Raw genomic sequence first — 72089 nt, 5'->3', positions numbered from 1 at the left:
TAAAACATCTGTGCCCATCTTTCTCTATTTTATGTGGGACACCTGCCACAGCATGGCTCAATGAGCGGTGCACAGGTCCGCACCCAGGATCCTATCCCATGAACCCCTGGCCACCAAAGTGGGGTGCGTGAACCCAGCCACTATGCCACCGGGCTGGCACTGGAAATATTTCTCTTAAAAATCACAAACTGCCTCCCTGTTCAATTTCAGCCTCCATGTCCCTATATGCTTAAAAGTGTTGGTTCTAGGAATACTTCCCATAAAACTTCCTGCATATACGTTTCTGCCTCAGAACCTCTTTCCCAGGAAACTGACCAAAAAAAAACCTGTAGCAATGGCTAATGAAACACAATAACACTTTGGGCAAAAATTGGGCTGCCAACAAGAGTATTACTTAATATAAACACTCAAAAGAAATCAAGGAAGGATAATCAACAATTTGAGGGTAGCAGCCCCAGTAAAAAATCCTGATCCTTTACCTAATTTCCACACCAGAGCTAATTCTCAGAACCCAAAACCACTAACTGGGGGAGAAGCCTTATCCCCAGAAGGAAGAACTCTGAAATACTGCAGTAATTGAACACATGAATGATTCTTCCAGTCCTTCTCAGAGAGATCTAACACCATTTACTTGGGTGAACATGCATTGGAAACATTTTGAGGACTGCTGGACACAGAGTTTATGGTGTCACTAATACTGAAGGACTCAACAAGTCATCCTGTTGCCCCTCTTAAAGCAAGAGTTGGGGAGTCAGATAATAGAGTGTCCTGATTACATCCTGACTCGGAGTCCACATTCTTATCCACAGGGGCCATATTCTCAAAACGATTGTGTCCCCTCTCGCTGTGTGTACATGGGACTGAGTATACTCAGAGGTTTACAGAAACCTCACATTAGTTCCTTGGCCTGTGGCGTACAAGCTATCCTAGTGGAAAGAAACAAGTGGAAACTGGAAAACTACTGTTTACCTCCCACCTAAGAGAGTAGATCAGAAACAATAGTGTATTCCCAGTAAATAGCAGAAGTTATTCCACTTTTAGAGGCCTATAGCACACAGGTGTAGTTGCTTCCAACATGTCTCCATTTAATTATTTGTAGGGTCAGAGTTAAGTCTGGCCCTGCAAATAATTGATTGATCTTAGAGGATAACAGGGGACTACCAGAAATAGAACCAACCATTAGACCCAATTAGAGCTTCTAGCCACAAGTGGTGACTTTTTTAGAGCAAATTTACACAGATTCATTTCATGGCACATGGGTACTAATCTATAGAATGTGTTGTTTCCATCCCATTAAGTAAGAAGACTAAAAGTAGTTCATATTCACCTGAGATGTGCAACAATATACATTTTTCCTTTTGTCCCGAGACTCTGTTTAACTCTCTGCCCTATCTTTATAATGTAATCCAAAAGACGTGGACTGTGTGCACATTTTATGGAATAGCACTTGATCCTTTATATCAATGACATGATATTCATCAGAGTAGGTGATCAAGAAATGGCAATACATTGGAGGCTTTGGCAATTCATATCTGATACTAAGTGGGGGAAATAAACTGCAAATATTCAGAAGCCCACAACATCAGGGATAATTTAGCATTCCAGATGGCTGAGGCATGCCATGACATACCCTTAAAAATACAAGACAAATTTTTGTATTTTACCTCTACCACCGCTATGAAGGAAACAGTGCCTAGAAGGCCTCATCACTGCTATTGGTAGTGTTTTCCACACTTGGAGTTCTTTTCAATCTATTTACCGAGTAACATGGAAGACTACCAGCTCTGAGGGGGGCTCAGCATATGAAAGGGCTCTGGAGAAGGTGGGAGCAGACTCACTGCATATGGGTCATATTACATGAAAATACTTCCTACAGTAAAAGAATCATCTGGAATGGAAAAAGATGTTGTCTAAAGTTTATGGCAACTCTCAAAGGAAAATCACATCATAGGCCCTAAGGTATGAAGCAAATTCATGCCACCTGAAGCATGACTAAGGACACTAAATTGCCATGTGACCAGAGCACATGATCATTAATTAGGTTGTTTTAAAGCCACCAAGTCATATTGTCAGGAGGGCCAGCAGCAATCCATCCCGAAATGGAAGTGGTTCTTCTGGGACAAGCACAGGTAGGGACAGAGGATAGAAATAAGCTGCATAAGAAGGTGCTTCAGAGCCCCTCTCATCTACTAATGTTACACCTCATTTCAGTTCACACCAAGCCCCCCAGGGTGTCTGTTATGACCAGATGACAGAAGACGAAAATAATTGAGCTAGGTTCACATGTGGAATGACTCAGTATATGGATATGAGACACAAAGGGACTGCTCCTGAACTACTGGCCCACTCTGGTTGACTTTGACAGTCAGTATTGGCAGAAAATTCTCTAAATAGGCCCAGATTCAGGCATTACACCTGATCATCCACTTTGTGTAGAAAGAAAATAGCCTTCCATAAGATATATATAGATGAAAAATGTTTTCAAACAGCTTAGCTTGCTGGTCTGGACATGAAAACAGAAAGATTGGATGATTGGGGGATAGGAGGCCTGGACAAGAGACATGTGGAGGCACTTCTGGGAGTGCATGAGGTTTATAGAGCTTTGTATCATTTATCTACCACTAGACACCACAGACCATAGAAGAGGCATTAAACAATCAAGTAACCAAAATGACTTAGAATTGATATCCACCATCTTTTCTCATCAGCCTCTCCAGTGCAGGCAAAATTGGCTTCTGATTGGAGGCCAGGATTGAGGCTATGCACAGGTCCAACAGCATGGGATCCCACTCACCACCTCTATAGTATCTGCTGTTGCTGCTAAACGTCTAAACTGCAAGCAACAGAGACAAATGCTGTGTCATCAATATGGCACCATTCCTCAAACAGACCAACCAACACCTTGATGACAAATAGTGTTGGACCCATCTCCAAAGGGGCAGGGGTTCATATTGAGTAGAATCAACGTATATTCTGGGGAGGATTTCTCTTTCTTGCCTTCATGGCCTCAAACTAGCACAAATATCCAAAGAAATTGAGAGTGTATGATCAACCAACACAGGATCCTTCATAATATTTCTTTGAACCAAGGGACACACATGGAAGGAAAAGAGGCATGAGAGTGGACTCATGAGCATGGGATCTCCTGGTTCTATCGCACGCTCTACCACCCAGAAGCTGCCAGCCCTAAGAGTGAAGGGGCAGCTTTGCTCTAAGTCTAAGGCACACTATATAGTGCTTTTTTCCTCCATAGGTAGAATAAATGGCCTGGGAACAAAATGGTGGGAGTTGAAATAGCTCCATTTATGAAACTCTCAGGGCCCCACTTGAGGACTTGTTGTTTCTGTCCTTGCAAGTCAAGGCTCTATGATTAGAGAGATCTTGGTATGCAGAGTGGAAACATTTTAACCAGAAGAAACAAGGAGGGCCTCCATCATTAAGCTATGCCTACTCCTTATTCACATCAGATTTCTGGACTAAGTGGCAAGCAGGCAAGGGAAAGAGTCACTAATTTGACTGGATTAATAGACTCTGATCATCAGTAAGAGGTAGGGATGATCTTTTCAGTGTGCCTACATAATTTTCTATGCCATTGGTAGTCCAATCTGCCATCTATTAGAACTACCCTGCCTGATTTTGTTTGTAAAGGGACGTGAGAATTTGCCAGCACACGAAAAGGTCATGGTGTGTAGTGGCTCTGATACCTCAGCAATTGGATCTGTGTCACTCATCCTGGTATGCCACCTAGTCCAGGAGATTGACAGATGCCTAGAATGGATTGTGGAGGAGACAGATGATGAGTAATATTTGCAGCCCTGAGATCAGCTGTAACGGTGGGATGTGTGTGTAGAACATCACTCTGACTCCCTCTTGTAAGTGTTCCCTGATGAAGCTCTTCCCCAATGAGATGAACTTATACAAATAAAGTGGATCTGTGTAGCACAAATAGTGGACTGTAATAGAAGCTATAATAGCTGTGATGCAGCATCTAGACTTCCCTTTCAGGATCAAAAAATACTAATTCCCGGTCCAGCCCGGTGGCATACTGATTAAGTTCACGTGCTCTGCTTCAGTGGCCAGGGATTCACAAGTTCGAATGCCGGTTGCAGACAAATGTACCACTCATCAAGCCATGCTGTGGCGGAGTCCCACATACAAAATGGAGGAAGATGGGCACAGATGTTATCTCAGAGCTGGTCTTCCTCAGCAAAAAAAAAAAAAAAAAAAAAAAGGAAGAGGATTGACAACAGATGTTAGCTAAGGGCGAATCTTCCTCACTAAAAATAATAATAATAATAATAATTCCCCAATCCTGTGTTTTGACAAGTGATGGCTCATATCTTCCATTGGATTTCTCTTGGCCAAAAGAAACTACATCCCCAAAGGTTATGCTCCTCTACTGAGGGGCAGCCTGTATCCATTGAATAGCCATAGTGGTGTTATAACAGTACACACTGTGGATTAATTCCAGACATTTCTGAAGGGCCATTCCATCACATCTGCCCATGGACTGTCTTAAGAGCTATCTATCATGGTTCAACATGTACCTCTCAATAATCATGCTTCCCTCACACACTAAAGATTGTAGTTCTAAGAGTATGCTCTACTAAACCTCCTATGTGTAAATTTGTGCCTTAGAGTCTCTTTCCAAGGAAACCAACCCAAGACAAATTCTAAAGTGTTTGTGGGCCTGCAGTCAAGCAGCACAAGATAGCATGAATATTGTTGCTTCATTTTTAACTGGAACCACACTGAGTTCCCTACAATTGAGCACCCTACAATTTTCTCTCTGATCTTATTGTGATGAGAGAAAGTTATTTAGTAGGTAGAATTGACTGGATTTGGAACTGACTGAGCTATGAGTGAGTATAAAGGGAGAGTCAAAGTGTATTGTAAAAGCTTTTGACATGGGTAACTGGTGGATGGGAGTACCATTTACAGAGATAGATATGAGAAGCAAGTAATAGCAAGAGAAGGAGACTCTGAAGGAGACAGTAGAAATGATACATTTCTGTTTCTCTTGTGGTTTTTCTAGCCATTCTTAATATCTGCTCTGCTGGCTCCATCTTCTTAACATTCTATTTAAAATCAGAGTCCCAAGAGCTCATCCTTAGCCCTCTTTTCTTCTCCTTTGACGTAACCTTCTCTGGTGCAACTGACACTAATAGGGACTTAACTTGCATCTAAATCTGCGACGTTTCCAGCCCAGAGCCTCTATTTTGTCCAGACATATATTTCAAATATCAACCAGAAAACTCCACATAGACATCCCCAAGCAAATAATGGAAGGAAAGCATATATCTGCTTCTCTCATATTTTGAATTTAGAGAATATAATTCAGATGCACAAGAAAGAAATCTAGGATTCAACTTAATTTCTTCCCTCTCTCTATTCCTAAATTTAATATTTAATGATTCGCAAAATTCTGGTGATGAAAATATATAACCACATAAGATCTCCATAAAGTATCTCTCAAAATCATATCATGTCCATCTCCACTGCAACATTGTTAATTAATGCCTTCTTGATATCTCCCGCAGACTATTGCAATATCCTTCCAACTAGGTCTCTTTGACTCCTGTCATATTCTGCTTCCTCTTTCCTTTTCCACTTTTCTGCCAGTGATTTTTTTTATAAAACACATCGGAATATTGCATTTGTATTTAAAAATCCTTTGGTGGGTCCTTAGTGTCTGTGGCAAAGTCAACTTATCCATTAAGCACAGTAGGCACAGTGCTGGAGGCATATAATACTTTTAAACACATTTTTATTTTAAAATGTTTTTACTTTCTTCTAAATTCAAGAGAAAAGGCAATATAATAACCATAATAATGATAATGATAATGAATATTTAAAGATGAATATAATCTGAAAAATTATTCATCTTTATACCAAAGCAGTCATAAAACATAAGTTTTGGAGGAAGCTCCACACGAAGGCAAAGTTTTTAAGGCCCACAAAAATCATAATTTGGCAATTAAGAAGAAAGGAATTAGAATGACCCCAAACAACAAATGTCCTCTACACTTGTGATAGAATTAGTTGCCTTAAGCTTAAGCTGGGGTACTCACACAAGCTGGTCTCTTCTTTCCAGCTCACGCCAGAATCAGAATCTTCTTTCCTGATGTTCCTCCTTATTGTAATCCATGTTGTTACATGTAGTAATGTGTTAATTAAAAGAATCCAGACATAAAAGACTGCATACTGTATCATTCTATTTCTATGAGAATCTAAAAAAGCCAAAATTATTGTGATGAAAGGCAGATTAGCAGCTTCCAGGAATGTGATAGGGAGAGAGTGGGGAGGAAAGGAGGGGATAAGGTGATAGGGAAGGGAACTGGTTGCAAAGGGGCTCGAGGGAATATTTTGGGGTGCTGGAAATATTCTCTATCTTGATTGTGGTTGTGGTTACATGAGAGAATACATTTGTGAAAACTCATCAAATGATACATTTGAAATTGCTAAATTGTATTTATGTAAATTATGACACAATAGAGCTGACCAAATAAAGGAGGTATGTTTGCCCCACATTTCCAATGTCTCTTCCACATTTCAAGTGCTGTTAGACCAGCAATGACAACCAATAGGAGGGCCAGCAATGGACAAAGACAGGGTTCCCTGGCTGGGCAACAGTGACTTCCCTGCCACATCTCCCTGAGCCTTGGGTGCCTTTGGAGCCCCTGAAGATTAGGGGGGAAGCTTGTGGTAATTAAAAACCCTGGCTCATAAGAAGTGAGAGGAGAATCCTGAAGCATAACACCAAGATCTCATCCCTTCAATTATCTCATGGAAGTTAAGAGATGGTTCAATGGGATCACATAATGGCCCTGAGTTTTATGTTGTCCCATGGACTGATCACGTCAAGGTTTGACTCTGTTGATCTCTCATTATTAGGAACATGGAGCAGCTAGAATGCACTACCCCAACCCAGAGTCTCCCACTCCTCATCCTGTTTACATTGAGTCTTCTAGGCTTCAAATTAGCACATCTTGGTTACTTATCACTTAATAAAGATTCTATCCTACCTGGACATTGATTTGCCAAACTCCCTGTTATACAATTAGTCCCAATCATCTGTGGACCCAGCTATACACATTCTTTACAAGAATAAGTTCATGGGGGTGATGTCAGCATCATGGTGGAGTGAGTTGTTCCTTTTGTCTCTCCTGTCTAAGTTACAACTGGTAGGACGTCTATTGACCAGAAAAGGACCCTCTGCAAAGCACACCAGAATGCCTCAGAGATCCATACATCTATACAAATGAAAGAGGATTGACTGTACTGGGAGGCAGAGAAACTAGGGTATCAGCCCCTTCTCATCCCCTGGTTGCAGCATTCCAAATGGAGATACCCCTGGCAATGGTGGTGACACCCTGACCAGAGGTTTCAAAAAGCACACTGGAACACGTTGCTAACTAGGAGCTACAGGAGCAACAACAGCATTTCTGGCTCAGATCCTACCCCCCTAGCAGTGGTGGGTGGTGCTCATGACTGAGGCTTTGGGAACCACTGTGATGCCAGAGACGCAACCCTCACCCCTTACCCCAGTAGTGGCACCTTGTCTCTCCAGCAGCATGGACAGCATCCAAAGCATGGATAACCCAGCAAGAGCAGTGGTGCCCTGGCTTGAATTTTCAAAAAGTACACCAAAGCCAGAGGCTGCAGGAGCAGCATCAGCATTCAGGGGTCAGCCAATCCTTCCCCAGGCTGTGGCAGGTGACATCTGTGACCTGAGGCTTCAGGAACCACGGGAGAGCCCGTTACCCACTCCCAAGTGGTGGCAACACCAATTCCTATTATACCAGCAGGGCGGCTTCATATGAGACCCTGGGCCCTTGGCAGTGGCTGCAGAACCCATGAACTTAGCCTCCTGGCAGCGGTACAGCAAGCACCCCCAGATATCCCAAAGCAGCAGTGAATGTGGTGCATGAGCAGCATAACCCAAACCTGCAGAGTGCCCGTGGAGAGTTAATGGTGGAAAACAAGACAAGGTGACTCTAGAGCAGCAGAGGTGCTCACAACCTGGTGACTGCATTGGTGACACATGCAATTGTAACAATGCCATAAGTAGCAAGGTACTAGCAAACTCAGAGGCCCAAATGGCAAAAGGAGGACACTGATGATGCCTCTGGCAGAGGCAATGGAGGGTGAAAAGTGCAGGCTCACAAATACAACAAGAAGCAGCTCAGAATCAAAGTAATCAATGCCTTACCCAAATAAGAAAGGTGCTTACTCCCACATATGCACTGGCAGAGGATCAACTCATCAAACACCATGAAGAACTACAGTAACATGGTAGAACAGAAAGAAAATAACAACTCTCCAGAAACCGAACTTAAAGTTACAGAAGATTGCAATCTAACTGAAAGAGAACTCAAAGTCGCTGTCATGAGGAAACTCAACAAGTACAAGAAAACTCAGAAAGACAGTTCAGTAAGCTCAGGAAAAAAACTAATGAACAAAAAGAGTATTTCGCCAAAGAGATTGAAAGTCTAACAAAAAACAAACAGAAATTCTGGAGATGAAGAACGAACGAATTCTATGACAAATATCCAACCCAGTTAAGAAAAGTTACCTAAGAATAATGAGTATCCCAGAAAAAGAAAGAGAGAGAGAAGAGCAGAAAGCTTATTCAAGTAAATAACAGCTGAGTACTCTGCAAAACTGGGGAATGAACTGAATAAATAGTATATGAAGTGCACAGAACTCTTAATTATCAGAATGCAAAAAGACCTTCTCTAAGGCATGTTTTTTACAGCTGTCAAAAGTCAATGACAAAGAAAGAATAGCAAAAGTTGCCAGAGAGAAGAAACTAACTTACAAAGGAACCTCCATCAAGCTATCCCTGGATTTCTCAGCCAAAACTCTACAGGTTAGGAGAGAGTGGAATGACATATTCAAAATACTGAAAGACAAAAACTATCAGCCAACATTATTCTATCCAGCAAAGTTATCCTTCAAATATGAAGGAGAAATGAAGATTTTTCTAGACAAACAAAACCTGAGGGTTTGCCACTAGACCTACCTCACAGGAAATTTTGAAAGGAACCTTCTCACTTATAACAAAAAGGCAAAGATTTACAAAGCTTTGAGCAAGGTGATAAATAGACAGACAGACTCAGAAAATTGCAACTCTGTATCAGAATAAGTTAGTGAATAATTAATTATAACATAAAAGCTAAAGGGAAATGAATCATCAAAAATACTATAATGACTTCACTTTAGTAACAAACCCACTACACAAAAAAGGATAACTTGTGACAACAAAAACACAGAAGAGGAAAAGGAAAATGATGAAAGCTGAATAGGATAATGGAAGTAAGAGCTTATCAGCAGAAAAAGTATAGCTCACCTATGAGGTCTTTTATACCAACCTTATGGTAACCACAAAACAAAAAATCAAAGCAGAGACAGAAAACATAGAAAAAGAGGCAACTAAAAAAAATCTCATGGATAACTACTAAACTGAAATGGCAGACAGAAATATAAGGAAAAAGAAACAGTGGAAATATAAAACAACCAGAAAACAAAAGGTAAAATGGGGTATTAAGGCCTCATCTATCAATAATCACTGTAAATGTACATAGATTGAACTCACCAACCAAAGACACAGAGTGGCTGGATGGATTAAAAAACAAGACCCCACACTATGCTGCCTCCAGGACACCAATCTCAGCTCTAAAGACAAACACGGTGTCAGAGTGAAGGTATGGAAGATGATACTTCAAGCAAATGGCAACCAAAAGGAAGTGGGTGTAGTCATAATTATATCAGACAAAATGGACTTCAAGCAAAAAAGATGGCAAGGAGAAACATGGAGATTCTATCAGGATAAAAGGGACATTCCATGAAGGAGACATAACACTTATTAATGTATACACACCTAACAGAAGAGCACCAAAGTATATAAAGCAACTCTTAATAAACCTAAAGCAAGAAATTCATAACAACACAATACTAATAGGGAACTTTAGCACTCAACTTATCTCAATGGAAAGATTATCCAGACATAAAGCCAACAAGAAAAACATTGGCTGGAAATGAAACATTAGACCATATTGACTTAATAGATAGAGTATGTAGAACATTCCATCCAAAAGCACTGGAATACACATTCCTCTCAAAGGTACATGGGACGTTTTCAAAGATAGACCTTATCTTGAGAAACAAAACATGCCTCAATAAATTTAAGTTGAAATAATATCAAGCATCTTCTCCAACTCCAATGGTATGAAAATAAGACCAGCTACAAGAGAAAAGCTAGAAAAGTCTCAAACATGTGGAGACTAAGCAACATGCTACTGAACAACTGTTGGATTAATGAAGAAATCAAAGGAGAAATGAAAACTAGTTGAAGGAAAATGAAAATGAAAACACAACTTACCAAAACTTATGGGATGCAGCAAAAGTGGTACTAAGAGGAAAGTATATAAAGGCTTACCTCAAGAACCAAGAAAATTCTCAAGTAAACAATCTTACACTATGCCTATAATAACTAGAAAAAGACGAACAAATGAAGCCCAAAGTCAGTAGAAAAAGGAAATAACAAAAATCAGCTAAGAAATAAATGAGATACTGAAAAACAATAGAAAAGATCAATGAAACTAAGAGCTGGTTCATTGAAAAGATAAACAAAACTGATAAACTCTTAGCTAGACACACTAATAAAAAAGAGAGAAGGCTCAAACAAATAAAAGAGGAGAAATTATGAAGGACACCACAAAAATATAAAATATTATAAAAGAATACTATGAAAAAGTATGTGTCAATAAATTGGGTAAACTAGAAGAAATGGATCAATTCTTAGACATACAACCACCCAGAACTAAATCAAGAAGTAGAGAATCTGAATAGACCAATGACAAGCAAAGAGATTGAACCAGTAATCAAAAATATCCCAAAAAACAAAAGTCCAGGACCAGATATCTTCTCTGGTGAATTTTACTAAACATTAAAGGCAGGTTAACTCCTATCTTTCTCAAAATATTCTGAAAAATCCTTACCCTGAAACCCAATCAAGACAGAAATAACACAGAAAGGAAAATTATAGGTTGATGTAGCTGATGACCAAGGATGCAAAAATCTACAACAAAATAAAGGCAAATGGAATATAACCATATATTAAAAGGATCACACACAACGATCAAGTCGAATTTATTACAGGGATGCAGGGATGGTTCAACATCTGAAAATCAATTAACGTGATACAACACATTAACAAAACAAAGAATAAACATCACCTGATCATCTCAATAGACACAGAGAAAGCTTCTGAGAAGATCAAATATCTATTTATGTAAAAACTCTCAAGAAAATGGGTATAGAAGGAAAGTACCTTAACATAATAAAGGCTATATATAATAAACCCACATTCAACATGATCTCAATGGTGAAAACTTGCAAAAACTGAAAACTATTCCTCTGAGAACAGGAACAAGATGAGGCTGCCACTCTCGCCACTCTTATTCGACATAGTGCTGGAAGTTTTAGCCAGAGCAATTAGGCAAGAAAGAGAAATAAAATGAATCCAAACTGGAAAGGAAGAAGTGAAACTGTCACTATTTGTGGATGACATGATTCTATACAAAGAAAACAATGGAACAGAATCAAGAGCCCAGAAATAAACCCATATATAGCTGGACAGCTAATTTTCAACAAAGGATCCACAAACATACAATGAAGAAAGGAAAGTATTCTTCAGTAAATGGTGTTGGGAAAACTGGACAGCCACATGCAATAGAATGCAAGTAGACAATTATCTTACACCATACAGAAAGATTAACTCAAAATGGATTAAAGACTTGGATGTAAGACCTGAAACCTTAAAACACTTAGAAGAAAACATAGGCAGTATGCTTTTTGATATCAGTGTTAGCAGTATCTTTTTGAATATCATAGCTCCTCAGGCAAGAGGAAAAAAATAAACAAACGAGACTATATCAAATTAAAAATCTTCTGCACGGCAAAGGATTCATCAAAAAAATGAAACGACAAGCCAACAACTAGGAGTAAATATTTGTAAATCACATATGCAATAAGGTGTTAATATTCAAAATATATAAAGAATTCGTATAACTTAACAACAAAAAAATGAACAACCAGATCAAAAAATGTGCAGAGGATATAAACAGACATTTTTCCAAGGAAAAAATACACCGAAGACCACAAAACACATGAAAAGACGTTCAATATCTCTAAATTTTAGGGAAATGCAAATAAAAAGTACAATGAGATGTCACCACATAGCCATCAGAATAGCTACTGTTAAAAAGATGAGGAATACCAAGTGTTGGAGAGGATGTGAGGAAATAGAACCTCTCCTACACTGCTAGTGGGAATGTAAAGTGTTGCAGCCACTATGGAAATTAGTATAGAGATTTCTCAAAAAATTAAAAATTAAAATGCCATATTATCCAGCTATTTTGCTTCTGAGTATTTATCCAAAGAACATGAAAACACTAATTTGAAAAGATATATGCACCCCTTGGTTCCCTACAGCATTATTCACAATAGCCAAGTCTGGGAAGGAAACTAAATGCCAATCAATGGATGAATGGATAAAGAATATGTGGTGGTATATATATATATATACACACACACTTATATTGGTATATACGTATATAGGTATACACACACAATTTTATGCTACACAGCCAAAAAAAAGATAAGTTCGTACCATTTGTGACAACATGGATAGGCCTTGAGTGTATTGTGCTAAGTGAAATAATTTGGATGGAGAAAGACAATTACCATATGACTTCACTTATATGTGGAAGATAGACAAACACATAGATACAGAGAACAGATTAGTGGTTAACAGAGGGGAAGGGGGTAGAGGGAAGGTGAAAGGTGTAAAGGGGCACACATGTATGTTGATGGATGAAAACTAGGCTTTTGGTGGTGAACACAACACAGTCTATGCAGAAGTCAAAATATAATGAAGTGTGTCTGAAATTTACATAATATTAAAAACCAATGGGACAATAAAATTAAATTTTAAAAAAGAATAGAAATCTGTAGGCCCTGATGTGCATAGATGCAAAAACTCCTGCAATATACTGGCACACTGAATTCAACAGCACATTAAATGGATCATTCACCATGATCAAGTAGGATTTATCCCTGGGAAACAAGGATAGTTCAACATACACAAATCAATAAATGTGATATATCACATTAAAGGAACAAAGGGAAAAAATAAGATGATCATTTCAACAGATGCAGAAAAAGCATTTGATAAAAATCAAAATCTGCTTATATTAAAACTCTGAAGAAATTAGGTATAAAAAGACTGTAAATCTTGGAGCCAGCCCAGTGCCACAGTGGTTGAGTTTGTGTGCTCCGCTTTGACATCCTGGGGTTCACAGGTTCAGATCCCAGGCATGGACTTCTGCACCACTTATCAAGCCATGCTGTGGCAGGCGTCCCACATATAAAGTAGAGGAAGATGGGCATGGATGTCATCCTAGGGCCAATCTTCCTCAGCAAACAGATAGAGATTGGAAACAGATTTTAGTTCAGGGCTAAACTTCTTCTCACACACAAAAAAGAGTAACTCAACGTAACAAAGGCCATATGTGACAAGCCTACAGCTAACGTCATACTCAATGGTGAAAGGTTGAAAGCTTTTACCCTAAGACTGGGAACAAGACAAGGGTACTCACTCTCACCCTCCTATTCAACATACTACTGGAAGTCCTAGCCATAGCAATTAGGCAAGAAAAATAAATAAAAGGCATCAGAATTGGAACGGAAGAAGTAAAATTGTCTTCTTTTGCAGATGACATGATTTTATACATAGAAAATCCTAAATACTAAACCCCAAAACTCTAGATCTAATCAACAAATTCAGCAAAGTGTGGGACACAAAATGAACATACAAAAAGTCCGTACTGTTTCTATGCACTAACACCAAATTATCTGAAGAAGAAATAATGAAAACGATCCCATTTACAATAGCATAAAACCAATAAAATACTTAGAAATAAATTTAACCAAGAAGTGAAAAATCTCCACACTGAAAATTTCAAAACTTTGATGAAAGAAATCAAAGAAGTCACTCAAAAAAATAGGAAAGTATCCCATGTTCATGGATTGGAAAAATTAATATTGTGAAAATGTCCGCATCACCCAAACCCATATGTAGTTTCAATACAATCTCCATCAAGATTCCAATGGCATTTTTTAAGAAATGGAGAAAAAAATCCTAAAATTTATATGTAACCACAAAAAACCTGGAATAGCTTAAGCAATCTTGAAGAAGAATCAAGAGTCCAGAAATGAACCAATGCATATATAGTCAACTAATATTTGACATAGGAGCCAAGAATGCTCAGTGGAGAAAAGACAGTCTCTTCAAAAAACGGTGCATGGAAAATTGGATATTCACATGTAAAAGAATGAAACTAGACCCATATCACACACCACTTAATTTAATTCACACAAATGAGTCAAAATAGATTAAAGACACAAACACAAAATTTAACTTGAAATGGATTAATGACTCAAATGTAAAATCTGAAACTGTAAAACTCCTAGAAGAAAACAGGAAAAAAACTGTTGGCCATGGATCTTAAGCATGATTTTTTGGATATGACACCTTAAAGCACAAGCAACAAAAGCAAAAATAAACAGGTGGGACTACCTCAGACTAAAAGGCTTCTGCACAGCAAAAAATTTGATCATGAAAATGAAAAGGACAACCTACAGAATTGGAAAAAAATATTTACAATTCATATATTCATAAGGGATAATATCCCAACTCTATAAAGAACTCATAGAATTCAAAAGCAAAAAAACAAATCATCCAATTACAAATGGGCAAAGAACTTGAATAGACATTTTTCCAAAGATGGCCAACAAGTCCAACAAAAGGTGCTTAGCATCACTGATCATTAGGAGAATGCAGATCGAAACAACAATGAGATATCACCTCACATCTGGTAGAATGGCTATCACCAAAAAGACAAGAGATAACAAATTCTGGTGAAGATGTGGAGAAAAGGGATCACTTATGCACTGTTGATAGTGTTGTAAATTGATACAGACACTATGGAAAACAGTATGGAGGTTCCTCAAGAAGTTAAAAATAGAATTAACATATGATCCAGCAATTCTGCTTCTGGGTATACATCCAAAGGAAACAAAAACACTGTCACAGAGATATCTGCACTCCCAGCTTCACTGAACCATTTTTTACAATAGCCAAGACATGGAAACAACCTAAGTGTTGATCAATGAATGAATGGATAAAGAAGTTGATTATATGTATAATTTAACCATAAAAAAGTGGAAATTTACCATTTGTAGCAACATAAATGGACCGTGAGACCACTATGCTAAGTGAGATAAGTCAGACAGAGAAGGACAAATACTGCATGATCTCACTTAATGTGCAATCTAAAAATAAAAAACAAAATGAAACACAAACCCATAGAAGAAGAGATCAGATTTGTGGTGACCAGAGATGGGGGGATTAGATAAGTGGTCAAAAGGTACAAAATTCCAGATATAAGACAAGTACAACATGATGACTATAGTTAACATTGATGTATGATATATTTGGAAGTTGCTTGTAGATGAGATCCTAAAAGTTTTCATCACAAGGAAAAAATTATATTTTATTTTTATTTTTGTATCTATATGAGATGGATGTTAACAAAATTTACTATGATAGTCATTTCACATTATAGGTAAGTCAAGTCTTTATGCTGTACACCTTAAACCTATACAGTGCTGTATGTCAATTATATCTCAATAAAACTGGAAAAAAATATATGCACCAAACATAAGAATACTTAAATATGTTAAGCACTTACTAACAGATATGAAGGGAGAAATAGATAACAATGCAATAATAGTAGGGAACAGATATATACGGAAGATTGCATCAAACAGCAGCAGAATGCATATTCTTCCTAAGTGCAGGTGGAATATCCTCCAGCATAGATCATATGTTAGGTCACAAAAAACTCTTAGAAAATATAAGAGGATTGAAATCGTGTCAAGTATGTGTTCTGACCACAATGGTATGAAACTAGAAATCAACAACAAAAGGAAACTTTTCACATCACTTTAGCCTTAGCCTGCAGAGCCCTGGAGTACCAAAACAGACAACATCTACTGTGTCCTAGACAATATGCAGACTTATTACTATGACAAATGCATCTGTTTCTACAAGGGATACTTATGATGTGTTCAAATTTCTAATATTGAAACCTGTCTCATTTTGTTTCAAATGGTGTCAAAGATCTACTGGTAACAGATTAGAGAAGAAGCTTTCTTACACTCAGTATCTATTTACAAACAGGGAGGGTCGTTTCTGAGATGATCTGTTGTTGATTATCTGTTGATTCTGTAAGGTTTTAAGTGCAAAGTTTTGTTTGCTAAAACATTCCCTAAATTTCAGTCTGCACTCTTTCTCACACTTATTTTTACAATAGGTTGTTATTGTTCCCTAGTCTAACATGCACCTGTTTCTCAGGTGTTGGAGGAGGTTAATACTCAGATGCTGTTTGCTCCAGTGACACCTGTGCAGCCTTTGCTCTCACCTTCCTCATTTACTGCTCACTATGCTTCTTGGCTGGGCTATCATGACCAGCATGGTAAGTAGTGTTAGGCTCAGTAAGTCAACACTTTTGATCTTGTACATTTTCCAAGCCTTGACTTTGATGCTGACATTCCACCTTTGTTTAAAGTCAAAATCCTATTTGTATTTTCTTTCAGTTGTAGAATGGACAGTGCCCCAATTCCAAGCCATGAGAATGATACTGAAAAACTGAGTCAATAGTTTAGGGCAGGTAATAATAGGAGGTCTGGCTTTTGCCATTCGAGTATGGCACACCCTCCAGGCGGTGGATTCTGTGCAATTATTTGTCATCTTTCTGTCTTCAAGGTACAGGCTCTCAGTCTTAGAGGATCCTAGAATGAAAGATATATGGAATAAGGACACATGAATTCTATTTGGTCCTTGGTCAACAATTGAGCATGTGCTCTACTAATCTGTGCAATTCCAGAGGCTGAACAGACAGGATTGACAGATAACATCATGGACACAATTAAATATGAATTTCGGATAAACAACTATTTTGTATGCTAATATACCAAATGTTATAGGGCACATAAATATACTGAAAATTATTCACTGTGACAAGAGATTTTCACATATTGAGGTATATGGGGTAAATATTTGGGTTCAACACTGACTTGGCGTGAACTAAGGAAGCCTGATTTATGGCCTATCAAAAATACATCATACATCTGCTTCAATCATTAAAGTAAAGAATGCACTCTCCTAAGATAAGAATGCCTACTTCCCCTCCTATGCCCTATTGGGAGTGCCCATATCAGTCCCATTCCAGATGTGAGTGTCATGTTGACCTGCTACTTTGCAACTAAATACCTCTTTGAAACTTTGATGAAAATGTACCCTGGTTGTGTTAAATGTATGTTCTTTGTTCTAAAAAGGCATAAGACTTTACTGGAAACCATGCTTGTCTGGAACACTTTCTTCCTTTCTGGAACAGGCCTTATCAGGTTATAATAATCACTCTGGCTCAAGTAAAACTCACCATATTTCTCTTATCTATAGAATGGTTATTTGCATTGACAGTTATTGGCATAGTGTGGCAGGATTTCAGAGAAACACACTGCAGACACCTGGAGTCTACTCTGAACCAGCACTTGATACCATTTGGCCCATTGAGCCCCTCTGGCTTCATGGCACTCTTCAGGTGCTCCCCATGAGTTTCTCCTGAAACCTGGACCTCCTTATTTAAGTTGTATTTCTTGACTTTTACCTGAGCTGTTTCAAGTCTTAAGACTAGGTGTCTTAAGTGGGTACTGGTACATTTCCTAGGTAAGAGAAACCCAAGGGGAATTTTCTAGGCCAGGGGAGCTTAGGGAAAACTTTGGAGTGAATGGAGCAGGCTGACTCTTTAAATTTGCCTTTCAATTAGAAAGAATTGTGTCTATAAAGTCTGAACAAGCTGTTTAATAGCAAAATGAGAGACTGAAAACTCACTCAGCTCTGAAGAGAAGGGACACCAGCTCCTCCTTGCTGAAAGGCATTCTCAGGCAACTGAGAACCTAGAGGAAGGGTCTGAGGTGGAGCCTCAAGACTTGCAGCAGTCCCACAGGGAATTCGGTCACGACCTTTCACTTTAAGTAATTGATGGTTCATCTGGGGATGTGCATACGAGTGATGGTCATCCATGCACTTAGTGTTAGATAGTGTTAGACTGCAAGCAGGAAATACTGAGACATATAAGAGAATGTTCATGACCATTTCAGGGAGTGACATGAGCAGCACACTTCTGAACCACTACACTATCTTTAGATATTTTTCAGACTTTATAGTAAAATGAAATTAAAAGACAATGGGAAACCATACTTCTAAAAGCTGACCAGCTCCTGGATGGGCAGCCTCCTCCTGGAACCGTGGCTGGCTTCATGTATAATATGTAGGGTTGAGCAGATACTTGCAAGTGCTTAACAAAATGGGGATAACTGTAAATGGATGGATCTTTGGATCAAGATAACCCAGGATAATTAAAAAATCCAGTGGCCACTTTGGGTCTCATTTGAGCCTCCAAAACTTGCAAATTGGCTATTAAAAGGAATGTTCCAATTAGGTAATGTCATTTAAGAAGTGCACTTATTAAGTCATGGCTGTATGGACACCCCTGTAATCTACCTTTGAAGAAGGATCCAATATAAGCTCCTCCAAGGGTTAATGAAACTCTGGGAAACTACTACCCTTAAATAGTTAAGAGGAAACTAAAATTTAAAAAATTAATGGAATTGTTTAATGCTGTCAAGAATAGTCACTGTTTTTCCCAGCTGACACCTGACAAGATATTTGAAAAGATTTAGTAACTTATAATCAGAAATTCAGACAAATTGGAAGCTGATACTCGAAGCCTGATGGGAATTTTTTGTAGATCTTCTTCCCTAAATTAAGATAAAACTAAGTAACCAGAGGGAAAGGAGCAAATTAAGGAACATGTACTTGGATGGATGTGGCAGTCCTTTGATAAGTAACTAACCTTCCCTTTTTGTCCCACAAAAAACTTGTGACCTCTCTGGGAGCTATTATCTAGACCATCCCAGATTCCTAAGTCTGAAAATAAAAGTGATTGAGGGGAGAAAGAAGCTTTTGGAGATGGAGACTGCTATGAAAGCACCCTTGCCCAAGATTCTAAGGAAAAATTTTAAAACAGAGACTATACAATCTTTCTTGTATCTGTCTGTGTGTTTACGTGGGTGTCTACATATATGTTATATATGTGATATTTTTTGGCATCCAGATATTAAAATCTCTAATGGAGCTCTATTTAATTGGCTTAAAGTAAGTTATTACACAAATTACTTCTAAGTGTATTAGAAACTAACCCAAATGCCTTTAAAGTTAATGTGATAAAACATAATCTTTGGCAAATGAAAGCTTAAGTTTGTTGGTTTGATTGAAATTGGCATTTCCTATGAGTTATCAGCATTGGATATGATGCAAACATACAGCTTGGGTTAGTTAGTGAAATAAGCTCATGTATCTCTGTTACAAAATTTGTCAGCAAAATAGCTTATATTGATAGCTGATTTTGTCTAATCTCTCAGGAAGATTTGTAGGCAATATAAACATAATTATCAGAAACAATTAAACTAAATAAATGTGAAAAGATGAAAGTTTTTGGGTGAACCTTTTAACAATAATTATGTTTTATGCTATGTGTACTTAAAATAACTTGAAAATCTTTTGGTGACTTGAAACCTTAGAGTTTTGTTAAATTAAGTTAAATGATAGAAATTTATTGAGTTTCTAGGTCATTTACACATAAGATAGGATACTAGACATTAATTACTAAACATAGGTTTATATACTTTTGACATCTTATTACAGAGAAACTAAAAGAATTTGGGGTCTATTAGTAAACACGTCTTGTATTTTATTAAAAGATTGTACTATGAAGTAACATGTATCTAGAAATTATTAAAAGTTTTTAAAAATTTGCCAAGCCACAGAATGCTAATGTAAAGGACAGTTTATAATTTCTTGCTTCTTAGTTTTCACTAAAAATTAAGATCTGTAAGGGTTAAGATTTCTAATTAATATATGTGATTAAAGCTACTAAAAATTATTAAGGAAAATATCTTTGTGTTCAAGGAATGTAAGATGTATGTTTTCAGTAAAGAATGGAAATATTTTTCTTTGTTTTGTTAAGAAAGATAAATTTATCTTAAAATACTAGGGGGGAAAAAGAAGGCATGGACAAATTCTGAATGTTAAAGAAAGTCATAGAAGTTTTGTGAAAAAGGAAACTTCAGAAAAGAGTTTTATGCATGGTCTAGCTGCCTAAGATCAGAATAAACTTAATTAAGTAAATGAGTTTCAATTTCAAAAGTAAGCTGGTGTAAAATTAGAATTTGGTTTTCTCTTTCTTGGAAGGATAATTTTCCTGGACTTTTAGTCTGCTCTTGTTAATGATATTGCAAAAGGTTTTTCTTTGCTTTTGAGTAAATAAACCTAACAGACAGAAACTCTATGTATTGTCAAAATAATTTCATTTTTTTAAAAGGCTGAAATCACCCTATTTAAGGAACTAAGGATTTTTTTTAAACTATTTGCCTTTAACATCTTTTGTCACTTTGGTTAAATGGACAACTAAGTATTATTTCACAGTGACCAGTGTTTCAAAGTGATACAAGATCAGTAAACACTTGACTTTGTTTGATTAAGTGTTTTAAAACCTTTTGATATTTTTGACAAGCTTCACCAAAATTTGAATCCTAAATGAAGTCTTTCTTTTGACTTAAAAGTTTCTCTGAGAATTTTAAGAGGGCCCCAGGACTTCTCAAAGAAATTTTTCTCTCTTCCTATAAAGAGGGAGATACAAAATTAACTAGGCTTTTTTGGTATTCTAAATTGCATGGGAAACATTGTCAAGTAAGTGCTGATAAACCTTTTTGGGTTATACTGTGTAGGTAAATATTATTCACTATCTTAACCCTGCTACCTTGCTTCCAGCACTATTGGAGAAAAATGACCACAACTGCATTCTACTATCTAATTTGGTTTACAGATGGATCAAACTTAAAGGATAAGCAAGGACATCATCAAGCTGGATATGCTGTCCAGCCTTGAGAATGCCTGCTACTTTTCTATTAAATCTGCTAACCCAGTAAAAGATTTCCTTCTATAGGCTCAAGAAATCACCAGGAAAGAAGAGAAATAAAGGTGGCAACAAAAAGGAGGAATTTTTGACACCATCACGCAGATGTCAAAACATCTGATAACAAACCATGGTGCCTATTGAAACACAATTGCCACTGCTCCAGCGTATATATCAGTTAACCCATTGAGCATCTGAAAATGTGATTTTATGGGGAAAACAATACTTTTGGAAATTCTCGCACAGTGGCTCATAAAACTTATGGTCACTGTACCGTATGTCTTAAATATAAACCCAGGAAAACACTTCATGGGTCTTAAGGTCACTTTCCCCTTCCTAAGTGACCCTTTGAGGTATGGCAATTGAACTTTGTTCAAATGCCACCATCTCAAGGATATAAATATCTTAGTAATGATCTGTATGTTCTCACATTGGGTTTAGGCCTTTCCGTGCAGAAAAGTGATGGCTTTATTAGTAGGCAAATTGTTGTAAAGGATAATTCCTACCAAATTATTCAGTGACTGAGGAACTCATTCCTCCAGACAAGTAATTAACTCTATTTGTGACATTTGGACAATAATGCAACATTTTAATGAATGGTGCAATCAACTCAATTGGCAAAGCTTTTAGAAGCATTTATTCTCTCATGGCAAAAAGCTCTTCCATTAATACTTCTCAGTCTTACATCTACACATTTTAGTAAACATCAGCTGTCTCCTTTTGAATAATAACAGGACAGCCTATGCAATTAAATGAGGAGATATATGAACTAACTTTGAAAAATATATTACATTGTTGCCAGGGTCTCATTGAGGTGCTTAAAAGAAATGAAATGTTAGTAGCTGATTCCTTTCACAGAGAGCTCCCAGGAGACAAAGACCTTCAGGATCATGGACTACAACCTGGAGAGTTATTTGTTGGAAATGGAATCAAATGAAAGACTCTCTGTAGCCCCATTGGAAGGAATCATAACAGGTACTTTTAACCAATCAATGCACTGCAAAATTAAAGGACTTACACTCATGGATTCACATTTCTCATTTAGAAAATGTCTCCTCCACTTGAGTGGATTTAAACTCCTTTTTATTACACTTGACTTCCACTGACCAAGATAAATACCTCCAAACCAGGATGAGAAGAAGATGGTATCTGTTGTAGACAGCTGTCCCAAGACTTCGGGCCAGGCCTGTATTCCCAACCTTGTATCTCCTCATTTAAACTCTTATAATGCTTAGCTAATTTTGTCCATTTAACATTTCCATCATACTATCATACTTAAAGAAAGGAATTGTTTTGGAGCAGACTGGTCTTGAAGGCCAGGCATTTATTGGGTGGCTCCTAATGGAACTCACTCTTTATGTGGCACAAACCTCTGGCCTTGGCTACCACCCAGATTGTTAGGATGCTGCACTTTGGGATTCCCTTGGATGCAGGGGAGGACTCTCCCTGAACTAAAAACTGTTGCCAATCTTCCTCTCCTTAAGCACAGGTGGGATCATTCATTCTTCCACTGGTACGATCACCTAGCAGATATATTTGTTCCTTCTTTGGGGCTAGAGGATGTCACATCACATATAGAAGCCCTAATTAAATTCAATCAACAAGCCCTTAATGATAGTCAAGCACGAATAGCCCTGTTAAATATTGAAATGTCTTTAATGAGAAAGGCTTTCCCTTACAATAGAATGGCTTTAGATATTTTAACTGCATCTTAAGGTGGTAAGTGTGCAATCATTCAAACTGAATGTTGTGTTTTTATATCTGATGTATCTTCCAATGTGTCATCTCTGCTAAAGCACATGATAAAGTAGGTGATTGCCCTAAGTGACCCTACACCTAGTCTTGATTTGTTTGGTTGGCTCCCTTCTGCTATGGGCTCCCTTTTGTGATCTGGATTGCAATTCCTATTTATAAAACTCCCTGGATTTCTTGTATTAGCCATAATATTCAAAATAATTCTTGTTTTCTTTACTCAGTGTTGTATGATTGGCATGCAGGCTAGAGCAATGATTACTCAACAACTTGAGATGGTTGATGGATCTTACAAGCCTCAATGAATTTCCTTTCCTGAAGCAGACTACACCTGAGAACTCATTGTTAAACTAATTATTTCAAGTGTTGAATCATCTATTCTATGATTATTATAAACAAGTTAACTATAGGAAGTCATGTAAAGGCTCATATACAATGTTTGTGTGATAATCTAAAAATAATTGACAATTTACATAACCTATAAAATGCTTCCCCGTTAATATATACGTCTATGCTTGTCCTATCAAACATACATTGTACATCTGCTTTAACCATTAAAGTAAAGAATGTACTCTCTTAACATAAGAATGCCTACTTCCCCTTCCATGCCCTATTGGTAATGCCCATATTAATCCCTTTCCTGATGTCAGGGTCATGTTGACCTACTACTTTGCAACTAAATATCTCTTTGAAACTTTGATGAAAATGTTATAATTCTATAACCCTCATTCTGGCTCAAATAAAACTCACCTTATTTCTCTATCTATAGAATGGTTATATGTTACTTGCATCAACAACTGTTGGTGTGAAATTTCTACTTATTTGAGAGTTCTGTGTTTTTATGTACTAACTGGATAAGATACAGAATGTCCCACTAAATTCAAATTTTTTGTAAGTAACAAATAATATTTTAGTATAAATATATCCCAAATATTGCATGGAACATAGTTATACTAAAAACTTATCCACTGTTTATTTGAATACAAATTAGGTAGGCACACTGTATTTTTAGTTGATAAAATTGGCACTTCCCATGAATAAGAGAGGAGACAATATGACTCCAACTTTCTGTTCCCAGCAGAACAGAGACTTTAATTTAATTATACAGTATAATTCAATTCTGACACTATCTACCTAGAGTTAGCATCAGATCCCACAGGTTAAAGGATCAGGCCCACAAGACTACCTCTCCTTCACACCAGATGCCACTTATAAGCCCAGGTTATTACCTGTGCCTCTGACCAACTAGCTGTAGATTGAAGGTTCCAATGACCCCCTCCTTGACTTCTATTAATTTGATAGACTGGCTCACTAGATAGATAGAGAAAACTCAGGTAAACATTTACTTACACTTACTGGTTTATTAAAGGGTATGATAAAGGATACAAATGAACAGCCAGATGAAGAGATACATAGGGTGAAGTCTGGGAAGGGTTCCAAGCTCAGGAGCTTCTGTGGCTGTGGCAATGGGGTGTGTCACCCTCCTGATGAGAATTTGCTTACCAACCTGGAAGCTCTTCAAAACCAATTCTTTTGGGTTTTTGTGGAAGTTTCATTACATAGCCATGATTGATTAAATCATTAGTCACTGGCAATTGATTCAACCTCCAACCCCCCACCCCTCCCTGGATACCAAGAAGGTGTGACTGAAAGTTCCAACCCTGCAATCACATGGTTGGTTCTCCTGGCAACTAGCCCCACCCTTAGGTGCAGTCCAAAAGTCACCTCACTAACATAACAAAGGATATCTTTTTGGCTTTTATGACTTAGGACATTCCAAGGATTTTAGGAGCTCTGTGTTAGAAACAGAGATGAAGACTAAATATATATTTCTTATTATAAATTTCAATATCACAAGGAAGAAAAAGTAAGTACATTAGAGAAAATTGAAGCTCTGTCACCTGCAGCTGTTTTTTTTTTTTTTTTTTGGTGGTAATAAAGATGTTCTATAATGAGATAGTGTTGATTGTTACACAACTCTCTGGTAACTAAAACCCACTGAATTGTACACTTTAAATAGGCAAATTAGATGTACTACAGAGGAAATAATAGGCCCCAATGAGAGCAAACCAAACTTGATTACAGTTTCAGCTCCTCCCAGGAATGTCACCTTTAAACAGTCCATCTCAAATTTCCTGAATTGTACTAGTGAGACAACCTGTATGATAAAACCCATGCCAGTTCCCTTCCACCCAAAATAGAAGATGTCCAGGCCCAAAATAACCCTTTCTTTTCTTTTGTTAATGATTTCCTTACCTCACTCTCCTTCCTAACAAAACCTTCCATTTTCCCAAACTTCCAACTTCCCAACCCTGGGACTGCCCTTCTAGTTGCTAGGTGGGATGCTGCTCAATTCATGAATCACTTAATAAAACCTATTATATCCTCAAATTTATTCATTTAAATTTTGTTTTTTAACAGATTTGGTGACAGTCGTGCAACCAAAGGGAACTTCTGATGGCATTCTGGGACAACAAGAAACACAGGTATGATGACCCGTGAACCCCATTTTGAGTTCACTGTCTTCGTCACAATATCTGAGGGCCATTGGTCAGTTCCTCTCAGTTTGATCTCCTCTCTCTTTTTACATCCAAGCTCGCCATCTAACTGGTTTTCATTTACAGGGCAGGTCACCCATAGCTCATAGATGAGTCTATCTGGAGCCCATTGAGCAGGTAGAGAATTCTGTCTGGAGTCAATTGAGCTGACAGAGGATTCTGCCCAGGGCCAGTTGAGCTGTCACAGGGTTCTAGCAAGAGCCAAAGCCCTAATCTTTCAAACAACAATTCCTTGGCTGGAAAATCTGGGGATTTATCTCTGTCCCTGGATTCCAGATTGGGAACTGCTGATGGTTTAGTCTGCAATTCCCCATTTGTAAGCATTCCCCCTGGATTCTGTGCTGGGAACTGGTGGTGGCAGCTGCAGTTCTCCATTTTGTTTGGAATCGCTCTGGCGTCTCCATTCTTTGGTGTTTGCTGCTTCACTCCTTTTCTTCAGCTTAACCTTCCATGGGAATTGTTGGTGATTACCAGCTTGAGTTGGACTGGATCTGATTTAAGAACCATACTGGGTCTGGTATTGGACTGGTTCTGACTGAAGCTGGAATGAGTCCTGTGAGAGCCCTCATGTGAATATTAAATAAGACCTAATTTGTAATGGGCATCTCTGAAAAAAAGCTGCAAAATTGGTGTTAATGGGTTGAACATTTAAAGGCTGTTAAAGCACTTGCCATTTCCCCACCCTACAGCAAAATCCTCTTAAATATTAGTTTGGCTCAGAGAAACCCACAGGCTAAAAGAAATGAGATCATCAAGCTTCAAAGAATTGAGTGCACCACCTTCTCGCACAACTGTTTATTTTATACCTAAGAACTGTGGTCTCAGGGGTTGTTGAGATCTGCAAAAATGGCAAAATTTGTCTAGAGACAACCTGGAATTACAATGATCATTATGAGAAACATTCCAATTAGATAAAATCAATGCAGGATCTTAGAAAAGGTTTCAAGATTTAGCAATGAAAGATTCACTGCAAAACACCTAAAAAGTTAAAGAGATTAGAGGAACGTAAACAAAAGACAATAAGACTGATGTAACACTGACTTAACTCCTACTGCCTTTTTTATCCTCCTCTACTTCAGTACTTATCCTAATAATCTTTGGGCTGAATTGTTTTTCCACTCTGAAAAGACTACATGACCATAAAGAAAAGCTGCCCAGGTTAATGGCCTTACAGTCACGCCCACATCTACCTTTGAAAAAGAGGTCCCATAAGGGCTCCTCCCAATGTTGACAGGGATCTGAGGGATTTCTTGGTAAACTGCTTTTTATACCCTTAGACAGCCAAGGGGAAACTGAAATTACCATTAATAAATTTATCCAATACTACCAGATCTATTTACTGTTTGTTCTGCCAGAAACCTGACAAGATATTTACAAGGATTTAATAACTATATGATCAGAAATTTGGCCAAATTGAAAACTGATATTTAGCACCTGATAGGAATTTTTCTGTAGGCCTCCTCCACTAAGCTAAAATGAAACTATAACCCAGAGGGAAAGAAACATTCCAACAATAGGTGGATGGGTGTGTCAGTCTTTTTTGCCAACCCCAAAATTTTTCCTATTCATGTCAAAATAATTGTACATATTGGGATGTTAGAAACAGAATTTTTCTGCAAATATGTCCCCAAATCCCTATCTTCAAGAAAACTTGGATAGACTCTTTGTACCTTTGTGACATAGATTGTCTACCCACATCTTCTCTAGGACCTTAGAACCATTCTTTGAAATGCAATGTTTCTCATCAGAGGCAAAAAAAAAAAAATGGAGAGAGAAAGTATTTGGAAATTGGGATCATGAGAAGTCTTACAAATACTCTACACAAAAATTAATCACTATAAGTTCTCTGTGTCTATGTATTTCTGTGTCTATATATATATATATATATATATATTAGATTTGTGATAATTTCTACCTCCAGATGGTATTGTTAAAATTAATTTGTAAAAAAAACTCTTTTTAGTTGCAGTAAAGGTCAAGCACTTGTAAAGATTTGGCATTTTAAAGTTCTCAGAAATATAACACAAACTAACCCAGATTCTTTTCAAGTTCGGTGATCTAGGAAAATATTAGGTATAAGAGTGAGCTTAAGTTTGTTGGTTTCATTAAACAGACATATCTCTAAAGTTACCAAAATTGAATATAATGCAGATAAAGAACTTGTATTCTATCTAGGTTTACTAGTCAAATTTATGTTACTTCTGTTGCAAAATTTGCCGTCAAAAAAAACTTCAAATGATGGCTGATTGTGTCCAATGTCTCATGAAGTTTTTGTGTGTACTCTGTGGGGGAAGAGGGAGAATCTCCCTTTGCCCTTTCCCTTAAGGTTCTTCTGGCTGGCCAAATAATCAACAAGACAGGTTAGCAGGAGAAAATAATACCAAGTTTTATAACATGTATACATGGGAGAAACTCAGAAATGAGCAACTCGTCCCTCTGTCTAAGCTGCTTGCTTAAGTATTGCAGCTAAAGGTGAGGAACGTGTTGGGGGTGGGTAGTGGCCTGGGACTTCAGAGGGCAGGAGGACAATTCTTTTCAGGGTCATCTATAGATAATGTGGTCAAGGCGAGACAAAGTTTTTTGATAAAAGAGGCTTGGTGCCTTTCCTATTGTAACCTCTATCCTACATTATCTTTACAGCCATCATGATAGAAGATCTGTTCCAGGAAGGAGCCACCATGTCAAATTCTTTAGGCAGTTAGTGGGGGAGGTCAAATGTCCCTCAGAGGAAACAATCAAGGTAAAGAGATATATTTCAGGGTGGCCAAATCTTGATCTCCCACAACTCTAAATGTATTGTAGGGAGTAAATAACTTAGATAGATGTAATTGGGATGAGAGTTAATAAACTTTTTGGCAACATTATATTTTATGGCATGTTTACTTAAAAACAGCTTCCAAACTGGTTTTGGTAACTTGAAAATTGAGTTTTGCTAAGCCAAATTAAATGATAAGAAGTTTATTAAACATTTAGTGAGGCAGTGTAAGCAAAGTCTGAACTCACCTTCTCCCACAGACACAGCCATTTTACAACTACTCGTGGAAAAATTACCCCCGAGAGAGAACTGAAAACTGGATAAGAGGAACTCCTGCAAAAAACGACACTCCTAGTTGAGGTGGAGGAGCCAGATTCCCTTCGGCAAAGGATAAACGCCACCTCCACAAGCCGCCAGCGTAACAGCCGCCCAGGAGCAGCCCAAAGGTAGGCAGCCTCCCTGGAGGAGTGGGGCCCTGAGCTGGAGAGTGCCCCCACTGTAGGCATTTTGTGGGCCAAGCACGATGGAGATGAGTGGCATAATATCTGACTTTGCCTGCTACTAAAACCTTGGGGAGTACCCCCAGAAAAGCCAGTGCACAAAGAAATAAAAACCAGCTCTTAAAGGGCCCATGCACAAACTCACCCGTTTCAGAAAGGAACCTAAAATCACCAGAAAAAAAAGTGTACAGTGCTTTGGTGAAAAGAGACTCACCTGATAGGCCCTGAGTGCATTGCAGTGAGAGGTGAGACCTCTCCAGGGACTGGGACATTGGCGGAGGCCATTGTTGTGGCCTGATGCGGGAATGCTGATACAGACAGCATTGAAGTTCTCCCTGGGGCTTGCTAGCCCAGAGTATGCCCTGCCCACTAGAGCACTGATTTAATCCAGCTCAGCCAGGGCAGGCAGCCAACCCTAGGGACTGGTCTCACCCAACAACAAGCCCTCAGGCAACTTGTGGGCCTGCATAGATTGGTGACTAGATTCTCTGCAGCCTGGCAACTGAGCCGACTTCAGTAGGGCAGGGCGTGCACAAGGAGCGGGTGGCAAGTGGGGGGTGGCGGTGGAGTGTGTGGGGCTCCTGCCGTGGAGAGACTGGGTCTGCTTTGGGAGGTCGGGGTACGCACACAGGTCAGGACTGTGTTGACTATGTGTATGGACCTGTGGGCGGCAGGGCTTGTCAGCTGCAGAAGACTTGTGCTTCTCAAAGACCCACATAAGGGGTTTTCCCCACCTTCCAAAGCCTGAAACAAGTGGGAACTCCCATGACTGAGGTGAGCCCCCCAAAGCTGCAATCCTCAGAGAGCTGAAAAGAGACCTAAAGGCTGGAGGCTTATAGCAATTGTAAGCCCTTGAGCCTAACAACCTGCCATGCTGGAAGCCTACTCACTTAAAAGAAATACTGAAAAACAAATGTGGTATTAGAACTTGCAGCCAACTGTGCTGGTGCTCCCCACACCCGATAAAGAGACTGAAGGGCCCACAACAACTACAAGCAGCTGAGCATTACAACAGCTGGCCAGGAGCATAACTCAGCCTCCCTGGGTGCCTACAGGGAGAGAAAACACGCCACAACAGAAGGACACATGTAGACCACAGAGGGGTCACTCCTGGAACATTGAGAACTGAGGGAGGCACACTGCAGACCTCCTAAGGCATCACTTGTATAAGGTCACCTATCCAAGAGCAGGAGACACAGCTGACCTACCTAATACGTGGACAAAAGCACAGGGAAAGAGGCAAAATGAGGAGGCAAAGGAATACATTCCAAGTAAGGGAACAGGACAAAACCCCAGAAAAGGAACTAAGTGAAACAGAAATGAGCAACCTACCTGACAGAGAGTTCAAACAAAGAGTGTTAAGGATGCTCACTGATCTGGGGAGAAGAATAGATGAACTCAGTGAGAATGTCAACAAAGAAATGCAAGATAGAAAAAAGAACCAATCCGAAATGAAGAATACAATACTGGAAATGAAAAATTCACTAGAGGGACTCAAAAGCAGTGTAGAGGATACAGAAGAACAGATCTGCGAGCTGGATGAAAGACTAGAAGAAAACACCCAAGCTGAACAGGTAAAAGAAAAAAGAATTTAAAAGAGTGAGGACAGCCTAAGGGACCTCTGGGACAACATCAAGCGCACTAACATCCATGTTAAAGGTGTCCCAGAAGGAGAAGAGTGAGACAAAGGGGCAGAGAATCTATTTCAAGAAATAATGGATGAAAACTTCCCTAACCCAAGGAAAGAAACAACATCCACTTACAGGAATCACAGAGAGCCCCAAACAAGATAAACCCAAAGAGGTCCACACCAAGACACGTCATATTCAAAATGCCCAGAATTAATGATAAAGAGAGAATACTAAAAGCCGCAAGAGAAAGACAAGTTACATACAAAGGAAATCCCATAAGGCTATCAGCTGACTTCTCAGCAGAAACCTTATGGGCTAGAAAAGAGTGGCATGATATATTTAAAGTGCTAAAAGGAAAAAACTTACAGCCAAGAATACTCTACCCGGCAAGGTTATCATTCAAAATGGAAGGAGAGATCAAAAGTTTCCCAGACAAGCAAAAATTAAAGGAGTTTGTCACCAATAACCAGTGATACAAGAAATGTTAAAGGGACTGATTTAAGGGGAAAAGAGAAGACCACATGTAGGAAAAATTATCTATTTCAATGATAAGAGGGTATTGGATACAAATGCACAAAAAAGATGTTAGATATGATATCAAAAACATAAAAAGAGGGAGGAGAGGAGTTAAAGAGTAAAGCTTTCAGACAGAGGACAAACTAAAGAGACCATCAATTCTGTACAGAAGAGAAGGACTAGTAAAACAGTGAGAAAAGAAAAAGTTAAAAAATGGCAGTAAGCACATATTTATCAATAGCTACTTTAAATGTCAATGGACTAAATGCTTCAATTAAAAGGCTAAGGTGGCTGATTGGATAAAAAAACAAGACCCATATATATTCTGCATACAAGAGACACACTTCAGACATAAAGACACTTACAAACTGAAAGTGAAGGGATGGAAAAAGATACTCCATGCAAATGGCAATGAAAAGAAAGCTGGGGTAGCAATACTCATATCAGACTGAATAGACTTTAAAACAAAAACTGTAAAAAGAGACAAAGAAGAGCATTACATAATGATCAAGGGAACAATCCAGCAAGAGGTTATAACACTTGTAATTATCTAAGCGCCCAACATAGGAGCACCTAAATATATAAAGCAATTATTAACAGACATAAAAAGAGAAATAGACAGTAACACAGTAATAGTAGGGCACTTTAACACTCCATTTACACCAACAGATAGATCATCCAAACAGAAGATTGATAAGGAAACATTGGCCTTAAATGATACACTAGAACAGATGGACCTAGTAGATATATACAGAACATTCCATCCAAAAACCAAAGAACACACATTCTTTTCAAATGCACATGGAACATTCTCCAGGATCGATCACATATTAGGCCAGAAAACAAGTCTCCATAATTTAAGAAGATTGAAATAATACCAAGCATCTTTTCTGACAACAATGGTATGAAAATAGAATCAACTATAGGAAGAAAATCAGAAAAGCCACAAATACGTGGAGATTAAACAAAATGCTACTGAACAATGACTGGGTCAACGAAGAAATCAAAGGAGAAATAAAAAAATACCTGGAGACAAATGAAAATGAAAATACGACATACCAGAATTTATGGGATACAGCAAAAGCGGTTCTAAGAGGGAAGTTTATAGCAATACAGGCCTATCTGAACAAACAAGAAAAATCTCAAATAAACAATCTAACAATGCACCTAAAGGAATTGGAAAAAGAAGATCAAACAAAGCCCAAAATCAGTAGAAGAAAGGAAATAAAAACCAGAGCAGAAATAAATGAAATAGAGACTAAAAATACAATAGAAAAAATTAATAAAACCAAGAGCTGGTTCTTTGAAAAGATCAACAAAATTGACGAACCTTTAGCTAGACTCACCAAGGAAAAAAGAGAGAAGGCACAAATAAATAAAATCAGAAATGAAAGAGGAGAGGTTACAACAGACACCTCAGAAATACAAAAGATTATAAGAGAATACTATGAAAAGCTATATGCCAACCAACTCGGCAATCTGGAAGAAATGGATACATTCTTAGAATCATACAACCTTCCAAAACTGGATCAAGAAGAAGTAGAGAATTTGAATAGACCAATCACCAGTAAGGAGATCGAAACAGTAATCACAAACCTCCCCAAAAATAAAAGTCCAGGACCAGACGGCTTCCCTGGTGAATTCTACCAAACATTCAAAGAAGACTTAATACCTATCCTTCTCAAACTCTTCCAAAAATTGAGGAGGGGGGGAAGCTCCCTAACTCATTCTACGAAGCTGACATTACCCTGATACCAAAACCAGACAAGGACAACATAAAAAAAGAAAATTGCAGGCCAATATCACTGATAAACATCGATGCAAAAATCCTCAACAAAATACTAGCGAATCGCATATAATACATTAAAAATATTATACATCATGATCAAGTGGGATGTATTCCAGGTATGTGGGGATGGTTCAACATTCGCAAATCAATCAACATAATACACCACATTAATAAAATGAAGAATAAAAATCATGTGATCATCTCAATAGATGCAGAGAAAGCATTTGACAAGATACAGCATCCATTTATGATAAAAACTCTGAATAAAATGGGGATAGAAGGAAAGTACCTCAACATAATAAAGGCCATATATGACAAACCCACAGCTAATGTCATCCTCAATGGTGAGAAACTGAAAGCTATCCCTCTAAGAACAGGAACCAGACAAGGATGCCCACTCTCACCACTCCTATTTAACATAGTACTGGAAGTCCTAGCCAGAGCACTCAGGCAAGAGAAAGAAATAAAAAGGATCCAAATTGGAAAGGAAGAAGTGAAACTCTCACTATTTGCAGATGACATGATTTTATATACAGAAAACCCTAAAGAATCCACCAAAACACTTTTAGAAGTAATAAACGAATACAGTAAAGTTGCAGGATACAAAATCAACGTACAAAAATCAGTTGCATTTCTATACACTAACAACGAAGTAGCAGAAAGAGAAATTAAGAATACCATCCCATTTACAATTGCAACGAAAAGAATAAATACCTAGGAATAAACTTAACCAAAGAGGTGAAATTTCTGTAGACCGAAAACTATAAAACATTGCTGAAAGAAACTGAAGAAGACACAAAGAAATGAAAAGATATTCCATGCTCTTGGATTGGAAAAGTTAACATAGTTAAGATGTCCATACTTCCTAAAGCAATCTATAGATTCAATGCAATCCCTATCAAAGTTCCAACAACATTTTTCACAGAAATAGAACAAAGAATCCTAAAATTTATATGGAACAACAAAAGACCCCGAATAGCTAAAGGAATCCTGAGAAAAAAGAACAAAGCTGGAGGCTTTGTTCCTGATTTCCTGATTTCAAAATATACTACAAAGCTATAGTAACCAAAACAGTATGGTACTGGCAAAAAAACAGACACACAGATCAATGGAATAGAATCGAAAGCCCAGAAATAAACCCACACATCTATGGACAGCTTATCTTCAACAAAGGAGCCAAGAACATACAATGGAGAAAAGAAAGTCTCTTCAACAAATGGTGTTGGGAAAACTGGACAGCCAAATGCAGAAAAATGAAAATAGACCCTTACCTTACACCATACACAAAAATTAACTCCAAATGGATTAAAGACTTGAATGTAATACCTGAAACTATGAAACTTCTAGAAGAAAACACAGGCAGTACGCTCTTCGACATTGGTCTTAGCAACATGTTTTCAAACACCATGTCTGACCGGGCAAGAGAAACAATAGAAAAAATAAACAAATGGGACTACATCAAACTAAAAAGCTTCTGCACAGCATAAGAAACCATCAACAAATGAAAAGGCAACCTAACAATTGGGAGAAGATGTTTGCAAACCATACATCTGATAATGGGTTAATCTCCAAACTATATAAAGAACTGAAGCATCTCAACAACAAAAAACTAACAACCCAATTAAAAAATGGACAAAAGGCCTGAACAGACATTTCTCCAAAGAAGATATACAGATGGCCAACAGACACATTCAAAGATGTTCAACTATCAGGGAAATGCAAATCAAAACTACAATGAGATATCACCTCATGCCCGTCAGAACGGCTATAATTAACAAGACAAGAAACAACAAGTGTTGGAGAGGATGTGGAGCGAAGGGAACACTCATACGCTGCTGGTGGGAGTGCAAACCACTATGGAAAACAGTATGGAGATTCCTCAAAAAAATCAAGGGTAGAACTACCATATGATCCAGCTATTCCACTGCTGGGTATTTATCCAAAGAACTTGGAAACACCAACGCATAAAGATACATGCACCCCTGTGTTCATTGCAGCATTATTCACAATAGCCAAGACTTGGAAGCAACCTAAGTGCCCATCAAGGGACGAATGGGTAAAGAAGGAAATTTTTAGAAGATGAGTTAGTGCTAATCCGTAGTGCTATGACATTTTATCCCATATTTTCTTTTCAATTCTTCTCTAGCACATTGTGCATGTACCAAATAGGAATTTTATGACATGAGAGTGTGATTATTTATTTGCTTCTCCCTTACTCACTGGAGTTTAAGAGCCATAAAGACATTATCTGAAACATTGCTTTATTCATCAAACTAGCACAGGATAGGTCCTCACAAACGTTGCCTGGGTGAATCAATAAACCACTACAAATAAGCCTCTGTGTGAGCTTACCACTGGTTCACCCTTCTGCCCTTCATCACTGCCCACTCTATCCCCATTTCGAGAAACGTATTTTCAGTGTGAATTTGTGGTGTGATTGTAACTAAAGCAGAATGTCAGTTATGAAAGGGAAAGGATTGCGCCATATTTTGCTAGCTTTAATTTAACTTCGACTGTTTTCATTAAATCTTTTAGTCAAAATTCAGTACTAAACATGCAAAATGCTTTCTCTACTTTTCAAATGAAAATCAAAAGGCATTTCACTTTTGAGTCTCACCAATTAAATTTTCTGGGAAGAACTGCATACTATATAGCAGGTTTATTTTAGGTTGTTTACTAAGATTTCTGTAGATCAAAGTCCAAAGGTGACTTTGAAGCACTGATGAGGACAAGAACTTTTACAAAGTACACATTTAACAGATTTAGTTGTCAACTGCAGGAAGTACCTCAGCAAAATATTTCTCTCCGTGACTAATGAAAATAGCTACTTACGTGACCCTAACACAATTTGGAGAAACACCTCCCATGGCCCTGCTTTGGAGGTGAGACAGGGCCAATTGAGAAGAAAGTGTGGTCATGACACATTTAGTGTGACGTGTAAAAGGAAATATTTTCTCTTTGAACTTTTATAGAGACAGTCATTTTGCTTCATCTTGCGGATCACCTCTTCAGCATCCATGGGTTTTCAGGACTTCCTGGAACAAGTTGGAGGCCTGGGGAGATTCCAGATCATTCAGATGGTTTTCATTTGTATCTCCAACATCATAGTATACCCTCGTATACTATTGGAGAACTTCACTGCAGCCATCCCTGGTCACCGCTGCTGGGTCCACATACTCGACAATGGCACTGTCTCTGCTAATGCTACTGGGATCCTCAGCCAAGACACCCTCCTGAGAATCTCCATCCCACTGGATTCAAGCCTGATGCCAGAGAAGTGTCGTCGTTTCCGCCACCCCCAGTGGCAGTTCCTTCACCTGAATGAGACTTTCCCTAACATGAGTGAACCAGACACAGAGCCCTGTGTGAATGGCTGGGTGTATGACCGAAGCTCCTACTCCTCCACCACTGTGACTGAGGTAAGAGTCCCCATGGAAGTCCTGTGAGTACATGGCGTGGGTGTTTATAGGTAGAACACACAAAGAACATGCTTGAAGCCTTTAGTCACTACATAGGTGCTCATTCTTTATCTTTCAGCAAATATTAATTGCTTCTTTATTAAATGATTCACATTTAAATAAATAATGATACTAATGAATTCAAAATAGACATGAACCCTGCTATTCTAGTGCTTTTATTCTAAAGAACCCAGTTTAAGCAAGTAATTGAGGTAATGTGTTAAAAAATGTTATGCTAGGTCAGTAATGCCTACTATTTGGTTGCAAATTATAAACATTTGAGAGATTGATGAAAACATCCATGCTCAGACTATACCCCAGAACAGTTATGTAAGAAGGTCTGTGATGAAATTCAGGCATAAATAACATTTTAAAACTCGAATAATTGCACTCTATGGCCAAGAGTAAGAAACAGCATGGAATAAAACAGAGCATTAGTAAAACCTACAGTTTTAGAGGAGGCTTCCATAAAAAAGTTATCTTTAAGCTGAGATCTAAATGAGAATGTCAGGTAATGCATAATCAGAAGCTGCAAAAGAAGATAGGGATCCGATATACTAAAATTTGCAAGTAATGCTGAGGTGTTTCCAATGAAGGGTTATAAGCTGCTATGGAGCTCTCCTTTGCAATTTTCCTTCTCTTCCAGTGGGACCTGGTATGCGAATTTCAGTCACTGCTCTCAGTGTCTAAATTCTTATTCATGGCTGGAATGCTGGTGGGAGGCATCATATATGGCCATTTATCAGACAGGTGAGTGTCTTGGGATCTCAACTCTCTTTCCTGAGTATTTTCATCATTTCATGATTCATTCTTTCCTTCAAAAATAATTATTACGCTGTCCTGGAGCTCTTTGGTCTCCAGTGTTCTAGAAATATGAGTAGACAATTAATCAGTGTGGTGAGTGCTACTTTTTCAACATTGAGCTTGGTGTACAGGGCACGTAATGACATTGCCATCAAATCTGAAAACACATAAGGACAAGGTGTACAGAGGAGGTTCTATAACATGTGGTTTGGAAACATGAGAAAGTGTTACCTATGGGAATGCTGAGGAAAATGTTTCATGGATGAGATTCAGCCTGTTTGAGACACAGGTATGGAAATCTTCTGTGTCAGCCTTGACCACGTGTGCCATGTTCAGTCCTCCCTGGAGCCTGTGAGCTGAATGGTTGTGGCTTCCCAGAGAATGGTCATCATGGTCTACTTGGCCTAGTGTGATGGGTAGATTTTTCTTCACAACCTGTGGGGTATATGCAAAGTGTCCTTGGTGGTTGTTGAAAAATTATGTCAGGAATCCTACTTTTTGTGTTTGCAAAAACAGGTTTTTTAAGGTAAGTTTTGCAATCCTGTAAAGTAATTAATCGAATCACAACTTCTGTCACAGTGTGTCATGTGAGAAGTTCGGGGTACTCTGTGCCAGACAGTACCTCTTCTGAAACAGACTTATTCTGAAATCACTGTTGACACCCAACCGTGTCTCTCCTGAGAGAACTGGATATGAGGTGCCCCTTACCATTGACCAGAATATTATTAACAGTTGTCTCACCTGAGAAATGTGAACACTAAATATATCACAGTAAATGTAACATATAAATGAGTTCAGAGTCAGAGTGTTCATTTTTAGCAGTCTAGTAACCCAGCCTTCTGTGACAGTGTCATGAGAAATTATAGATATATCAATTATTATGGATCACAGAGTAGTACAGGTGTGGAATGGAAAGGGCCTAGTAGCAGATTACAGTGGAGAACTAGCTGAAATTGAGGAGCAAAGACAATGTAAGGATTTTGAATTTCATCAGAAACCTGAGAGGAATAACTGAAGGATTATGTGTAGGAGAAGGGCATGAACAAATTGATACTTTTGAAATAACACACTCAACTATTCATAATATCCAAATACCAGGAACAATCTAGAGTATGTCAATAATAGAATAAGATGCAGAATAGCCACATAATAAATTCACATACAGGAAATGGAATGAACAAACTACTTTATGCAGTAACATGAATGAATATCAAAACCATGCAGTTGACCAGAAGAAACAAAACACAAATATTTAGATACTGGACAATTACATTTGGGTAGAGTCAAAAGAAGCAAGCCATACTATGTTGTGGGAAGTCAGAAAATTGGTTTTCTTTAGAATTTTATTAAGTTTGACTTGAATCTACATATCAGTTTGAGTTAGATTGCCATTTTTAGCATGCTGAATTTTCTGATCTATTAACATTATGGAACTCTCTATTTATTTATATTTTCTTTAATTTCCTTTTTCAACAGTTATACTTTCTAGAAAAAATCATACATTTTTTCCATTAAAGTTCTTTCTTTTTTTATTTATTCATTTTTTATGCATTTTATTTTAGTTTAGTTTAGTTTTTTGTTTATTGCAGTAACATTGGTTTATAACATTGTATAAATATCAGGTGTACATCATTATACTTCTGTTTCTTCATGGATTACATCATGTTCTCATGCTCACCACCCAAATACTAATTACAAGCCATCACCACACACATGTGCCTAAATACTAAGGAACTGTTTTTCGAGGCTATGTAGTTGTTTCTTGTAAGTTTAACTTCTAATTATTCATTGCTGTTATTTAAAAATGAAATTGACTTTTATATACTGACCTTACCAACAGCCATCTTGATAAATTTGCTTTTTAGTGCTCATAGCTTTATGGTGAGTTCCTTGTAGTTTTCCACAGCACTACCTTTTCATTTGTCATTAAGGATACTTTTACTTATTATTTTCCTATCTTTTTCCTTATACTCTTTTTCTGTCCATAGCTCGAACATTCAATATCATGCTTAATGAATGTGGTGAGAGATGGTAAAATCTTTCCGTTTTTCTGACCTTAGATAGAACACATTGATCCTTTCAATCTTGAGTATAATGTGAGCTATAGGATTGTAGTAGATACCCTTAATGAGGTTTAAGAAATATTCTTCTATTTCTGGTTTTCTGAGTATTTTACTTGAAAAGATTTTGACATACAATAAGCGCTGCTGAACACATACTATAGACCATCTAAGACCTGAAAGAGAAGCTTCGTTGAGACCCTATGGGAAATCGAGACTTTAAAAAACAGCCATATATAAGGAGGAATTTAGAAAGCCATGTGCAAGGCCAGGCAAAGCACATGCTCAGCAAAGACATGAGAACAACTAAAGCTTTTACCTCAGGTTGATACCTACCCACAGTGCAAGCCTAGCTAAGTCTTTAAGGAGTGCCCAAAAACAGATGCAATCTGGAAACACTGGGAGACCCCCAGGCACTCAAGAAAATCTCAGTAAAAACTTAGCTGAACATGAGCTAATACTTTTGCAAAATATTTTGGAAATGTCTCCAAGTTAGACTACTAAACCATTCAACGTTTTAAAAAAGAATCAGCAAACCATGGGGAAGAGAGAATATCTGATTTCCAGAGTTACCACATTATAAATGTCAAATGCTCAATTTTCAACAAAAAAAAATATCAGAAGGCATGCAGGAAACAAGGAAATATGGCCCTTAAAAGGAAAAAAAAAGACCTGACAGAGACTGTTCATGAGTAAGCCCAGAAATCAGACATTCAGACAAAGGCTTTAACATAACTGTCCTAAATATATTCAAAAAACTGAAGTAAAACATGGAAAAAGAACTAAAATAACTCAGGAAAATACTACATGAATAAAAGGAAACTATCAACAAAGTGATAGAAATTATAAAAATGGAACTGAATAGAGTCTTTGGAGGTGAAAAGTATAACAAATTGAAATTTTCTCTGGAAGGCTTCAACAGCAGACTTGAGCAGGCAGAAGAAACAGTGAACATGAAGATAGTACAGTTGAAATTACTGAGTCAGATGAATAGACAGAAAAGGAAAAGTGAACATGGCCTAAAGGACTTAGGGAACACCAGCAAGCAACCAACATACTAATTACGGGAGTCTTAGAAAGAGAAGAGAGAGAAAAAGGGGCAGAGACATTATGTGAGAAATAATGCAGAGAAATTCCAAACTTTGATGAAAGATGTCAATCTACAAATCCAAGAACCTCAAGGAAATCCAAGTAGGAAAAACTTAAAGAGACCCACACTGAGACCCATTATAATCAAAACATCAAAAACCAAAGACAAAGAGAGAATCTTTTCTTTTTCTTTTTATGCTGAGTAAGATTCACCCTGAGCTAACATCTGTTGCCAATCTTCCTCTATTTTGTATGTGGGCTGCCACCACAGCATGGCCACTGACAAGTGGTGTAGGTCCATGCCCAGGAACCAAACACAGGCCTCCAATGTGGAGCACACTGAAATTACCACTAGACCACTGACACTGGCCCAAAGAGAGAATCTTGAAAGCAGCAAGAGAGAAGCAACTAATCACATACAAGGGCTCCTCAATGAGATCATTCGTTAATTTCTCCTTAGAAACTTGGGAGGCCAGAAGGCAGTGGGATGATGTTTTTAAAGTGCTGAAAGGAAAAACAGCCAAACAAGAGTTCTATATCTGGCTAAAGGATCATGTAAATATGAGTTAAAAATTAAGACACTTACCCATAAACAAAAGCTGGTGGAGTTCAGTATCACTAGACTTACCCCACAAGAAATGTTATAAAAGGGTCCTTCAGTTTGAAGTTAAAGGGCACTAGACAGCAACCCAAAGAAGAAATAGATATGAAGAAAAGAGTTCTCTGATAAAGATAAATGCATAGGCAAATATGAAACCAAGTATTATTGTAATTTTGGTGTGTAAATTAACTTTTTATTTTCCAAAGAATTTAAAACACAAATCATTAAAAATAATTTTAAATCTATATTTAAGTGTATAAAGATGTAATTCATGATATCAATATCAAAAACAGGGGGAGCATATAGCTGTGTAGATGTAGAGACTCTGATGCAATTGAAGTTAAGTTGGTATCAATTCAAACTAGATTGCTATAACTTTAGGATGTTATGTGGTAACCACAGAGAAAATATCTATAGAGTATACATAAAAGGAAATGATAAGGGAAACAAAGCATGTCACTACAGAAACATCAACTAAACAAAAAAGAAGTCAGTAGTAGAGGGAGTGAAAAACAAAAAAGCTGTAAGACATACAGAAAACAGATAGCAAAATGGCAGAATTAAGTCCTTCCTTATCAGCAATTACTTTAAATGTAAATGGATTACACTCTCCAGTCAAAAGACAAAGATTGTCAGAATGGGTTAAAAAAATAGAATTCATTGCTTGTCAGGCCATGCTGTGGTCGCATCCCACATAAAGTGGAGGAAGATCTGTATGGATGTTAGCTCAGGGCCAGTCTTCCTCAGCAAAAAGAGGAGGATTGGCAGATGTTAGCTCAAGGCTGATCTTCCTCACACAAAAAAAATAGAATTCAACTATATGCTGTCTATAACAGATACATTTTGGATCTAAAGACACAAATAACTTGAAAATGAAAGGGTAGAAAAAGATATCTCATGTAAATAGTCACCAAAAGAAAACTTGGTTGACTATTCCTAATATCAGATAAAATAGACTTTAACTCAAAAATTGTTATGAGAAAAAAAAAAGGGAATTCATATATTGATTTTAACAAAGTCAATTCAACAAGAATATATAACAATGATAAACATAGATACATGAAACAACAGAGCCCAAAACATATGAGGCAAGCAGTGGGAGAGTTGATGGGTGAAACTGACAGTTCTATAACAGTTACATAACTCAACAAACCACTTTCAACAATGCACAGAGCTACTAGACCAAAGAGCAATGAGAAAGAGAAAACTTTAGCACTATTAAACCAGTTAGACCCAACACACATATAGAGAACCCAACAACAGCAGAATACACAAAATTCTCACATGCACATGGAATATTCTCTGGGGTAAACTTTATGTAGGACACAAACGAATCTCAAGTGAAATAAGACAGGCACAAAAGGACAAATATTTTATGCTTCCACTCCCATGACTCCACAAATTAATGAAGAAAGAAAAGTAGATTAGAAGTGACCAGCAACTAGGGGGAATGGAGGAAAAGGGAGTTAATGCTTTATTGAGCACAGAATTTCTGTTGGGGTGATGAAATTGTTTTGGCAAAAGATAGTAATAATGTTTGCAGAACATTGTGAATGTAATTAATGTCTCTGGCTTATAAACTTAAACATGATTAAAATGGCAAATTTAATTTTATACATATTTAGCTGTAATATAAAGGAAACACAAATATTAATATAAAAAGACAAAACAATTATGAACTTTGATAGACATTGTATGTGGCTCAAAAAGCATAAAATAATAATTATCCGGTCTTTGCTGGAAATATTTGCTGACTCATGGAGTCAGCAATATTTGCTGACTCACAGCACACTGAGGCTCTGTGTAGATTTTTTTAAACCATTGTTTCTCTCTGTTCTTCACCTTCTATAACTTCTATTGCTCTATCTTCAAGTTCACATAGTCTCTCTCTTGTGTCCACATGGCTGTGAAGTATATACAGTGAATTTTTATATCAGAAACTATACTTTTTCAGTTCTAGCATTTCAATTATTTTGGTTTTTCTGTGTCAATTTCTCTGCTGAGAGTGCCTATTTCACAGCTGTGATTTTCATATGTTATTAAATCACATATATATATATGTAATATACATATATTTTTTTTAAAGTGAGGAATATTTGCCCTGAGCTAACATCTGCTGGCAATCTTCCTCTTTTCTTTGCTTGAGGAAGACTAGCCCTGAGCTAACATCCATGCCAATCTTCCTATACTTTGTACCTGGAGTGTCTCCATGGGATGGCTGATGAGTGGAGTATGCCCATGCCTGGTATTGGAACCCACGAACCTGGGCCACCAAAGAAGAGCATGCAGATATTTAACCACTTGGCCAAGGGGTTGGCTCTTAAATCATATTTTATTTACATCTTGGAGGATACTTCTACTACTTCTTTAAAATACTTATTAGTTAATTCAAAATTTGTCTCACCTCACGATAAGATTTGAATAATTTTAATTCTCTTGCAAATGGGTTTCATTTTCTTGGTCCTTCACATATCAGGAAATGTTGAATTCTGCCATCACTATTATAAATATTAAGTTGTAGAGATTCTGGATTCCATTATTATTCATCAGCAATACTGATTCTTTCACTTTAGTGTGTAATGTTCATGCCTGGGGTTGAACTAAAAACTGTTTCTTAGGCAATTGGCCTCAGTTCAGATCTTTGTCTTTAGCTGACCAGCTTTGAGATTATTTGGCAAGTGTATGTTTCAGGGGCCAGTCAGGGATGTGCAGTAGACATAATTTAGAGATCCCCTCTTTGCCAGTTTCCGTTGCTGGAACTCTCACTCTCTTCAGTGTTCCCAGTCTCCCATGGTCTGTCACCTTGTTCTCCAGGCCACAAGAGGGCAGGGTTTGCACATGTACCCCACTCACTGTACTTACTGTGTGGATTGCACCTTATTCCAGGTTACAGTCATGGAAACAGGATCTTCCTTACATTGTTCCCTATCTGCTCTCCTCTAAGGGGCCATACACTCCCCACCACAGACTACCTGCTGCTGTTCACTCTCAAACACACCAATACTCTCTTTGTGTAGCTGCTTTTTTGTTATGCACAGGCTCTTTGCTATTTTTAGAGAGAGTGGAGGGCAGGTTGTAGAGTTAAAGTCCTTTATTCCTGGAACCTGAAATGTACCCATCAAAGGCTTTTAAGAAAAGTATTCTGATAGAATTTTAATCCTCTTTATTAGTGCTTCATTGATAATTAATTAGGGGAGCAAAAGTGGTGGTAGGGATATTATTTAAGAGACTATCAAATAATTCTAAGGAAAAATGATGGAAATTTTAATTAGGAAGATGACCATGGAAATGGTAACAAGAAGCTGCATTGGGAAGCTATCTGTAGAAAGAAGCAATAAGATTTCCTGATGGTTTCAAATTTTTAAGAAGTCTTTGATATGGCTAATGGAAGATCAAGGATGATGTCTATATCTTTAGCCTGAGCAAATGGATGAATGCTGATACTATTAAATAAGACGAGGGAAAACAGGAAAAGGACCCCATATGTAGGAGAAAGTGAAGACTTCTGTTTTGGACATAGTAAATTCCAAGTGCCTATTAGTCATGCAGCAGGAGAGGTCAAGTAGGGGAAAGCAGTAGTAAGAATATGACCTGCTTGGAAAAAACAAACCCCAAACATAAACTTTAGCCAGACTGACATTCAGCTCACAAATATCCAAGCAACAATCTCCCCATTACTCATCCACTAAAGGGGAAATATATGGCCCAGTAGGCATCTCTATGTGAACACTTCAAGTGTTAAGGCCAATGTCCATTATTAATGGTCAGTGATTCTCATATATTGGTTGTTATACATTTATAATATCCCTTCTGCCCATTAGAACATCCCTTTCAGCCAAAATTCAAAAATATGCAGTCTCATACATTCCCTGGAGGCCTGATTCCTTTAAAATGTTGAATATCTACTGTTCAGTTTTACATAAATACACTAAAATCTTCATGGTTTGAATTTCTCAAACAAACCAGACCTCATCTTTGCTTCAATGCAGGGGAAGAGTCATGCTGGTGCCCTTGTAGAAAGACATTATAAAAACTTTCCATGAGGGTGACACAGGGTACCGACATGGACTTCTGGTACTCAGACAGCCAACTTAGTGATCATAGTCTTGTGCTGATTGAACACTAGTCTGAGCTTAGACAAGCTGACTCAGCATCAGTGTCTAGAATCCCCTTCCTTTTGCATATCTAATGCAATAGCCCAACTTTCCTTTTCCTTGGGTGACCAGTCATCCCATGTGCCCAGGCATGCTAGGTTTAATTATAAATAACATCCCTTTTTGGTCTCAAAAGTATCCCACTGAGGATAAAAATTTTATGCAGTCTACTTATTCACAATGAAAAGAAGAGAGGACTCCTGTAGTTCAGAGTTTGGAGAAAGGCAATCATTGCTAATGCATTCAAGCTTCTTGATAATGATGAAGAAGTTATTATGAACCTTGATGTAGGACACTGACTTTGAGAATATACAGAATGTCATCAGATTCTTTTCTGCCTAGCCTCTTTCAGCATCATAGAAGCATTAAATTAGGGTAAAGAGGAGGAAGTGATAAGCCATACTTTCTGTCATAGAATAGAAACTGTTTACTGGCGGCTCTTTGCATAATGTCAGTATCAAAAGCCCTTCCCTATTCCTACTGCATATTAAAAGGATTCTCAGGATGTCACTTCTTCCCAAATTGTTCTATAGTTTCAATGCAATCAAAATCAAAATCACAGAAAAGTATTTTGTGGACATCAACAACTAATTCTAAAGTTAATATGGAGAGGCAGAAGACCCAGAACTGCCAACACAATATTGAAGAGGAAGAACAAAGTTGGAGGACTGACACTACCTGACTTCAAGACTTACTGTAAACCTCCAGTAATTAAGTGTGGTATTGGTGAAAGAATAAACAAATCGATAAATGGAGCAGTATAGAATGCTCTGAAATAGACCCACGTAAATAGAGTCAATTGATCTTTGACAAAGGAGAAGAGGAAATACAATGAAGCTAAGATAGTCTCATTGACAAATGGTAGTAAAGCAACTAGACATACATATACAAAAAAGTGAATTGAGACAGAGACCTTATACCATTCACAAAACTGAGTTCAAAATGGATCACAGATGTAATGTAAAACACAACACTATAAAACTCCAGGAAGAACATAGGAGAAAATCTAGATAACCTTGGGATTAATGATGACTTCTTAGATACTACGCCAAAAGCATAATCCATGACAGAAAAAAATTATAAGCTGGACTTCTTTAAAATTGAATTTTCTGCCCTACAAAAGGCACTGTCAAGATAATGAAGAGATAAACCATAGACTGGGAGAAAATATTTGCAAAACAATATATACTAAAGAATTGTTAGGTAAAAAATATAAAGAACACTTAAAACTCAAAAACAAAAAAACTAAACAAATAAGAGACCTCACCAAAGAAGACATACAGATGGCAATGACCATATGAAAAGATACACCACATCATATGTCATGACAGAAATGCAAATTAAAACAATGAGATACCACTACATATCTATTAGAAAGGCCAAAATCCAGAACACAGACAACACCAAATGCTGGTGAGAATGTGGAGTATTAAGAACTCTCATTCATTGCTGGAGGGAGTGCAAAATGGTACAGCCACTTTAGACAGTTTGGTTACTTCTTACAATACTACACCTACTCTTACCATAAGATCTAGCAATTATGCTTCTTGGTATTTACCCAAAGGAGTTGAGAAGTTATGTCCACACAAAAACCTGCACATGGATATTTGTAACAGCTTTATTTATAATTGACGAAACTTGGAAGCAACCAAGATGTCCTTCAGTAGGTAAATGGATATGTAAGCTGTGGTACATCAGACAGTGAAATATTATTCAGCACTAAATAAAATGAGCCATCAAGCCACAAAAAGACGTGAAGGAAACTTAAATGCATGTTACTAAGTGAAAGAAGCCAATCTGAAAAGGCTGCATACTGTATGATTCCACATTCTAGGTTCCAACTATATGGCATACTAGGAAAGGCAAAGCTATGGAGACTGTAAAAAGTTCAGTGGCTGCCAGGGCTTGGGATGGAGGGCAGGAAAGATGAACAGGCTAGCACAGAGGATTTTTATGGCAGGGAAAATACTCTGTACGATGCTATAATGATGAGTACATGTCATTATACATTTCTTCAAATCCATAGAATGTACAACACTAAGAGTGAACCCTAATGTAAAATATGGACTTTGGATTATTATGACGTATCAGTGTACATTTGTCAGTTTAACAAATGGATCACTCTGGTGGGGGATATGATAATGGGAGAGGCTATGCATGTGAGTGTGGATGGGCAGGAGGTGTATGGGAAATCTCTGTATCTTCTGCTCAATTTTGCTGTGAACCTAAAACTGCTCTAAAAAATATTGTCTATTTTTAAAAAGGACTCTCAAAGCTATCAGGAGGGAAAGGCAAATATATTTTTTGATTTTTTAACCTTTTGTTATTTTCTGAACAAAATTGTGGCATGTAAAAATTAGAATATACATAAAAATTAGGAATAAATTTTAAATTGTCCTTATCTCACATTCTATAAGCAACCAACCTGGACTCTTCAAAAACATAATGTCATGCGAAAAATAAGTGATAATTCTAGATTTAAAAAGACTAACAAAACATAACAACAAAATGCAATGTGTAAACCCCAAATACATCATGGATGGACTAAAGAAAAATAACAGCTAAAAAGATATTTTGAGGACCTGGCGGCAATTTGAATATGGTCTACTACCTGATATGATGGACTTATTGTTAGCATTCTTAGGTGTGATAATGGAATTGTGATAATATTGGAAGCTATCCTTATTCTTAATACGTCATGCTTAGAACTTTAGGCGTGATGTGTCATATGATTTGTAACTGCCTTTCAAATGATTCAACAGCAATACAAAACATAAAAAGAGTATGTGTGTGTTCACATATATACAAAGAAGTAAAGCCACTGCAGTAAAATATCTAGTGGTGAATCCAGTTGAAGTTTTTACTGTGATTCACTATAGTATTCATTTAAACTGTCTTTCACGTTTGAAAATTTCCAAAATAAAGAGTGGTTGGGATAAATCCGCCTAAGTGGGAGCCAACATTAACATCATTTTGTTATATTTACATACATCACAATTACATGTTTGAAGCAAAATTGGGATATGTGTGATATGTGTATGTGTAATTACATAACCTCTTTTGACATATTTGTTTATAGATACATATCACATTTTCATTTTAAATAAAATATTTTTTTAAATAAATTTCATAACATATACAAAAATAAATACAAACAAAGCTTCTCTAGTTATCTTCTTTAAACATCATTATAATCACAGCATAATTGTATTAATCAAGGTAACTGGTTGCAGAAAAAATCAGAATCATAATGGGTTACTTCAATAAAAGAATGATTCTCACCTATGTCATAATTTGGTGTCAGTCAAGTAGCCATCTATGCCCCCATCTTCTAGGCAATGACTCAGGAAACAACTCCTTCCATTATGTGACTTTCTCATCATGTGTTTCCAGCCATGTTTTCAAATGGAATGGATAGAATCAAAATAGATCTTATATAGACTGGCCTGGAAGTGGCCTACGACACTTCTGTCCACTGTCCATGGACAACCCAAAGGTGTATGGATTCCACTTGATTATAAAACTGGGAAATATAGTCTTCCTCTATGTCCAGAATAAAAGAGGAGCAATGGAGTGCATCTAGCCAGATAATGCAATAATTAATAATGAAACAAATAGACAATCAGTAAGAAAAAGGAGAATTTTAACATCATTAAGGACCAAATGGGCCTAATAGACATATACAGAACGTTAATCCAACAACAGCAGAATACACATTTCTCTCAAGTACACGTGGAAAATTTTCTAGGATAGAACACATGTTAGGCTACAAAACAAGTCTTAGCAAATTCAGTAAGATTGAAAGCATTTTCTGTGACCAAAATCATATGAAACTAGAAATCAATAAAAGTAGAAAAACTGGAAAACTCACAAATACATGAAAATTAATCAACACTCTCCTGAATAACCAACGGATCGAGGAAGAAATTAATGGGGAAATAAAAGTATCTTGAGAGAAATGAAAATGGAAACACAACATACTAAAATTTATGAGATGCGACAAAAGCAGTTCTAAGAGGGAAGGTCACAGCACTAAATGCCTACATTAAGAAACAAGAAAGATCTCCAAAAGGAAATCTAAGTCAATGACTCAAGGAACTAGCAAAACAAAAACAAATTAAGCCCAAACTTAGCAGAAGGAAATAATAAATGAAATACACAACAAGAAAACAATAAAAAAAATAACAAAACTAAGAGTTGGTTCTTTGAAAAGATAAACAAAATTGACAAACCTTCAGTTAGAGTAACCAACAAAAAGCAGAGAGGACCCAAATCAACAAAATTTTAAATGAAAGAGGAAATATTACAACTGATGCCACAGAAATACAAGAGGCCACCATAAACAACGGTATGCCAACAAACTGGACAACCAAGACAACATGCAAAAATTCCTAGAAACAAACAACCTACCCAGACTGAATTAGGAAGAAATAGAAAATCTGAATAGACAAATTACAAGTAAGGAGATTGACTCAGTAATCATTAATCTATGAACAAAGAACAGACCAACACCAGATGGCTTCACTGGTGAATTTTACCAGACATTTAAAGAATAGTTAACACCAATCCTTTACAAACTCTTCCAAAAAATCATAGAGGAGGAAAACATTTCCAAACTCATTTTATGAGGCCAGCATTACTCTGATGCCAAAGCCAGAAAAAGAACACAAATGGAAAAGAAAACTAGAGGAGTGACATCAGCATCATGGCAGGGTGAGTTGTTCCCTTTGTCTCTCCCCTCTAAGTCGCAAGCAGTAGGACATCCATTGGCCAACAAAGGACTCTCTGCAGAGCACATCTGAATGTCTGAGAGATCTGTGCATCTATATATCTGAAGGTAGGTGGACTGGACCTCCAGGAGGCAATGGAACTAGGGGAGAAGCCCCTCCCTCTCCAGTGGTGGTAGTGATCCAAAATGCAGAGACCCCCAGCAGTGGCAGTAGTGCCCTGACCTAAGGTTCAAACATGGCAATAGCACCAGAGACCAGAGGCTGCAAGAGGAGGAACAGCACACACGGCTTACCCCTTGCCCTTCCCTCGTGGTAGCAAAGGGTGCCCACAATCTGAGGCTACAGGAAAACAGCAGTGCTGATGGCCCAGCTCTCTCCCTCTTCCCCGGTGATGACAAACCAAAATGTGGAAACCCCCAGCAGAGACAATGGTACCCTTACCTGAAGTTTCAAAAAGCACACCAGCACTGGAGGCATAGGCTACAGGAGCAGCAGCAGCACTCATGGCTGAGCCCCTCCACCTCCCCCAGCAGTGGCGGGTAGCACTTGTGACATGAGGCTTCACAAACCACAGCAGAACCTGTGACCCAGCCCCTAGTTGTGGCACCACCAACAGCAGCCCTACCAGGAGTGGGTGAGGCATACAGGACTCCAAGCCCCTGACAGCGGCTGCAACATCTATTAACACAGCCCCCAGCAGCAGTGCCATCAGCACACCCAGGTAACCCAGAAGAAGCAGCAAACCAGGTAGTGCATGGGAAAGCAGCACCCGAGCCCATGGAGAGCCCAAAGAGAGCCAGTTGGGGAACATAAGACCCAGGCCACCCCAGAAGCAGCAGAGATGCTCACAGCCTGGTGACCCAGGTGGCAACACCGATACTGAAGCCACATCATAACAGCAAGGCACGAGCAACCTTGGAAGTATAAGCAGCACAAGGAAGGCACAGAGAATGCCTGTGGAGGGCAGAAAGTGCAGAATCTCAAATACAACCAGAAGCATATTAGAATCAAAGTAACCAAAACTGTACCCAAACAAGAGAGATGTGTACTTCCACAAATGCACTGGCAGAGGATCAACTCATCAAGCACCGTGAATAATTGCAGTAACATGGTAAAACAGACAGAAAATGACAACTCTCCAGAAACCAAACTTGAAGTCACAGAAGATTGCAATCTAACTGACAGAGAATTCAACACAGCTGTCATGAGGTAACTCAGGGAATACAAGAAAACTTAAAAAGACAGTTCAGTGAGCTCAGGAATAAAACTAATGAACAAAAGGAATACTTCACCAATGAGATTGAACTCTAAAAAAGAAACAAAACAGAAATTCTGGAGATTGAGAAAACAATTAATGAAATGAAAAATTAACTTGAAAGCATTGGAAGTAGAGCAGACCATATGGAAGAGAGAATTAGTGAGCTCAAAGATAGAAATCTAGACATGATTCAGGTGGAAGAGGAGAGAGGACTAAGATCTCTTAAAAGTGAAGAAATTCAATGAGAAGTATACAAATCAATTAGGAAAAACAACATAAGAGTAGTAAGAATACACATTCTTCTCAAGTGCAAGTGGAATATTCTCTAGCATAGATCATATGTTGGGTCACAAAAAAACTCTTAGAAAATTTAAGAGGATTGAAATCATGTAAAGTATCTATTCTGAACACAATTGTATGAAACTAGAAACCAATGGCAGTGCAAAACATTTCACATTACTTTAGCCTTAGCCTGCAGGGCCCTAGAGTCCCAAGTACAGACTAAGATCCACTGCGTTCTAGACACTATACAGACTTTCTATTACGCTAAATGCATCTGATAGTACAAGGAATATTTATAATGTGTTAAAGTTTCCAGTATTGCAGCCTGTCTTATTTCATTTCAATTGATGTCAAACATCTACTGGTAACAGATTAGAGAAGTCTTGTCATATTCCGTATCTATTTACAAACAGGGAAGGTTGCTCCTGAAATCTATTGCTTATTATCTGTTCGTCCTTTAAAGTTTTAAGTGGAAAGTTTCACATGCAAAAAACTTCCCTAAATTTCAAAATGTGCCTTCTTTTTCAAACTCGCTTTTACAATAGGTTGTTATTGTTCCCTAATCTAACCTGTATCTGTTTCTCAGGTTTGGAAGGAGGTTAATGCTCAGATGGTGTTTGCTCCAGTGTGCCATTGCTGACACTTGTGCAGCCTTTGCTCCCACCTTCCTCATTTACTGCTTGCTGCGCTTCTTGGCTGGCCTTTCTGTCATCACCATCTTGCTAAATGGCACTATGCTCAGTAAGTTAACACTTTTGATTTTGTACATTTTCCAAGCCTTGACTTTGATGTTGACATTCTGCTGTTATTTAAAGTAAAAATCCTGTTTGTGTTTTCTTTCAGTTTTAGAATGGACATTGCCCCAATTCCAAGCCTTGGGAATGACACTGACAGTTTGTTCCTACAGTGTTGGACAGATAATATTAGGAGGTCTGGCTTACGTCATTAGAGACTGGCGCACCCTCCAGCTGGTGTTTTCTGTGCCAGTATTTGCCATCCTTCTGTCTTCAAGGTATAAGCTCTCTCTCAGTCTTAGAGGATCCTGGAATGAAAGATGCATGGAATCAGGACACATTAATTCTGTTTTGTCCTTGGTCAACACTTGAGCACGTGTTCTACTAAACTGTGCAATTCTAGGAGCTGAACAGACAAGACTGACAGATAACACCATGGACACTAAATTAAATGTGAATTTCAGATAAATAACATGTATTTTTACATAATAACATCCCAAATGTTATATGGCATATAGTTACACTGAAAATTATTCATGGCTTGTGTGAAATTTCTATTTATCTGAGAGCTCTGTATTTTTATGTGCTAACAGTATAAAATAGAGAATGGCCCATTACATTCAAAGTTTTGATAAATAACAAATAATATTTTAGTATAACTATGTACCAAATATTGCATGGAACATATTTACATTAAAGAGTTATTCACTGTTTATTTGAATATAAATTTAACTAGGCTCATTGTATTTTTAGGTTGCAAAATTGACACTTCTGAATAAGAGGGGAGCTAATATGACTCCAAGTCTGTGTTCCCAGCAGACAAAGTGTACTGCATTACGGTGCCATCCTCGTACTTTCCTAGTTATGGTACAAGAAAATGTAAATTTATATTTTTTGTATTCCCGAACAGTGGTACTTACTAGATAGCAGGGGAAAGGCATCTGTAGGAGAGGAAAAACTTCATTCTACCCTCTTAGGTTCTGTGGATGGCCTAAGAATTAAACTGACGTAAGACAGATTAACAGAAGAAACACATACAAATTTATTTACTATTTTTACATGTACATGTGAGTCTTCAGAAGGAAAATGAAGACTCAAAAAAGACAATAGGCCAAAAAGCTTATAAAAGTTTTTACACACACAAAAAAAAAACTCTATAAATTATGGGGGTGTGACAAGACAAAGTGGCTTGGGTCGGGGGCATTAACTTGTGGAACAGTTACTAGGAAATATATGGGGAAACTAAGAGAAAATGAGTTATGTTAGTAAGTTTGTTCATACAAGTCAATTTCATGTCAAATCTCGGTCTCTGGTGATAAGAATGTTCTTCTCTTCCTGGCACTTGATGGGTACTTTTAATATGGGAAATTTTGTGACAGACTTGGAGGTAGTAAGGGAGAGGTTAGAGAAATCTTTCTGCATCTGCAGTTTCTCAAGTGCCTTCAGCTCATTATTATCAATATGTCAAATAAACATATTTTCAGTGGCATATTCCAAACCCCTTCACATCTTTGGACAAAGACTATGTGAAAAATGGGCAAGTGAGAGTTAACTGCACCTCTGTTCTGTTCTTTGGTCAGGTGGCTGGCAGAGTCTGCTCGGTGGCTTATCATCACCAACAAACCCAAGGAGGGCTTAAAGAAACTTAGACAAGTAGCACACAGAAATGGAAGGAAGAATGTTGGAAACACCCTAACCCTGGAGGTGAGGAGGATGGGAGCTGGATATGGCATGTAGGGGAGGCATAACCTGACATTTTATGAGTCAGTATCCATAAGAGGAATGGAAGGTAAGATCTCAGGAGTGGTTATAAGTCTTCTGACCTCGCTCTCCTGGTTCTCAATGAGTGTTAACATTGTTTGGGTTAACATTAGGAAAGGACATGCTGTTGCTGAAAGTATTGGACACGTATTTTACTCAATGATGGCAGAAAGCACTGAGTATTTACAATTGTAAAGATCGTAGACTCACAAAGAAAAAATGGGAAAAGGCAAATAAATGAAACCAGAAAAGAAAGAGGAGAAATTACAACATATACCAAGAAATACAAAGAATTATAAGGAAAACTATGAAACTATTTATGCAAAAAATTGGATAATCTGGAAGAAATTGATAATTCTTAGAATTATACAACTTTTCAAAACTGAATCAAGAAATATAAAGAATCTGAACAGACTGATCACTAGTAAGGAAATCAAAACAGTAATCAAAAACCTCCCAAAAAACAAAAGTCCAAGACCAGGTGGCTTCCCTTGTAAATTATACCAAATATTCAAAGAAGATGTAATACATATCCTTCTCAGTCTTCCAAAAAATTGAAGAGCAGGAAATGCTTCCTAACTCAGTCTATGAGGCCAACATTACCCTGATACCAAAACCAGACAAAGACAACACAAAAAAAGAAAATTATAGGCCAATATCACTGATGAACATAGATGCAAAAATCATCAACAAAATATTAGCAAATCAAATACAGCAATACATCAAAAGGATCATACATCATGATCAAGTGGGATTTATTCCAGGGATGCAAGGATCCTTCAACATCATCAAATCGATCAACATGGTTTACCACATTAACAAAAGGAAGAATTAAAAACACATGACCATCTCAATAGATGCAGAGAAAGCATTCAACAAGATACAGCATCTGTTTATGAGAAAAACTCTGATTAAAATGGGTATAAAAGGAAAGTATCTCAATAGATGACTTTTTTATATTGTAGAAAACCCTAAAGAATGCACAAAAAGCTAATAGAATTATCCACCAAAACAGTAAAGTTGCAGGGTACAAAACAATCATACAAAAATCTGTTGCATTTCGGGCCAGCCTGATGGAGTAGCAGTTAAATGCACGCGCTCCGCTTCAGCGGCCCAGTGTTCATAGGTTCGCATCTTGGGTACCCACTGACGCACCACATGTCAAGCCATGCTGTGGCGGCGTCCCATATAAAGAAGAGGAAGATGGGTATGGATGTTAGCCCAGGGCCAGTGTTCCTCAGCCAAAAAGAGGAGGATTGGCATCAGATGTTAGCTCAGGGCTAATCATCCTCACACACAAAAAAAATCTGTTGCATTTCTATACATTAACAATGAAATAGCAGAAAGGGAAATCAAGAATACAATTCCAGTTACAATCAAAACAAAAATAATAACATATGTAGGAATAAATTTAACCAAGGATGTGAAAGACCTGTACCCTGAAACCTATAAAACATTGTTGAAAGAAATTGAAGAACACATGAAGAAATGGAAAGATACTCTGTGCTCATAGATTGGAAGAATTAACATGCTTAAAATATCCATTCTTCCTAAAGCAAGCAACAGTTTCAATCCAATCCCTATCAAATTGTCAACAATATTTTTCACGGAAATAGACCAAAGATCTTAAAATTTACATGGAGTAACAAAATATCCCAAATAGCTAAAGTAATCCTGAGAAAAAAGAATAAAGCTGGAGGTATTACACTCCCTGCTTTCAATATATACTACAAAGCTATAGTAATCAAAACAGCATGGTGCCCGAAGGAAAAAATGGAATCAAGAGGCCAAAAATAAACCCACACATCTATGCACAGCTAATTTTTGACAATGGAGCCAAGAACATACAATGGAGAAAGAAAGTCTATTCAATAAAAGGGGTTTGGAAACCTGGACAGCCACATGCAAAAGAATGAAAGTAGACCATTATCTTACACCATACATAAAAATTAACTCAAAATGGATTAAAGACTTGAAGGTAAGACCTGAAACCATAAAACTCATAAAAGAAAATATAGCTAGTACACACTTTGACATCAGTCTTAGCAGTATCATTTTGAATATCATATCTCCTCAGGCAAGGGACATAAAAGAAAAAGTAAACAAGTGGGACTACATCAATCTAAAAAGCTTCTGCACAGCAAAGGAAATCATCAACAAAAAGAAAACACAACCTAACAATTGGGAGAAGATATTTGCAAATCATATATCTGATAAGGGGTTAATATCCAAAGTATATAAAGATTCATACAACTCAACAACAAAAAAACAAACAACCCAATTAAAAAATGGGCAGAGGATCTGAAATAAGATATACAGATGGCTTTGAAGCACATGAAAAGATGCACAATAGCACTAGTTATTAGGGAAATGCAAATCAAAACCTTAATGAAATATCACCTCACACCTGTCATAATGGCTATTCTTAAAAAGACAAAAATAACAAGGGTTGGACAGGATGTGGAGAAAAGGGAACTCTCATACACTGCTGGTGGAAATGTAAACTGGTGCAGCCACTATGGAAAAGAGTAGGGAAAGTTCTCAAAAATTGAGACTAGAACTGCCATACGATCCAGCTAATCCACTTTTGGGTATTTATCCAAAAAACATGAAACACTAATTTGAAAAGATATATGCATCACTATATTCATTGCAGTATTATTCATAATAGCCAAGACTTGAAAACAACCTAAGTGCCTATCAAGAGAGGAATGGATAAAAAGATGTTGTGTGTATATACACAATGGAGTACTACTCAGCCATAAAAAAATGAAATCTTGCCATTTACAACAATATGGATGGACTTTGAGGACATTTTGCTAAGCTAAATAAGTCAGACAGAGAAAGGCAAATATCATATGATTTCAATCATATATGGAAGATAAAACAACAACAACAACAATAAACAAACACACAGACACAGAGAAAAGATTGGTGGTTACCCAAGGGGAAGGGGGGATGGGGAAGGGCAAAAGGAGTAAAAGAGCACAGGGGTCTGGTGACAGATGACAATTAGACTTTGGGTGGTGAACACAGTGTAGTATACACAGAAGTCAAAATATAATGATATACACCTGAAATTTACATAATGTCATACACCAAAGTTACCTCAAAAATTAATTAAATGAAAATAATTATTTAAAAGAATATTGTATATTGGTCTCACTCTGTGTAAGAGAATGTAATTAAAAGTAATCCATTTCTTTCCGACTAATGTTCAGATGGCCATTTTTCAGAACAGTGATGCCAGTAGAAGGATTAGTGACCATGCAGAATAGAGCGTAAGGAGGTTCTCCTATTCGTTGATTCCCCCATACACTTTCTTTCATGTTATATTTAATGAGTGCCGACCGGTGGCAGGTTTTGTTCCATCCCTGGAAACATGGCAGCGACCACAACGGTCCAAACCCATGTTGTGTGGAGTTTACATTCTCCTTATTACAAGTTCTAAGAGCATGACTGAGTGGAAATGCCCCAGAGAAGTCTTTCTCTTTCTTATTTTCCATCCCAGGTGTGGAAGGCAGATATTGCTGTGCGTCCTTAGTTAAATCATTCTTTGTCATGCACATGCATAAAGTATTTATTGAAAAATTATATTATGTCAGGCATGGTGCTAGATCATGAATAAGAGAATAAGTCAGAGTCCCAGCCTTCAAGGAACTTCCACACTAATATAAGAGAGAAAGATTCAGAGACATTTTTAAATCCAAATGTGTAAAATGATAAGAGAATGTAAAGAATGCTAATGGAGATGAGGAAAAAAATCTGCCTTCCTTTTATTGATAAAGGAGAGGATTAGAATTTGACCACTCAAAAAGTGGTCAGCCTGGTGGCATAGTGGTTAAGTTCACATGCTCCTCTTCAGTGGCCCACGGTTCATGGGTTCAGATCCAGACCATGCTGTGGTATCACCCCACACATGGGGTCCTCAGCAGAAAGAGGAATATTGGCAACAGATGTTAGCTCAGAGCTAATCTTCTTCACCAAAAAAAAAAAAAAAACGGAGGACTAGAACATTTCTGAAACATGTACAGTGGCTTATCTGAAGAAAGATCTTATAGTCCCAGAAAATGCAGAGGTCCTTTAGAATATTTCAAATAATGCTCCTGAGAATTCAGATCCCACTGAAGACGGCTGGAGGAAATCAGGTTTCCCCAGAGGTGAAGCTATTACACAGACAAGAGGGGCACTGAGGGTTCCTGATATGATGGGGAGAACATTGGCTTGTGCTTTAAAAAAAAAAAAAAAAAAGATGGAGGTGGACCTTGAAATTTAAAGTGGAGCTCTATAGCATTTCTGTACTCTGTTAATACATGCTTAATTATATAAAATTCTTTTGGGCTAACTAACTTCTCAGGAATTATCCTTGGTTCAAAGCCCAGACTTGGCATTTTGCCTACCAGAGTGGCCCAATCCAGAGAAGGAAACCTTAAATATTTACAGGGGTCAGGCGGATACAAAAATAAGTGATACTAGCTGAAAGCAGGAAAAAAACAATGCAGAATCAAGGTGAATGGCAGCTGAAAATCACCTCGGTGCCAGTGGAAGAAAGAGCACTTGAGTAGCAGTTAAAATGTGGTCTAAGCAAGAGATTCTGTCCATGAATTGGTAGCTACTACACCTTCATTTGATTTTTGTTTTATTCTGTAAAGATAATTCAGAAATTTGTGATCTTAGTCTTGTTTTAACCTCCGTCTGATGGATTGCCAAACACACTAGCTCAGACAATTCTCCTAAGGTAAAGCTGCTTCACTTTATATCAATACCAATCTGTTGACTGCTCTAGGTCTCCGGGTGGGGTGGCCTTTCATTTCTCTGAATTCCCTTCATCGTGGAATTTTCTATAATGAGCTTCATGGCATTGTTTCATTTGTACAGATGGGATGAGAATGGATCTAATATTATTTAAATAATTAATAAATCAATAACTGCCTGAGCTATGCTAGATACATTTGTGATCTCACGTATGCCTTGGAAATCCGTGTGAGAGAGGTATTATTCTTTCCTCCTACTTCTTCTCTTGATCTTGAATTTTTACCTTTTCTTCTCTTTATTTTTTTGAGGTATAATTGACATATAACATTATATTAGTCTCAGGTGTATAGCATAATGATTCAATATTTGTGTATATCATACAATGATAACGGCAATGTCTAGTTAACAGCCATCACCATAAATAGTTATAAAATTTATTTTTCTTGAGATGAGAACTTTTAAGGTCTACTCTTTTAGCAACTTTCAAATATACAATACACTACTACTTACTATAGTCACCATACTGTACACTACATCCCCATAACTTAATTATTTTATAACTTGAAGTTCATACTTTTTGACCCCCCTCACTCATTTTGCCCAACCCCCCCATCCCCCACATCTGGCAACCACCAATCTGTTCTTTGTATCTATGAACTTGGTTTTGTTTTATTTTTTTTAGCTTCCAAACATAAGTGAGATCATGCAGTATTTGTCTTTCTTTGTCTGACTTATTTCACCTAGTATAATGTCCTCTAGGTCCATCCATGTTATCTCAAACAGCAAGATTTCTTTTTTATGACTGAATAATATTTCATATATATGCATACCACATTTTCTTTATCCATTCATCCATCAATGAATACAGGTTGTTTCCATATCTGTGCTATTTTAAATAATGCTGCAATGAACACGGGAGTGCATATCTCTTATGAAGTTAGTCTTTTCATTTTCTTTGGATAAATAACCAGAGTGGAATTGGTGGATCATATAGTAGTTTTATTTTCAATTTTTTGAGGAAATTCCATACTGTTTTCCATAGTGCTGTGCTAGTTTACATTCCCACCAACGGTGCATAAGGGTTTCCTTTTCTCCACATCCTCATCAACGCTGGTTGCTTCTTGTCTTTTTGAGGACAGCCATTCTAACAGGTGAGGTAGTATCGTAGTATTGTTTTGACTTGCGTTTCCCTAATGATTAGTGATTTTGAGCACATTTCCAGGTACCTTTTGGCCACCTGTACGCATTCTTTGTAAAAATGCCTATTCAGATCCTCTACCCATTCTTAATCAGATTGTTTGTTTTTTGTTATTGGATTGTATGAGTTCTATACATATTTTGGATATTAACCCCTTATCAGACATATGATTTGCAAATATTTTCTCCCATTCAGCAGGTTGCCACATCTTCTTGTTCTTATTCATCTTCTTTTTTAAGTTTTTTAATTGATGTTGTAATAGTTTATAACATTGTGAAATTTTGAGTTGTACATTTTTGTTTGTCCATCACCATATATATGTCTCCCTTCACCCCTTGTGCCCACCCACTACCCCCATTGCCCCTGGTAACCACAATACAGTTTTCTCTGTCCATGTGTTGGTTTATATTCTTATTCATCTTTTTAACGACAAGGAAATTGAGGCTTAGAGATGCCCTGTTACCTTTCTCAAGGTACACACCTAGCATGTGGCAGAGCCAATGTATAATGCCAGGTTATAAAGTTGGGGCATAAATCATACTATACCAAGATATCCCCTGATGTCATCCTCAGCTATCTTATTCACGGAGACAAAACATATACCAAAATTTCCCTGAAAGAAGCTGACCCAAGGACCAGAATAAAGGCTCTCAGGAAATTATTCTCCTTCCTGAAAAAAAAAAGTATTTTTCTACTAAGAGCAGCCAGCTAAGAACCAAGCTCATTTGCCAGACCCTTCGTGCCCTTCTGGCATAAAGGAAGCTTTGGACCATAATCCAAGCAACTCTTCATTTAGTCCCCTTCCTGATCTAAATCTTTAACATACACACCAGTTTTGATGCCCTGCAGCCAAATTGAGTCTCATGTTAAAATGTCCTTGTTGCTACAGAATTTCCCTCAGGCGCCTATAACTCCCTAATTCAGCTTTCATACCACTTTTACACCTGTCATTGCATCTTCCATGGCTATATTTTTCAGTGGACGAAAAGAGAAGTCATCTCTCTTGACCTCTGTTGGGGGCTTCACAATGTCTACCATTTTGTGACAACTGAGTAGTTTGCTGTTGTTATTGTTGTTGAAGGTTTTGAGATCCACCATGCAGGAGGAGCTGGAAGCAGCACAAAACAAATCTTCTCTGTATGACTTGTTCCGAACACCCAGCATGCGTAAAAGGATGTGTGTACTATCCCTTATGAGGTAGGCTTCACATAGTACACGAGGAATGTTGAAATAGTGAAGACGTGATTCTATATCTTATTTCAAAGTTATAACATGCTATAGGGACAGACTTGAGATAAAACATGAAGAGGTAATAAAGATAACTGTTATGTTTGGAGGTAGTGAAAGGGTTATAAAGGACTAACATGGAGCTAATTGTACAGTTAGGAGTTTTGTTATCACATCCCTCTACTAGGCTCATCACTGGAGATGAGGCTGAGAACTTCAATCACAGTACAGCCTTTGGCTTTACGTTTCTTCACTTGTTTGTTTTCATTTTAATTGAGGTAAAATTACAAACAGTCAAGTGCTCAAATCTATGCAGCTCAATGAATATTTCCATATGTAAATATATAACTATCACCCAGATCAGGATATAGAAAAAACCCAAGAAGGCCCCCTCATGTATCCTCCACTAAAACACTCTCTACTTCCCAACAAAACTTAGCAACAATTACAGGCTCCATTATCATACTATTATTTTATGATAATTTTTAAATCATTAACTTGCAAGGAAATTGTGTTTAAAATGTTCCCAATATGTGTTTAATCAGGCAAGGTAAAACACACAGACTCAGGAATGACCATCATGAAGGAAGTTTATACTCACAGATCCCTAGAAAGAGAAGGCATGAAACAGCACACAGGGCTGTGCAGGAAGGCACCAGGGTCAAGCAGAAGGCCCAAGAGAGAAGAAAAGGAAGAGTATGGCCCAGAGCCTTTATTGGGGTTTTTGTGGGAAGGAATGGGAGAGGAGTGTAGGTAACCTGAGTAAGCTTAGGATTCGATAGTTTGAATAATTTTAATGGACTCTGGGCTACAGTGGTGTTCTGTAGTTGTCCAGTACCTGGCAAGGGGATGATTTAGGGCAAGGGGAACATTGACTCGGAGTGTGAGTTTGGTAAAGGAGATGGCCGGGGGTGTGGGCTCTAGATTGGTGGTTTGTATATGAAAGGTGCACTCACAGGGGAATCATTTGCCTTCTCTAGGAATTAGCTAGCTCTGGGAAAGGCACACTGTCCAGGATCAAGGCCCTAAATGCCACAGTATCAAAACTACAGAAAATAATAAAATGTAACCAACACAGAAATATTCTACAAATCACACCATGCATCTATTCCTTACACCTACCCCTGGTTTCCTGGCTCAATATTATCATTTGTAGGACACAGAATCTAAACCTGATGACATCTTTCTTTCCTCTTCCTTTCACCACAGATTTACAACCCTCATTCCCTTTTTTGGCCTGAGTCTCCACATCCAACACTTGGGGAAAAATATTTTCCTGTCCCAGATTCTTTTTGGTGTAGGCACACTCCCGAGCAATTATGTTGCACTTTTGGCACTGAATCACCTGGGCCGTCGAGTCAGCCAGATGACTTTCCTGTTCCTGCTGGGAATCTCCATTCTGGTCACCACATTTATACCTCAAGGTAAGAAAAGAGCACACGTTGAAGAAAGAAGATGTGTTCCTCCCATTCCTCATGAATTGTACTGATCACACCTATTTGAAGCCAGAAGGAAATGCAGATTGTGTTCTAACAATACTCTGAAGCCAATCTGAAGGTTTAGTACATATTCTGCCATTAAGTTGCCGGGAAAAGAGCTTAAAGCCAGTTAAGGTTGACTCTGAGATATGATGTATTCATTATATCTGAGAAGTATCCGGAAACTGGTGCCATCTTTTACTGGTAGTTTCTCTATGACAGCAATCGCTCACTTACCTTTGGCCAATCACACTTTACATAGCAAGCATGGAGGGTCTTGTCCTTGTCATTGTATTCTATGTGAGGACACAATACTGTCACTTCCCTGTCTGGGGTCTCGCTTATTACTACAGCTTCAGTGACAATTTATTCTCTGATCTCTATGTATCCACTCATGTGTCTCATACTGGGTCTCCATAGCTGAAATTCTAGTTTAAAGGAATCAACTTGACTTTAAGAAAAAAAATTCCTTCTCTTCAGGCAGAGAAATGACTGCAGGAACAAGGCACTAAGCAGTTAAGAGCCTCTCTCAGAATCTATTTTACTAAATTGAGTGATCATATGTAATGAATAGGGGAACCCAGGTGGTCACCATGCTTAACCCAACTCCAACCACAGTTATGTATTTTACAACATCCTAGATTGGTGGGTTCCACTCTTCATCTTGAATGTCAGCAATGATGCAAGTTTGCTGTCTTATAACAGAGCTCACTCCAATGTTGTAATGCCTGTAATGAAATTGGGGTGGGGGGATGGAGAGAAAGGAGAGGATAGAAAAACGAGTCTCTGAAGCTTTCCGTCAGAGGTTTCCAAAGTCAGGCTGTTTTCCTAATAGAGGCTCTTATACTGGATATTGAAACATTATTCTTGATCAACCTGCTCTCCAGCTTATCTATTAACATAGGAGTTCTGTTCTCTTATTAGTCTCTTCTGCCTGATTAGGTCCACATCAGTATTGTGTAAGATCCTAGGTTTTAAACTCTCAAAGACATGGATGAGTCTTAAACCCCTCACTTATTCATGGATGAGTCTTAAACCCCTCACTTATTGCACACATGACAGTCCTACATTCTATGTGAAGGGCAAAGAATACAGAACAGAATTAATGGAAGAGAACATCTGCTGGAAAATCTCAGATACGCAGGGAGAGTTGATGAAATAACTCAATTTTTTTATTCACCGTAAGCCATAATATGTAGATGTCACATTTCTCACCTGATTAAATGCTGCACATTTTATGCCTCTGTGCAGTTTCTCTACAATGTGTTATGTACTTACAAATATCTCCAATAGGGTCTTTTTCATTTGTAATTCAAAGGATGCTGATTCCTTCAGCTCTTATTTCCTGAGTCTCACTGGTCTCCCTCTCTCCAGGAATGCAGACCCTGCGTGTGGTTTTGGCAGCTTTGGGAATAGGAGTTTCTTCTGCTGCTATCACCAGTTCCGCTACCCATGGAAATGAACTAATCCCCACTGTAATCAGGTACAAATCTCATGGATGGTCATTCAGGATCAAAACAGACCTTTCCCAGATAATTGACACTTATTGGGGGAAGTAAACTAAGACCAGTTAGTTATCAAAAGTAGTTAATTACTACAGTAATAATAATAAAAATTATACCCAAATTTTATCAAAAGCTTTTTGCCCAGCACTAAGTCCTTTAATGTTTCTTCTCCTGTAATCTTCTGAACCATATGAAGGTTTAATGGTACTGATAAGAGCATTTTTTTAATGATCATATTGTGTCTTAATGCACATATGAACTTGAAAAAAATTGCTGGCAAATAAAATAGAAAATGTCCAAAACAAGAGTGTGTCATCAATCTCCATGTCTAAACACACTGATGTGCTATCTCCCGTAACCAAAGCAAAATAATAAATAAAAAATTATACATGTGGATTTTCACCATTTTCTTTGTATTATTGTTTGCACCCCAAGAGCAATAGCTATAGGAATCATTGGAGTTGCTGCTAATATTGGGGCAGCCGTAGCTCCTCTCTTGATGATCCTAACAGTGTATTCCCCACACCTGCCCTGGATCCTCTATGGAGTCTCCCCCATCCTCGCTGGACTTCTTGTCCGACTCCTTCCTGAAACCAGGAATCAGCCTCTGCCTGACTCCATCCAGGACGTGGAAAAGGAGTGAGTAAACCCTCTAACTGTCCCTTATGGTTGCTGTGCACTACAGATCTGTGATGAGGAGGGCAGAACACCATTCAGGGTCATTGTCTCCAGACGAAGGTTTAGACCCAGTCTATTTCCATATGGTCAGTTCCTTTGGTTTGGCTACAGCCTCAACCCTGCCACACAGTGACCTCAGACTCCCCCAAGGCTCTCTAGATCACACGATCCACTCTGCCCAACCTGCACTAGTAGGTTTAGTGGTGAAGAGGCCAAAATTAGGTGCCCTAGCGTGGTATTCACATCCCTGAAGGTATTTCACAAACATGCACAGATTCAAACACCAGATGCTCATCTCCCTGTCCCTGTCAGCCCTCAGCCCAGGAAGTGCAGCCCAGTGTAATGTCTCTGAGACTGCTGGTTATTGTAGACCTGTATAATCTGATTCTGATTCTCCAGAGAAACAGAACCAGTAGGATGTGTGTACGTACAGTGAGACAGATTTATTTTAAGGAATTGGCTCACAGCATTGTGGCAGCTGGAAAGCCTGAATTCTGCAAGCAGGCAGCAGCCTAGAGACCCAGGGAAGAGTTGAAGGAAGAGAAGAGTTCTCCAGCCTAAAGGCAATCTGCAGGCAGAATTCCTTCTTCCTCTGGGGGATCTGCCTTTTTCCCTTAAGGCCTTCAACTGATTGGCCGAGTCCCCCAACCCCCATTTTGGAGGGTAATGTGCTTTACTCAAAGTCTACTAATTTAAATACTAATAACATCTAAAAAATACCTTCACAGAAACATCTAGACTGATGTTTGACCAAACATCTGGGCACTATGACCTAGCCAAGTTGACAGATAAGATTAACCACAAGACTTGAGGAGAACCCTGTCACTGAAGAATCTGAGGAAGATGAGGGACAGGACAGGAGCCCCTCCCACAGATGTCAATATATCTCGTGGGAAGGAGTCCTGTTGTGCTGCCTGTGAGATTCAGACCGTCTTGTTTTCCCTGGGAAGGAAAGTGTTGAGAACAGAGATTTTAAAGTGATGAAGAATGGGAAAAAATTCTCAAACTTTTCTCTACCTCCTTTGCCTTATCCAAAACCCCCTCTTCCAATGCCATGGTGTCCAAGGCTGAGAGTACAGACTATCAAAGCTGTTTTCCCAGATCCTGCAATGGGAGCTGGGTCTTTTCCTTCACAAGATTGACTCAAAAGCTTGGGGAAGGGGGTCACAGTTTATACCAAAGCTGGTTAGTGAAGGATAAGCTTGCTCTAAAGAAGGCAGAACATATCTGTTTATTCCATGTCTTTTCATTTTTTGCGTTGATTTGTTTGTTGGTTTCGTTGTATTTTTACCAGGAGAAAAGCAGAGCAAGAAGATATTTCTATGAACGTGACACCGTTGTAAGGAATTCCAGGACCTAACTGCTGATTCAAGTGCAAAATAAAGTGGAAAAGAAGATAATTCCTCGCAAAAGAAAATTAGCAAAATAAATACATAAAAATATATAATGAAAAAATGGATATTTTAAAATTGCAACATTAAATTATTAAGTGTAAAGTAGTTAACCATAATAAAAAATGTGAAGAAACCATAATGTTTTAAAAGAATTTAGAACATTTGCATAACTGTGGATAACCAGCATGTTTCTGGATAGGAAATTTGATTAGTACTAAAAATAACAATTCTTCCCCTAATTAATTGGTAGAATAATTGACTTAATTATAATGAAAAACTACATAGTTTTAGAAGAATTTAAAAAATAGATGCAAGTCTATCTAGAAATTACAAAGAAACAAAGTGATTCTAAAAAAGAGGATCAGGGAGTGATGTGAGGCTAGTTAGTGTATGGGGTATCATATGCGGACTTTATTATAGCTGCAATAGTCAAAACATTAAGAGCAGATGCATTTACATATCAAAGGAAGTCAAGAAACACACCAAAGTAAATATAACACCTAATATATAATTTTGGCATCATAAATCACAGGGCAAAAGAAATGATTATGCAACAAATAGCATGAATACCTATTTAAAAATAAATGACTAATAATGTGATTTCATACCCTACACCAAAAAATATTCTCTGTTAATAAAAAGTTAAATGGATAAAAAAAACTAAACCTTTCATTAGAAAATTTGGGTTTTGAGATAAAAAAGGTTTTGAATAGTAAAGCAAATGTCAGAAATTTAAAGACAGGTAGATTTGCATAATACCCATTTAAAGCCTCTGTTGGGCTAAATCTTAACAACTTGTCAAAGAAAACTAGAAAAACATTTACCAAAATGATAAAAGCAGTTAATTTTTGCTGGTGAACTTTTAGGTGATTGTTACTTTATTCTTTGTAAGATTATGTATTCAAAGTTTAAACAAAGAATATGTAAAATTCCAAAATACTATAAGATGTCAGAAATGAAAGAGCAAATGACAAAATAGTTTTCAAAATGTACACTTAATATGTAGAATTCTCATAATATCTACCCAAAAAATGATAAATAATTAAATAGAAAAAGGGTAAAAGGCAGAATATATCATTTTCAAAAGAAAAAAGCCACATAGGCAATAAATTTATGGAAAATTGTACAAACCCACTGGAAAACAAAGACAGAAACTCAAACGAAAGACCAACTTAATTAATGTGTGCTCAGGTCAAGGTTGATGAGAGAGCAGTTAAATAGAAACTCATTGATTGATAGTGGGATTATACGATAATTCAAGCTAAAGAGCTGCTAAAACCGCAGTCTGGCATCATTACCAAGAGCTTTAAAATAAACACTCATTAATTCAGCAGCCATTTATTGAGCATGTAGTAACTACCAAGCAGTGTGGTAACCACTCTGCACATGAAGATGAAAGGAAAAAATAGACATAAAACAGATGGAACAGGTATTCCTCTTAGTACACAAGTGCAGATGTGGTCTGCCATTTTTATTTTCTACAACTCAACATAATTTTAATTTAAGTTCCCATTTCCTCCAGATTGGAAGTAAATCACAAGTCAGTTAGCTGTGGGGATTATTTCCACACTCTTTCCCTACCAGAACTATGATCCGATAGGCACATGCAATGCCACAGTGATGAGGTGAGAACAAGAAAGGGCAGCCACTGGCTATCAGTTATCTGTGCAAAGAGGTTACCAGGTTAATACTAGCCCTGTACACAATTCATTGCTACAACTTCCCATTCACCACATGAGACATTGGAATCTGGGGCTTCCAGTCTGACTGATCAGCTCTCTACGCAGCCACTCTGCTTGGGACTTCTGCTTCTCTGGGGCACTACCATAGGTCAGAACTGGGTATCTCTCTCCCATAACCCACAGACCATCCCCTGATTTCACCTCTTCCCAAACACTCAATTTCCTTCCTCTTCTCTCATTACCTCTTACAGAGACCCTCTAGTTCTCCTACAGACTTTAGATTTTGAAAAGAAAGTCAATCAATCTTACAAGCTTCTTCTGCTTTTATCCTTCAAAGTGACCCAAGATACAAAGAAGCACAAAAATGACAAACTATAGAATGTGGGAAAGACACAACAGAAATTTTGAGGAATCATCCATCGGGAATGTCATTGGCTTATCCAGCCACATTCTTCCGCCTAATGAAATATTTGAGACCCTATCATGAAAAAGACCAGGTAGAATCTATTGTTGTGCACCTTGAAGAATAGTGGCCAGTCCATAGATTCTGGTGTTGCTGGGGGAGAGCGTCCCACAGTTGTTCTTGTGTGTTTGATGTTATAAACCAGCAGCTGTGCTCCATGAGATGGTCAGTGGTGCAGGGATTGAAAAAGAGTGAGGTGGGGAGTGACATCAGGGAACAGTTGGAAGGACCAGAAATCCATCTTTTCACGTGGACAAGAAAAGTACTGGGAGAAAACTTTCTGGTTAACTATTCTAGAAATATGCAGTCTATTCAAAGCCACCAGCTCCCAGGTGCTGATAAATCGTGATTAATTTCAGTCAATTTCAATCATTACCACAGTAGTGGCTAACGTCCACACACACTCATCACTACGGCAGGGAACCATACCCACATTCCTGGACCAGTTTGAGGGAGCCAGTGGGGGCAAAAAGGACCTTGTCCTTCAAACATCAAGGATCCGTGTTCTGATTGCCACTTCTGATCATAGAGGTACCGACACTGAAGCAGGTTGCCATTGTTGTAAACCCGACAGGCTGAAGCAGCTTCAAGAGATGTAAGGAGAAAGCACTTTTTTTTTCCTTCTCTTTCCCTTTTTCCTTTTGGGTGCTATACATTTATGTACTAGAACAATCAAAAGCAACCACATATACAGGGAAATTTAGAAGTCACCACTCATGCTCAGGTAAAGATTCAGGCTCAGAGTAGAACTGAGAAGACCTCAAGATTACATCTTAGGTTGATCTTTGGCACAGAGACACCCCGTAACAATTTTTAAAGAAAGAAAACCCTGGGAAAGGCAGAAAATCTGACTTCCATTTTTACCACATTAAGATTCAAATGTCAAGTTTTCAACAAAAAATCATGAGACACAAAGAAAGAGAAATCTATTACCCATTCAAAGGAAGAATATAAATCAACAAAAACCATCCCTGAGGAAGCCCAGTGGATGAATTTACAGGATGAAGTCTTTACAACAACTGTCTTAAGATATGCAAAGAGCTGAAGGAAGACTTGACAAAAGATGGGAAAATGATGTATGAACAAAATAAAAATATCAATAAAAAGTTTTAAAATATAAGAAGGAACTAGACAGAAATTATAGAGGTAAAAATTACAATAATTAAAAGGAAAATTTCCTTAGAGGGGCTCAAAGCCAGATTCTTGCAGGCCATAGAAAGAATCAGTTAATCTAAAGATAAGACCACTGAAATGATCAAGTGTTGGAAATAGAAAGACAAATATTAGGAAAGAAGAGAAAGAGTCTAAGAGACCTGTGCAACACCTTCAAGATAACCAATAAATGCATTGTGAGAAATCCAGAGAGAGTGACAGAAAAAGAGGCAAAAAACATATTTTAAAAAATAATGGCTTAAATTTTCTCAAATTTGATGAAAGACATGAATCTACAAATCCAAGAAGTTTAACAAACTCCAAGTATAATAAACCTAAAGAGACCCACACCAAGACATATTATAGCCAAACTGTCAAAAGACAAAGACAAAGAGAGACACATGAAAGCAGTAAGAGAGAAACAACTCATCACATACAGAGATCCTCAATATTATCAGCCAATTTCTTCAATTTCTTGGAGGTAAGAAGGTAGTAATTGATATATTCAAAGTGCTGAAAAAAATATCAACTCAGAATTCTATATCCAAAAACTATCCTTCAAAAATGAGAGCTAAATTAAGATATGTCTAGATAAAGGAAAGCTCAGGGAGTTCTTTACCACTAGATCTGCCCTGAAAGAAACGCTAAAGGTAGTTTTCATGTTGAAATAAAAGAACACTAGACAGCAATTCAAAGCTCCAACTATATGCTTTGTACAGGAGGCTCACTTTAAAGGCAAAGACACAAATAGGTTGAAAGTGAAAGGATTGAAAAAGATATTTCATGCAAATAGTTATCAAAAGGGATCAAGTAGGCTATACTAGTATCAGACAAAAGAGACTTGAATTCAAAAAGGTTACAAGAGACAAAGAGAACATTATATATTAATAAAAGTTTCAATATAATATCTATAAATTATACACATTTACAAACCTAACAACAGACCCTTGAAATATATGAAGAAAGAGAGAGAAAGATGGCAAACTAGGATACACAAGGCACTTATTGTCCTATGGCAACATTAATTTTAAAAAGTAGAGATTGAATAAAATAACTTTATATGAGTTCTGGAAAACAGCCAAAGGACTGCAGCAACCGAGCGAATACCAATCAAGGACAAGGAACATTGAAAAAGGTAGAAAGTTTTTGCTCACCCTTACCCCTCACTTCCCCAGTGCAGCGCAGTAATGGTCTAGAGGAAGCAGCAGCCCAGCTCCCAATCCCTTCTGTACAACTGGAGGGAGCAGAGAAGATCTTATTTGCAATATTCTAAACTATCTGGCAGCTGAATGAAGTAGTGGTCTCTGTTTTGTCTAAGAGCTCAGAGCAGGAGAAGCAGAAAAACTCAGATCTCAGGCTGGAAAAAGAGACTGAAAGTGTTGGGCAATGGTTGTAAAGGCTGGGAGGGACTATAGTCATGTGCCACGTAATGACGTTTTGGTCAACAGCAGATCGTGTATATGATCATGGTCCAAAAAGATTACAATGGAGTTGAAAATTTCTGAAAGAGTGATACCTCCTGAAGAAAAGCCCCAGGAATGTCCTTCATGATGTATTTCACAGGAAGATATTGTTCTCATAGGAAATGGCAGCTCCATGCATGTTATTGCCCCTAAAGACCTTCCAGTGGGACAGGAAGTGGAGGTGGAAGACAGTGACATTGATGTAGGTCCTGTGTAAGCTTAGGAAAATATGTGTGTTTGTGTCTTAGTGTTTAAAAAAAGTTTAAAAACTAAAAAATAAGTAAAAAATTTAAAAAGTAGAAAAAAGTGTATGGAATAAAGACATAAACGAAGCAAATATTTTTTACAGCTGTACAATATGTTTGTGCTTTAACCTAAGTGTTATTATGAAAGTCAAAAAGTTAATAAAAATAAAAGTTTATAAGGAAAAATGTTACAGTAAACTAAGATTAATCTATTCTGGAAGAAAGAAAAACTTTTTATAAATTTAATGTAGCCTAGGTGTACAGTGTTTATAAAGTCTGAGGTAGTGTACGGTAATATCCCAGGCCTTCACATTCACTCACTGCTCACTCACTGACTCACCTAGAGCAACTTTCAGTCCTGCAAGATCCATTCATGGTAAGTGCCCTATGCAGGTGTACTCTATTTTGTGTTTTATAATGTATTTTTGTGTGTGTGCGAGGAAGAACAGCCCTGAGATAACATCCATCCCAATCCTCCTCTTTTTGCTGAGAAAGACTGGCCCTGAGATAACATCCATGCTGATCTTCCTCTACTTTATGTGCGAGGCTGCCACAGCATGGCCTGGCAAGCAGTGCCTCTGTGCACGCCCAGGATCCAAACCCGGGCCGCCAGTAGCAGAGCGCACACACTGAACCGCTACACCATGGGGCCGGCCCCATGATGTATTTTTACTGTACCTTTTCTAAGTTTAGATATGACTAGATACACAACTACTTACCATTGTGTTACAACTGCCTACAGTATTCAGTACAGTAATGTGCTGTACAGGTTTGTAGCCTAAAAGCAGTAGGCTATAACATATAGCCGACACGTGTAGTAGGCTATGATATCTGTTTGTGTAAGTACACTCTAAGATGTTTGCACAACCAAATTGCCTAATGTTGCATTTCTCAGAAAATATCCCCGTTGTTGAGCAACACACGACTGCAAAATCTATAGAAGCCTGAGGCAGAGATTTCTAGTGGAGAAATATAATAGACCATCTAAAGCCCCAAGGGGAAGCTGTGGTGAGACTCTTTGCAAAATAAAGAAATTTAAAAGCAGCTGTGTATACAGGGAATTGACAAGGCCATAGAAAGACCCACACAGAATGCATTGTCAGAAAAGACCTGAGAAGACCTTGAGCTCCACCTCGAGCTACTTACAAGGCTCAAAATACACTCCGCTAACTATTGAGGGCATCTCCACAGAGCCAAGCTACAAAGATTAGCAGAAGGTGCTGTTTCTTCAAATGCCTAGTTTTCAACAA

General features: G+C 37.8%; 1 protein-coding gene across 1 annotated transcript; it reads left to right on the top strand.

Moving 5' to 3' along the window:
* The first annotated feature begins 28493 nt into the window (after window positions 1-28493).
* On the top strand, window positions 28494-65940 carry LOC101400815 (organic anion transporter 7-like). The gene is made up of 11 exons (XM_014792971.2): window positions 28494-28678; window positions 35641-36087; window positions 36773-36876; window positions 51691-51845; window positions 51948-52116; window positions 53419-53542; window positions 60634-60749; window positions 61989-62203; window positions 63632-63740; window positions 64198-64401; window positions 65735-65940. Exons 2-11 carry the CDS (start codon window positions 35686-35688, stop codon window positions 65781-65783), a joined length of 1647 nt encoding a protein of 548 aa, XP_014648457.2. The 5' UTR covers window positions 28494-28678; window positions 35641-35685; the 3' UTR covers window positions 65784-65940.
* The last annotated feature ends 6149 nt before the right edge of the window (window positions 65941-72089 follow it).

Source organism: Ceratotherium simum, chromosome 34, assembly GCF_057802395.1.
Source record: "Ceratotherium simum simum isolate JZ-2026a chromosome 34, ASM5780239v1, whole genome shotgun sequence".
In the NCBI taxonomy this organism is placed as follows: Eukaryota; Metazoa; Chordata; class Mammalia; order Perissodactyla; family Rhinocerotidae; genus Ceratotherium; species Ceratotherium simum.
Note: the sequence above shows the minus strand (reverse complement) of the source record. Positions and strands in the feature narration are given on the sequence as shown.

Bases quoted from the DNA above. Each gene is read 5' to 3' on its own strand.
- LOC101400815 (XM_014792971.2), top strand. From the start codon at position 35,686: ATGGGTTTTCAGGACTTCCTGGAACAAGTTGGAGGCCTGGGGAGATTC. The intron at 36,088-36,772 runs GTAAGAGTCCCC...CTTCTCTTCCAG, and splicing joins CCTCCACCACTGTGACTGAG to TGGGACCTGGTATGCGAATT. The intron at 62,204-63,631 runs GTAAGAAAAGAG...CCCTCTCTCCAG, and splicing joins CACCACATTTATACCTCAAG to GAATGCAGACCCTGCGTGTG.